At 40.6% G+C, this 72,089-nt stretch overlaps 2 protein-coding genes across 12 annotated transcripts; one reads left to right on the top strand and one right to left on the bottom strand.

The window, feature by feature from the left end:
- The first annotated feature begins 7,312 nt into the window (after positions 1-7,312).
- Positions 7,313-14,314, top strand: LOC105607887 (phytanoyl-CoA dioxygenase, peroxisomal-like). Its single transcript, XM_042230388.2, has 4 exons — positions 7,313-7,478; positions 10,197-10,278; positions 12,223-12,404; positions 14,249-14,314. Exons 1-4 carry the CDS (start codon positions 7,365-7,367, stop codon positions 14,312-14,314), a joined length of 444 nt encoding a protein of 147 aa, XP_042086322.1. The 5' UTR covers positions 7,313-7,364.
- Positions 14,315-36,387: 22,073 nt separating this feature from the next.
- On the bottom strand, positions 36,388-67,458 carry MCM10 (minichromosome maintenance 10 replication initiation factor). 11 transcript variants are annotated; one of them, XM_012188383.5, is made up of 20 exons: positions 67,390-67,458; positions 64,903-64,987; positions 61,656-61,997; positions 60,207-60,311; positions 59,931-60,071; positions 58,175-58,346; positions 55,992-56,157; positions 54,113-54,280; positions 52,760-52,876; positions 50,332-50,531; positions 48,734-48,834; positions 48,032-48,142; positions 47,828-47,945; positions 45,813-46,041; positions 44,773-44,914; positions 43,696-43,814; positions 42,056-42,169; positions 39,893-40,038; positions 37,945-37,987; positions 36,388-37,858 (listed from the first exon to the last, which is right to left on the bottom strand). In XM_012188383.5, the coding sequence occupies exons 2-20, from the start codon at positions 64,907-64,909 to the stop codon at positions 37,775-37,777; spliced, it is 2,625 nt and encodes an 874-aa protein (XP_012043773.2). In that variant the 5' UTR covers positions 64,910-64,987; positions 67,390-67,458; the 3' UTR covers positions 36,388-37,774. The 11 variants fall into 11 exon arrangements, with proteins under 11 accessions (XP_012043773.2, XP_027832438.1, XP_060253349.1 ...); XM_027976637.3 differs by having other exon boundaries at positions 59,931-60,068; XM_060397366.1 differs by having other exon boundaries at positions 59,931-60,068; positions 67,088-67,436.
- Between the last annotated feature and the right edge of the window lie 4,631 nt (positions 67,459-72,089).

The raw sequence follows: 72,089 nt of genomic DNA, 5'->3' as shown, positions 1-72,089 counted from the left end.
CCCGAAGTCAGGCAGGTTGATTCCTCCAATTCCATTCTTCTTTCTCAAGATTGCTTTGGCTATTCGAGGTTTTTTTGTATTTCCATACGAATTGTGAAATTATTTGTTCTAGCTCTGTGAAAAATACCGTTGGTAGCTTGATAGGGATTGCATTGAATCTATAGATTGCTTTGGGTAGTATACTCATTTTCACTATATTGATTCTTCCGATTCATGAACACTTTATATTTCTCCATCTATTAGTGTCCTCTTTGATTTCTTTCACCAGTGTTTTATACTTTTCTATATAGGTCTTTCGTTCCTTTAGGTAGATATATTCCTAAGTATTTTATTCTTTTCATTGTAATGGTGAATGGAATTATTTCCTTAATGTCTGTTTCTATTTTCTCATTATTAGTGTATAGGAATGCAAGGGATTCTGTGTGTTGATTTTATATCCTGCCACTTTACTGTATTCACTGATTAGCTCTAGTAATTTTCTGGTGGAGTTTTTAGGGTTTTTTATGTAGAGGATCACGTCATCTGTAAACAGTGAGAGTTTTACTTCTTCTTTCCAATTTGGATTCCTTTTATTTCTTTTTCTTCTCTGATTGCTGTGGCCAAAACTTCCAAAATTTTGTTGAATATTAGTGGTGAGAGTTGGCACCCTGTCTGGTCCTGACTTTAGGGGAAATGTTTTCAATTTTTCACCATTGAGGATGTTTGCTGTGGGTTTGTCATATACAGCTTTTATTATGTTGAGGTATGTTCCTCTATTCCTGCTTTCTGGAGGGTTTTTTATCATAAATGGATGTTGAAATTTGTCAAATGCTTTCTTTGCATCTATTGAGATAATCGTATCATTTTTATTTTTCAATTTGTTAATGTGGTGTATTACATTGATTGACTTGCGGATATTGAAGAATCCTTGCATCCGTGAGATAAAGCCCACTTGGTCATGATGTATGATCTTTTTAATGTGTTGTTGGATTCTGTTTGCTAGCATTTTGTTAAGGATTTTTGCATCTATGTTCATCAGTGATATTGGCCTGTAGTTTTCTTTTTTTTGTGGCATCTTTGTCAGGTTTTGGTATTATGGTGACGGTGGCCTCATAGAATGAGTTTGGAAGTTTGCCTTCCTCTGCAATTTTCTGGAAGAGTTTGAGTAGGATAGGTGTTAGCTCTTTTCTAAATTTTTGGTAGAATTCAGCTGTGAAGCCGTCTGGTCCTGGGCTTTTGTTTGCTGGAAGATTTCTGATCACAGTTTCAATTTCTGTGCTTGTGGTGGGTCTGTTTCTTCTTCTAAGTCACTTTAGTCATGTCTGACTTTGTGCGACCCCATAGACGGCAGTCCACCAGGCTCCCCCATCCCTGGGATTCTCCAGGCAAGAGTGTGCTAAGATTTTCTATTTCTTTCTGGTTCGGTTTTGGAAAGTTGTACTTTTCTAAGAATTTGTCCATTTCTTCCAAGTTGTCCATTTTATTGGCATATAGTTGCTGACAGTAGTCTCTTATGATCCTTTGTATTTCTGTGTTGTCTGCTGTGATCTCTCCATTTTCATTTCTAATTTTATTGATTTGATTTTTCTCCTTTGTTTCTTGATGAGTCTGGCCAATGGTTTGTCAGTTTTATTTATCTTCTCAAAGAACCAGCTTTTGGCTTTGTTGATTTTTGCTATGGTCTCTTTTGTTTCTTTTGCATTTACTTCTGCCCTAATTTTTAAGATTTCTTTCCTTCTACTAACCCTGGGGTTCTTCATTTCTTCCTTTTCTAGTTGCTTTAGGTGTAGAGTTAGGTTATTTATTTGACTTTTTTCTTGTTTCTTGAGGTAAGCCTGTATTGCTATGAACCTTCCCCTTAGCACTGCTTTTACAGTGTCCCACAGGTTTTGGGCTGTTGTGTTTTCATTTTCATTCATTTCTATGCATATTTTGATTTCTTTTTGATTTCTTCTGTGATTTGTTGGTTATTCAGCAGTGTGTTGTTCGGCCTCCATATGTTGGAATTTTTAATAGTTTTTCTCCTGTAATTGAGATCTAATCTTACTGCATAGTGGTCAGAAAAGATGCTTGGAATGATTTCAATTTTTTTGAATTTACCAAGGCTAGCTTTATGGCCCAGGATGTGATCTATCCTGGAGAAGGTTCCATGTGCACTTGAGAAAAAGGTGAAATTCATTGTTTTGGGGTGAAATGTCCTATAGATATCAATTAGGTCTAACGGGTCTATTGTATCATTTAGAGTTTGTGTTTCCTTGTTAATTTTCTGTTTAGTTGATCTATTCGTAGGTGTGAGTGGGGTATTAAAGTCCCCACTATTATTGTGTTATTGTTAATTTCCCCTTTCATACTTGTTAGCATTTGTCTTACATATTGTGATGCTCCTATGTTGGGTGCATATATATTTATAATTCTTATATCTTGTTCTTGGATTGATCCTTTGATCATTATGTAGTGTCCTTCTTTGTCTCTTTTCACAGCCTTTGTTTTAAAGTCTACTTTATCTGATATGAGTATTGCTACTCCTGCTTTCTTTTGGTCTCTATTTGTGTGGAATATCTTTTCCAGCCCTTCACTTTCAGTCTGTATGGGTCCTTGTTTCGAGGTGGGTCTCTTGTAGACAACTCTTGTTTTTGTATCCATTCAGCCAGCCTTTGTCTTTTGGTTGGGGCATTCAACTCATTTACATTTATGGTAATTATTGATAAGTATGATCCCGTTGCCATTTACTTTGTTTGGGGTTCGAGTTTATACACACTTTCTGTGTTTTCTGTCTAGAGAAGATCCTTTAGCATTTGTTGGAGACCTAGTTTGGTAGTGCTGAATTCTCTCAGCTTTTGCTTGTCTGTAAAGCTTTTGATTTCTCCTTCATATTTGAATAAGATCCCTGCTGGGTACAGTAATCGGGGCTGTGGGTTATTTTCTTTCATCACTTTAAGTATGTCCTGCCATTCCCTCCTGGCCTGAAGAGTTCCTATTGAAAGATCAGCTGTTATCCTTATGGGAATCCCCTTGTGTGTTATTTGTTGTTTTTCCCTTCCTGCTTTTAATATTTGTTCTTTGTGTGTTGATCTTTGTTAATTTGATTAATATGTGTCTTGTAGTATTTCACTTTGGGTTTATCCTGTTTGGGACTCTCTGGGTTTCTTGGACTTGGGTGATCATTTCCTTCCCCATTTTAGGGAAGTTTTCAACTATTATCTCCTCAAGTATTTTCTCATGCTCTTTCTTTTTGTCTTCTTCTTCTGGGACTCCTATGATTCGAATGCTAGAGCGTTCAACATTGTCCCAGAGGTCTCTGAGATTGTCCTCATTTCTTCTTTCCTCTCTGTTTCTTTTATTTCTACCACTCTATCTTCTACCTCACCTATCCTATCTTCTGCCTCCATTATTCTACTGTTGGTTCCCTCCAGAGTGTTTTTGATCTCATTTATTGCATTATTCATTATATATGGACTCTTTTTTATTTCTTCTAGGTCCTTGTTAAACCTTTCTTGCATCTTCTCAATCCTTGTCTCTGGGCTATTTATCTGTCACTCCGTATTGTTTTGACGATTTTGGATCATTTTCACTATCATTATTCAGAATTCTTTATCAGGTAGATTCCCTATCTCTTCCTCTTTTGTTTGGCTTGGTGGGCATTTATCCTGTTCCTTTACCTGCTGGGTATTTCTCTGCCTTTTCATCTTGTTTATATTGCTGTGTTTTGGGTGGCCTTTCCATATTCTGGCAATTCATGGATTTCTCTTTATTGTGGAGTTTCCTCACTGTGGGTGGGGTTGGATGGGTGGCTTGTCAAGGTTTCCTGGTTAGGGAAGCTTGTGTTGGTGTTCTGGTGAGTGGAGCTGGATTTCTTCTCTCTGGAGTGCAATGCAGTGTCCAGTAATGAGTTATGAGATGTCAATGGGTTTGGTGTGACTTTAGGTAGCCTGTATTTTGAAGCTCAGGGCTATGTTCCTGTGTTGCTGGAGAATTTGTGTAGTATGCCTTGCTCTGGAACTTGTTGGTCCTTGGGTGGTGCTTGGTTTCAGTGTAGGTATGGAGGCATTTGATGAGCTCCTATCAATTAATGTTCCCTGGAGTTAGGAGTTCTCTGGTGTTCTCAGGATTTGACTTGAGCCACCTGCCTCTGGTTTTCAGTCTTATTCTTACAGTAGCCTCAAGACTTCTCCATCTATACAGCACCGATGATAAAACATCTAGGTTAATGATAAAAAATTTCTCCACAGTGAGGGACACCCAGAGAGGTACACAGAGTTACATGGGGAAGAGAAGAGGGAGGAGGGAGATAGAGGTGACCAGGAGGAGAAGAGGGGGAATCAAAAGGGGAGAGAGCAAGCTAGCCAGTAATCACTTCCTTATGTGCACTCCACAGTCTGGACCACTCAGAGATGTTCACGGAGTTATACAGAGAAGAGGAGAAGGAGGAAGGAGACAGAGGTGGCCAGGAGGATAAAGGGGGGAATCAAAAGGAGAGAGACAGATCCAGCTAGTAATCAGTTCCCTAAGTGTTCTCCACAGTCTGGAACACCCAAAGAGATTCACAGAGTTGGGTAGAGAAGAGAAGGGTGAGGGAGGAGATAGAGGCGACCTGGTGGAGAAAAAGGAGAGTCCAAAGGGGGAGAGAGCAGTCAAGCCAGTAATCTCACTCCCAAGTAAAAATGGGTACTGAATATTGGGTTCTTAAAGGTACAAAATTTATAACAAATACCAAAAAGCAAAGATTAAAAATCTAGAGTAGAGGTTGGATTCTCAAAAATACAATATTAAAGAAAAAAACAAAGTCAGAAAAATTATTTAAAAAAATATATATAAAGTTTGGTTTAAAAAATAGGGTCTTTTTTTGCAAAGTAATAGTAGGTTATAAAAATGAAAATTAAAGGAGCAGTAGAGGACTTAAAAAGATAAAAAAATTTTTAATTTAAAAAATGATAATAGTAAAAATATGTCTAGGACTTTCTCTGGTGTTGTTGTGGACAGTGTGGAGTCAGTTCATTTTCAGATAGTTCCTTGATTCGGCTTAAACTCCTCAAGATCTATAGGCCCCTTCCTATGTAGTTGGTGCTAACCACAGGGTTTTAATCTATTGCACCTGTCACTTCAAAGGCCATTCCCTCTGTTTATTTTAGCTTCTTCTGTTTGCTGGTCTCTTCAGTGTCTAATTTCCACCCTGACACAAGGGGGTTGTGGTGGACAGTTTTTCAGGCTCACTTGTTCAGTCGTGCTGTGGGGAGGAAGGAACACTGCAAACAAATAACACTGGCATGTGCTCGCAATGTCTCAGCCACACTGGGTTTGCCCCTGCTCACGGCGTATGTGCTTTCCCTGTCTACACTGCTTGAGCTCTAGGTTGCTATGCCGTGAACTGTCTGAGGCCAACCCTGGGTTGTATGCACTTCCCGGGTCTAAGCCACTCAGGTTCAGGTACTCAGGTACTCCACATAGGCGCAGACTCTGTTGGGCCTGCGTTTTGTGCCCTTCCCAGGTCTGAGCAGCTCAGATGACCAGGTGCTTGGTGAGTGCGGTCGCTGCGACTTATCACCTCCCCTGTCCCTGCTGCTTGGTTTCTGGGTGTATAACTGGCACACCTTCTCAGATGTGCCATGTGTCTTTTCTGGGGAGCTGATCTCTGGCTGTGACCCTCCTGGCGGATGTCAACCATCCAGAATCCCAAGAAGTCTTCGTTAGCAACGAAGCTTGCTTACAGTTTGGTAGATGATGCCTCTCTGGGGCCGCGATTGCCTCCTTCCAGCTCTGGCTGCCCTTGCCTGCCTGTCTCCGGTGGGGGATGGGCCGGCTCACAGCTGGCTAGCTCTGCTCAGTCCTTTGTTCTGTGAGTGGCCCTGGTGGTGTCTTAGGTTAGGGCTTTTCATGGGATAGCTATCCCACAGTCTGGTTTGCTATCTCAAGTTGGTTTCCTCAGATTGCCCTCGGGGCACTCAGGCCTGGTCCTTACTCTAAGCGATGTAGCCGGCGCCCCCCTGCCCAGCCCCTGCTTACTAGTAGCAGATGTGGGCATCTGTGCTGCTTCTCCGCTGGGAGTTACCCTTGGGCATGTAATCTGTGGGGTTTAATTATTTATTCATTTTTCCTCCCAGTTATATTGTTCTCTGAGGTTCCAAGGCTTGCCACAGACTCGGCAGTGAGAATGTTTCCTGGTGTTTGGAATCTTCTTTTTTAAGACTCCTTTCCCGGGATGGATCTCCGTCCCTACATCTTTTGTCTCTCTTTTTATCTTTTATATTTTTTCCCACCTCCTTTCGAAGACAATGGGCTGCTTTTATGGGTGCCTGATGTCCTCTGCCAGCATTCAGAAGTTGTTTTTTTGGAATTTACTCAGCGTTCAAATGTTCTTTTGATGAATTTGTGGGGGAGAAAGTGGTCTTCCCATCCTATTCTTCCACCATATTAGGACTGCCCCCTGTTTTAGATTTTAAACTTAAAAAAAATTCAGATTATTTCCTTAAAGTCTTAGAAATGCTTAGTGGAAGAGTACAAACATTTCTCAGGTTCTTGATACATAATGTTGGGTTATGATTTTTAAACTGGACTTATTTGAGATTTCTTTCCTCCTTTAGGTATACTCGGGAGAATAATGTTCTAAGCCCAGAACAGAGAAAATTCTATGAAGAAAATGGATTTCTTGTCATTAAAAATTTGATGTCTGATGCTGATATTCAATGCTTTAGGTGCCAAGTAACACTTTATTATATAACAGGAATGTGTATTCTGTGTGTGCAATGGGACTATGGGTAGGATTACCTTGTGTGTGTTCAGATATTTTTCAGGGATAAGGTTTGTTAGGAGGCGGCTTGTTAGAACCTGGGTTTGACCCAGAGTGTCTGGCTTTAATCTCAGTTTCTTTAGTTAATGTTGTAGGTATAGGGGAATTTCCCTAACCTTTCCATGCCTGTTTCTATATCTGCAGAATGGGGAAAATAACAGTACTTATGTCCTAGAATGTTTTTTAGGACTAAACAGGTAAAGTAGAGACAGAGTTCTTTGAACAGGGCCTGGTACATATGATACTAGGGAAGTGTTCACTATTTTGTTCTGATGAAACCAGATCAAAAATATTTCCCCACCGGTCCACTAAACTAAGGAATATTCGAATTCTGGTAGCAAATCTCAACTCCAGTTTGGAGGCAGGCACTTCTGAGTTGGCCATTTTCTCCTTCCTGTCATCAGAACTATTCGACCTGGGGCTTGAGGACCACTTAGTGCAAAGAAACCACTCCCAAGTCTTCGAGTCTTTCCACAGAACAAGTGGAAGGCCAGGCAGGTGCTTAGTGCCAATGGTACTGACATCATTTACCAGTGAATTTTCTAGGAATGAGCTTGAAAGAATCTTCAGAAAGAAGGTGAAACCACTGGGATTGTCGGTGATGAGAGATGCCACCATTGCAAAATCAGAATATGTGCCAAGTGAGAAAGTGGTTTCCAAGGTCCAGGATTTCCAAGAAGATTTGGAACTCTTCAGATACTGCACCCTCCCTGAGGTTCAAGACCTTCCTGTGTTTTCTTTCTCCTTAAGCTAATAGCCCATATGCATTCCTGCCTCTGAAATCTTCTATTTTTTATTTTTTGTTATCTTTCCCCTTCATACTGGAGCCCTAGAGCAGTGATTCCCAATCTGAGGCAGACATTCAGCACTGTCTGGAGACATGTTTGGTTGGCAGGCAGGAGGGATGATGACTTCTAATGGGTAGAGGTCTGGATGCTGCTGCTGGTTCCAGGGATGCTACCCTGTACAGAATAGCTCCTTCCCCACTCAAAGCATTATGCAGCCAAAAATGCCAGTAGTGCCAAGACTGAGAAATCCTGCTCATAATTTTACTGTTTTTGAAGAAAAGCAGGAATTCTGTGGTAGAGTAGAAAACCTTTCTCATACTGCATACAGCCATGTCCACAGGGATCAAATTATTGAGATTTACTTACTGTACATCGTATATTTTTCAATTTGTTTTATGAATCTGGTCAGTAGAAGTGTCAGTCTGTTTTTAAACTAGTTTTTTTTTTTTAAATTATTCTTTAATAGTTCATATTTGAAAAAAGTATCCAAATACTATGCAAGGATAGGAAATGAAAAGCAGATTCTCTGACCCCCAGCACCACTCACTGTTCAGTTTCATGTATTCATCTAGAATTGTTTCACATATAATCAAGCATATTTATATAACCCCACCTTTTTTTGTAACAGGGAACATCCTGCTTGTCACCTTGTTTTTTCCACTAGTAGTACATACACATGAGATATCTTTCCCTATTGGTATCTATGGATCTACTTTATATTTCATAATCTATAGCATAGTGTTCCATTGCATATATGTACTATGGTTCATGACTGTAAATAATAAATAACCATTTATTTATATGGTTTTAAAGGACATTTTGCACAAAGTACTTACTAGAACTTATAACCCCAAGTGCTGTTAGGAAGCCTGATTCATGAAGACAGACTGCACAGCTGAACCACCTGGGAGGTCTGGCCCCTTGTGTTGGGAATGGAAGGGGAAGTGACCCCTCCAAGCCATATATTTTTCCCAACCTCAAGTCCTGTTACGGAAATAGAGGCTATGTGAGTGGACCAGGATAAAAAACATGAAATCACAGGCAATGTGTGGTAGATGAAGCTCTATTGGGATGTTCCTACCTCTGTAACTTGTGAACCATGTGTCTGGTGGGTCATCCAATGATTTTTAGGAGGTAGACATTCTTCTAACACCTAGGTATTTATTTTAGTCTGTATTGGAAAGATGAACCAGCACAAGATTTCAAGAACATTATTAATCAGGATAAGACTCAGATAAGACTTAGGGAGAATAAAGACAATGTATTTGGGCAATTCTGCATAGCAGGACAGAAAAGCTGAGGATGGCTTCTGAATGATGATGGTTTAGCAAATAACAGTCTAGGAAGGTTGGATTAGAAGATTGGGATTGACACATATACAAACTGCTTATAAAATAGACAACTAATAATGACTACTGTATAGCACAGGGACCTCTACTCAATACTTTGAAATGACTTATATGGGAAAAGAACCTTAAAAAATGTGGGTATAACAGATTCACTTTTCTGTGCACCTGAAACTAACACAACATTATAAATCAACTATACCCCAGTCAAAATTTAAAAAAAAGAAAATAGCAATTTTTGGGGTCATATTTTGATAGATCCACAAAATGACAAAACAAATGCCTTATTAAAAAAACAGGCATCTAGACCTGACTCTTGGGAATTTTGTAACATTTCAAGTGTCTCATACTCTAATTCCCTATATTCTTTATATACAGGAGATTAAACAGTGAGAAAGCTATAAAATGTGCTTTTCCCACCCCCCTTTGGAGTCAGGAGGAATTAGAGTTTGAATATCATCTTTTTCATTTAACTGGCTCTGCCAACTTGGGCATCTTATTCTTGGGGGTTTTCATTTCAAAGGATTTATTAGTGGATAAAGTGGATATTAATTTTCAGGGATTCTTGTGAGGCTTCACCAAGATAATGTAGACAGAAAGCCCCTAGCTGGTGGAGGCATGCAATGTAGAGTCCTTTCTAGGGGGTCTGATGCACCCACTGCAGCTTATTTCTCATAGCTGGGCTTCAACCTCAGCAGCCCATGTTATTACATGTTTAACATCTTTCTTCCCACCAGTGTATAAACTCAATGAAGGCAGCAACCTGGTTATTTTGTTCACTGTTGTGTCCCCAACTGCTGTCACTCTGCCTGGTTCAGAGACTCAGGAAGAGTTGTTGAATTAATGACCACGTTGATTGTGAGGCACCCTCTGAGTGCCTGTTCTCCTTCCCTCATAGTGATTCATGACAGCTGCAAACCTGTTGGGACCTTTTCAGGTCCCTCTTACAAGAGTCTCCATGAAGGAAAAGGAAGCTGCCTTCTCACGGGGCAACTGCCAACAGTTTAGTGCAAAGAAGGGTATTACTGCCTTTTGCATGTGGTGTTTCACAGAAATGCAAGTCTCTTGTAGAAGAAGCACTTATGTTTCTAGCTAGTTCCAAAAAACCTGTTTAATTTAGTGTGTTGTAAATTTCCAATGATTTCCAGCTGCTGACCTTTCCATGGTTTATTTGCAAGGTTGTGAACTACTGATTGATTTAAATGACTGCCAAATGGATTCTAGTATAGATAGATGTACTTTGTGCTGCATGCTTGTGCATCTGACTTCCCATGAACTTTTTTCCTCCTTTTCCCTTAGATTCTGAAATATATGGAGTGCTTCACTGGACCCAATATTATGGCCATGCATACAATGCTGATAAATAAACCTCCAGATTCTGGTTAGAGTTCTTAATTGTAAAAGGAAAGCAAAAACAAAACAATATAAGCAAACAAAAAAAAAAGAAAATGTTTAATTAAAGTATCTAAGGTTGATGTCCTAACAAAGAGCAAAGGCACAACTGCTAAACTTTGCATCAGTTCAGTTCAGTTCAGTCGCTCAGTCGTGTCTGACTCTTTGCGACCCCATGAATCACAGCACGCCAGGCCTCCCTGTTCATCACCATCTCCCGGAGTTCACTCAGACTCATGTCCATCGAGTCTGTGATGCCATCCAGCCATCTCATCCTCTGTCGTCCCCTTCTCCTCCTGCCCCCAACCCTTCCCAGCATCAGAGTCTTTTCCAATGAGTCAACTCTTCGCATGAGGTGGCCAAAGTATTGGAGTTTCAGCTTTAGCATCATTCCTTCCAAAGAAATCCCAGGACTGATCTCCTTCAGAATGGACTGGTTGGATCTCCTTGCAGTCCAAGGGACTCGCAAGAGTCTTCTCCAACACCACAGTTCAAAAGCATCAGTTCTTCGGTGCTCAGCCTTCTTCACAGTCCAACTCTCACATCCATACATGACCACTGGAAAAACCATAGCCTTGACTAGACGGACCTTAGTCGGCAAAGTAATGTCTCTGCTTTTGAATATGCCATCTAGGTTGGTCAAAACTTTTCTTCCAAGGAGTAAGCGTCTTTTAATTTTATGGCTGCAGTCACCATCTGCAGTGATTCTGGAGCCCCAAAAAATAAAGTCTGACACTGTTTCCACTGTTTCCCCATCTATTTCCCATGAAGTGATGGGACTGAAATGAATGTATATACTTTAAGTCATAATAATGTTTACATCATAACAACACTGAAGTATAATAGCGATGTCGATGTTAACTGTAAGGTTATTGCTGGGACTATAGACGAATGGCTTCTAGAAAATACAGTTTAATAAAACACAACTGTCACTCTACCCCTTAGGCTCTTGATATTCAACATCACTAAGCTTTGTTACCCACTCTTACCCATGCATGAGAGTGTGGACTTTGCCTTCTTGATCTGAAGAAAGTATTATTACTAACAAATTTAAAACTGAACTTATATATCACATACCATAGCTATTCTTAAAATTCCCTGTGCTTGATAAAATTTAGCTTCTAAGCCCTCCCTCCTAGAGAGACTGATTCAGAAAATATAACCTAGGAATCTGCTTTTTATTAACCATACTCAGAGATGCTAATGCAGATGGCTCTTGGGCCACACTGAGAAATTCAGCTGTATCAGTGGTAGGAAATCAGCCATTAGAGATCTTTGATACAGTTCTAATATGTCTCTGTCCTCTCCGAGAGAGGCTTATGTGCTAAGCCTGTAGCCTAACAACACCAGGCCTTTCCCTCCCTGGGTGTCCTGCGTGAAGAGATCGCCTGGCCGGGGGAACCACGTTCAGAAGGCAATTCTAGGGGAGAATGTGAATGTGGATGTAGTATCTCTGGTTCTCCACGGTGATTGTACAGCAAATGGTTCTAGTTTGGTGGGGAAAACCTCTTGAGAGTCTTTCTACTTATTTAGTTAATTAATGAATCATCTTTTTATATCAGTCACTTAGAAGGCTGTCATAGGATCTCAGATTTGACCACTCTCTTTAATTAGTTAACCTGTTTTGGGTATACTAAGCTCTATGCCCAAACCAGAGTTAGGAAGGTATAAGGCACAACAGAGATGATGACATATGTACAGATTACTAGAAAACAGTATAAGTAGTCCTCAGCTACCAGAAATTCAGAAAGAATTAGAGGATCAAGTAATTGTGCTGATTCAGTCTTCTAATTTGGTGCTTATCTCTAGACACTGGTTTTTTTCAGCATTGTCTCATCTATTTAGTTTTTGCAAAGATAGGTCATTGTTCAGGTTTTTTAGGCAGAGAAGAATTCTGAGACTTGAGTTTATTTAACAACAAATTCTGTTTCAGGCAAGAAGACATCCCGTCATCCCTTGCACCAGGATCTGCACTATTTCCCCTTCAGGCCCAGCAATAGCACCGTTTGTGCCTGCACAGCCATGGAGCACATTGACTGGAACAATGGCTGTCTGGCTGTGCTGCCAGGGACACACAGAGGCCCCTTGAAACTCCATGATTATCTCCAGTGGGAGGTAAGTCTGCTAGATGGCTGAGTTTTGATCAGATTTGATTGTTTTGATTTCAAAGCAGTACTCATATTCTTGCCTGGAGAATCCCATGCACAGAGGAGCTTAGCAGGCTACAGTCTATAGGGTTGCAAAGAGTCAGATGACTGAACTGACTCAGCACACACACACACATAAGGAGCTTTACCAGTAAGATGACATTTCCTTTCTTAGAGAAACATTGTTCTGGGATGCAAAACAAGGATTAGGGAAAATTCCATGATGTCAGATAAAATGATCACCTCCATTCTTTCAACAAGTGCTTGAAGGCCAACTAAAGTGGTGGACTTTGGTGATGCTATAAAAGATCTGAGATTATAAAGCCTAACTGCAGAGGTAAGACACAAACACAGTAACACCAGATGTGTGTGCCAAGTGAGTCTTACACACTGACCGGTTGCTCTCTCAGTGAAGAAGAGGGATCATCTGCTTCCACCTGGAGAGACCAGCAGAGAGAGGCTCTGGGGAGGACTGAGCAGCGTTCCACTATGTGGCTGTTCCACGGTTTATCAATTTAGCTGGTCAATCCTCTGGGGCCCATGATTGAGGTGATCAAGTCATTTTTTCAAGGACAATAACCTTGTGGTCTGGCACAGTATATGTATTTCAGGTGTAGAAGTCCAGAGGCAGAGAAACAAGGGAGTAGACTCTTAATTAGTGTTTTAGATGTAAGGCAATAAGGTCTCAAAATCCCATAATGATGGTCAGGATGGAAGAGCACCTTTTGTTAAGGCAGACAGAATACACATGGTTCTGCAGGATGTTAAGAATATTGGAACTTCCCTGGTAGTCTAATGCTTAGGAATCCAAGCTTTCACTGTGAAATGTGTGGGTTCAGTCCCTGGTTAGGGACTAAGATCTGACAAGCCACTCAGCAAAAAAAAAAAAAAAAAAATATATATATATATATATATATATATTCCAGGACTTCTGTGCTAATTAGTTAGAATTTCTGCACTGAGGCTTAGTGCTAAGTGCTGCAATGGGAGATTGGATGGAGTTATCTTGCTCAAATATCTACTCTGGGAAAGAGGCAAAGACTCACCACAGTACAGTCGGGAAGTAGTCATTCCCCCAAAGGAATTTGGGTTTGGGATAGTCTTAGGAAAGGAAATGGGAGACTGCCCAAGACCCATAAGGGCTTGCAAGCTTCTCATTTTAGGTTTTTTCATAAAAGATATAACCATTAGCTAATACAATAATTAACTTTGAAAATAGTTTGAAAACAAAGTTGTGGGGTTTTTTTCTTTGTGTGCAGTGACTTTCAGCAACAGGGGTTGAAATAATTTTTAAATGTAACATTTTAATGTACTTTCTTTCTTTACTCTAAATACATTTAGAGCTCAGAAAGACTGAGTATTTTCCCTCTCCTATTTGGGAAGACAAGCCTCTCTCTGAGTTAGCTTCTCAAGAGATACTTCTGAGTAAGAGGAGTGAATGATGCAAGTTCCAGGTGAGGAGAAGAGCATGCTGGGAAAGAATGAGCATGGGTTTACCAGGAAAGATGATCTCCTGCATTCCCACAAAATGCAAAGCTGATCTGGATCTTCAGTTATCATTCAGTAATGAACAGTAGGTGGCAATTCCAAATTTTTCATCCAGTCTAAAATATCTCTGATTTTAACAACTCATGGCTTTCTAAAACCAGTCAACTGAGAAGTTTGGTATAAATAATTTTTTAAAAATCTAATTTATTTGTCTGTTTCTCTTGGAAGAACTTAGAGAAGCTTTGTTTTCCCTGATGAATCATTGATAAGAGTTTTAATTCTTGGCTTCTTCACTTTTGGACTTGGCTTCTCTTGTGATTTTAGGGAGGAGTGAACATCATGTTCCACAGGATCCAGGACTATGACAAAAACAATGCCCAGGTGCACTAGGTGATGGAGATGGGAGACACCGTCTTCTTTCATCCTTTGCTCATCCATGGATCTGGTCAGAAGAAAAGTCAAGGATTCCGGAAGGTACACATTCACATCACAGCACTGTTTGAAGATGAATGCATGAGGAAGAAAAGTATCCTGATACATGAAAAGTTAAAGGATTTGTAACTTTTCACTCAGTTGCCCTTTAGTCTGGTGTATTTACCAGGAAATATATTTGTCTCCCTCGTGCTTTGTTGCTCACAGCAGTAAGAAGCCAGATGACCTTAGGATGCCATCACTATTGAACATTCATGGAATTGCTCCAGACAGAGAGCTTAGTTACTTGGCAACTGACAGCATGTTTTCAGAGGAAAAGACAAAGGCAGACATACATACCAAATAATAACATTTGGAAGGTATACAGCTCATATAAGAGGAACGTCTGTAATATTATTGCTATTGGTAAAATATTGATTGGAAAGGAAGGTATGAACTGGCCACCCAGAAAATCAGATATGGCCATATTTTTCACTCCTTAGCCTCAGAGTGTTTTCAGGTTTATGAGATCAGTGCTTACATTAAAAACTGAGAGAATTTCTCATAAGTTCCCAGATTTCTTGCTTCTCTAAAATTCAGCAGATCTGATGATATGCTGGGCTCACATTTCCCTAGGATGACACGGCTGTTGATACTAAATATTGGTGTCTTCTTTGGAGCTGAGTCAAGGCTTCCAGTTTATCACAACAGCCCTCTTGTCTCCCTGTGGCTGAGGGTTAGTCAGCCCTGACTAATCCTTAGTCAGATTTCATCCCCCATTCATTCAGACATCCACCAGGCTCAACAGGACTGAGACGAGCATGAGGCAAGAAGGCAGTTCTCTTGGAGGCTAAAAGAAACTCAGTGATCCAATTAAATAATATTTTAATGTCTTATTTAAATAAAGAAACATTAATGCCAAAAAGGCCATGGTGAGGCACTTACCTGGTGATCCAGTGGTTACAAATTCACTTTGCAATTTGGGGGAAGTTGGTTGGTTCAGTCCCTAGTTGGGGAACTAAGATCCGACATGCCTAAGAACAACTAAGCTCTTGTGCTACAACTAGAGAGGCTGTGCACTGCAATGAAGATTCCACATGCTGCAACCAAGACTCAACGCAGAAAACAAAAAATTCCACACTGAGCACAATCTCAAATGAAACAAGATCAGACCCTCCACTACCATGACACTCAGAACAGTGCAAATGGGGGGGAGGGGTACAGGCACTATGCTGGAAATTGTGTGTTTTAATATATTAACTTTGTAATTTTTCAATATTTTTAACTGCTTGTTTTGGAAAATGCTAACTATTAAAAAATACATAAAAGCATACAGGTAGGAGTGTACATTTCTTCTCTTTTGCCTCAGGCTACAAAATGGCTTAGTATAGCACTAGGGTTTCCACAGGAAATAAAGTTCATGACTCAACTGCCTAGAAATTTGTAGGAAGTAGGAAGATCTTCTGATGGGTGCAGTCACCCTAAGACAACTAACTTGTGACAAGGAAGGTGAGTTTTAACTATCACCTTGCAAGTTAGATCTGTTGATAAGTCCTTCGAGACTGGGGAGAACCAAATAACTTCCATCTTACCTTCAAAAGGAAACAAGATGAGTATTTTATGTGAATGGTATCAGACTGGAACTGTGCTTTGGACTGGAGAGGGGTGTCTGCGTATTATTTTCCCTTGCAAGGTCTTTTCAGTTTTTCTTGCTCCATCATCTGTGGCCACTGAAATACCAACTCATTACAAACTCCACTAACTTCTGTAACTGAGTTGATGAGAAACCCTGCAATACATTCCTTAGCAGCACTTGGCAATATTCACTTATTAGAAAAATCAAATGCTAAAAAGTTAGACTTCTTCCTTACATAATTCTGTTCCCTGCCCCGTATATATCTCTGGATAATAAATTACACAGTTAAAAATGTCTTACAAGTTCTCAATTAGCCTTTAGCTGGAAGAAAAAAGCAGCTGAGTTGTAGAGAGACTGATTTAAGACACATGGGAATAGCATTCAATCTAGAAATCGAATGCTCACTGACAGAACTTTCTGAAAGATGCCTCATTGCTTGACTGATGGTGTTAATGAGGTGTTTTTTTTTTTTTTCTTTCTAACATGAGTCATTCACTTTCCAGACAATTTCATGCCATTTTGCTGATGCCAACTGTCACTACACTGATCTGAAGGGCACTAATCAGGAAAATGTTGGAAAGGAAATGGAAGAGGTATTCTGTGGGCTGAAAAATCTATGGGCTGAAAAACGCCAGCCTGAAGGTATGTCTGTATGAAATGACAAGGTAAAGATCTCATTTTTTTCTTTTCTTCAGATGTTTAATACTTCTCCTACCTGATTCAGTCTGAAAATATAAAGTGCTTGGGTTTACAGCTTGTTTCAGAAACATCGCTGAGATGTCCTGGAATGACAGTGGGGCTTGTTTGTACTATTTGTTTCCCTAGTGTGGGGTCATGGATTCTGTAAGTCTAAGGGCTATCCTGTTGTATGCAGGCCATCATTTTCCAAAACAGACAGGTATGAGAGGAAATAGCACAATCTCAGGTGAGGAAATGGAGGACAAAGTGACCTTCTGAATGCATAGGTGTTAAAGGTTTGGGCTGACAATCATTAAGTCTCCTTTATTTGTGAAGAAGAGAGTATGTATGTATGTGGAATTCCAGTAAGACTCTCAGAAAGCAATTCTCAAGCAAGTGTTTGTTTGGGTCAGTTTGCATTGGGAGTTTAATGAAAGCCTGCATGTAGCAGAGACGGGAGATCACTGATGGTTCTCATAGCGGTGTAAGAAAGTATTTCATATGCCTGCCTAATTAATACACCTCACTGTAGATTATTTATTTTTAACTAGTGAACATTCCATGCTGTTGCTGATCAATAACAAGTTAGCAGTCAAGGCAAATAAACAAACTTATTTGCATTGTAGATGATTATATTTTAGGTCCTGAACCAAGAAGCTGACCCTATTTGGTAAATGTGCCTGCAGTTCGGTTCAGTTCAGTTCAGTCACTCAGTTGTATCCGACTCTTTGGGACCCCATGAACCGCAGCATTCCAGGCCTTCCTGTCCATCACCAACTCCTGGAGTTCACCCAAACTCATGTCCATCGAGTCGGTGATGCCATCCAGCCATCTCATCCTCTGTCGTCCCCTTCTCCTCCTGCCCCCACTCCCTCCCAGCATCAGGGTCTTTTGCAATGAGTTAACTCTTCGTATGAGGTGGCCAAAGTATTGGAGTTTCAGCTTCAGCATCAGTCCTTCCAATGAACACCCAGGACTGATCTCCTTTAGGATGGACTGGTTGGATCTCCTTGCAGTCCAAGGGACTCTCAAGACTCTTCTCCAACACCACAGTTCAAATGCATTAATTCTTCGGCACTCAGCTTCCTTCACAGTCCAACTCTCATATCCATATATGACCACTGGAAAAACCATAGTCTTGACTAGATGGACCTTTGTTGGCAAAGTAATGTCTCTGCTTTTGAATATGCTATCTAGGTTGGTCATAATTTTTCTTCCAAGGAGTAAGCATCTCTGCAGTGATTTTGGAGCCCCCCCCCAAATAAAGTCTGACACTGTCTCCCCATCTACTTCCCATGAAGTGATGGGACCAGTGATGCCATGATCTTAGTTTTCTGAATGTTGAGTTTAAGCCAACTTTTTCACTCTCCTCTTTCACTTTCATCAAGAGGCTTTTTAGTTCCTCTTCACTTTCTGCCATAAGGGTGGTGTCATCTGCATATCTGAGGTTATCAATAGTTCTCCCGGCAATCTTGATTCCAGCTGTGCTTCTTCCAGCCCAGCGTTTCTCATGATGTACCCTGCATATAAGTTAAATAAGCAGGGTGACAATATACAGCCTTGACATACTCCTTTTCCTGTTTGGAACCAGTCTGTTGTTCTATGTCCAGTTCTAACTGTTGCTTCCTGACCTGCATATAGGTTTCTCAAGAGGCAGGTCAGGTGGTCTGTATTCCCATCTCTTTCAGAATTTTCCACATAATCATAAATGCATCATCTATTTTAGGGTGACATGACCCCCAAGTAGAATGAGTATAACAACAACTCAGGGCCTCTCAGTACTTTGAAGAGCCTCGCACACCAATGGCAAGGTGTTATCTTCTGAAACAACTTTCCAGCTCAAGAGTCTCCATCTTAACCCCTTTACTTTCTAGAATCTTTGAATGTATCCCTGTATCTGAAGATGCTCTGGCCTGACATTTGCACCTTCTGGAAGGTCTTGCCTTCTTCCATTATCCAGCACTTAAATGTTCTACAAAGGCAATGTATTTTGCTAGTTGGGGCTTTCATCCAGCATACAGAATTTTTAGGCAGGAAAAAAAATGTATATATTTTGTTTGAGGTCTGTCAGAGTTGTACTAAATCAGTAAGTTCCTGTATTTCTTTTCATGACTCTCTCAGCTATAGTTTATATTGACTTTATTTAGAAGAACAATACTACCTTCTGCTATAGAGTTCTTTGCAAGCACAAAGCACATTCCTATCCCTTTTCTTCACCAAAACTCAATGGAGCAGTCGAGATAGTTCCATGCTCTTAATGAGAAAAGGGAAAGTTCAAGAGATAGGCTTCAGTTATGTATGTGACAGGGATTTCAGAGGTCCAATTCTAAAAGTGTCCTTCCCATCCTACCTAGCTGTTTGCTAAAAAATAAGCATAAAAGTCTGAATTGTCTTATTAGGAACAAAGAAGAAAAAAACAATCCAATAGCCTAGGACATCATTTTCAGGAGCAGATCACCCAGAATGGGGCAGGCAAATATCATCAACAACAGCAGGAGCTTGGGTACTAAACTGTATTGTGACCAAACATAACAGCCATTTCCAACACCTGTAATCAACACAAGCACCAAGGAAAGAAAAACTGACAGAGTGGGCACTCATTGTCCCACTGTCCTGCTTATGAAACATAATTTTAGATGCTGGCAAGTAAATTAATTGGAGTCTCAGAATTTGATTTTTATTTACTAATTTATGACTACTGTGGAGGGCTGTTTTTTCCCCCCATTTAACCATTTGTAGATGCCAGAAATCTTTGTCTTACAGTGAACAGGGAAAATCCAAGTTCCCAGAAACTCATTGTGTTTGGTATTATTTGCAGGATATTTGGACATTTAGAGGGCGCGTTGTGAAAGGAGAAAGAATCAACCTTTGAAATAGTCCTCCACTCAAACTCTTGTCAAGAAAACCAAGGTGGAACAAGATGTCAGAGGAAAATCTTTTCTCAGTGAGGTGATCTAATCGTTTCTATCCATGTTAACAAAATCCAAGTGCAAGATGCAGTATTTAACTGCATATGGGTAATTCTGCAGTATGGTGGGATGCCTTCAATGGATATAAAGTAGAAGAAGTGAAATATTACTGTTTTAAGGAAAACTTGGGGTTGCAACTAATAAAGGTGATGCATAAAGAAGTGGGTTAGTTCAGTTTCTTTCAATCAGTTAGCTTTTTACCTAAGCAGGGATTAATGCTCTCAAACACAAAACCCATCACCTCCCTGCCAGCATGGGGAATCCCACCCGTGGCAAATGTCATGAGGAAGGGGGCCTGAACAAAACGCAAAGGTGGGATCAGGCCTCAGGAGTCCCCCCTGGATTTTCTCAAGCATCTACCACCAGAACCAAAATCTGTCTGCTTTACTATATTATGCTTTCCACCTTCTCTTCTGACATTAACAGGGGGCTGTCCCCCCACCCCACCTTTTTCTGGAAAAAGTTAATTTAGAGCTTTTAGATAAGTCTCCTGGGCATAATAAGAGTGTTTCAATCCCAAAACCCCTCTGATGGCTTTCTAGCCTGCCTGCCGGACTCTTACAGCTGCGCACGTGATTGTTTGTGGCCTCCCAAGCACGAGAGGTACAGGAAGCTTAAAACATCCTAGGAATGTAGGGGCTTCCGAGGAGTCAAAATCATTAGAATAGGACTGATAAAGGGTTTCATTTGTTGAGCCAATACTTGCTGCCAAATTTTCATATCTTTTATTTGTTGATATAGTTGGCATGTAGGAAAAACAGGTAGTAGCCCTGGTATTAGCAACATTAGATCTTTGAGTTAAGTACTTTCTTTGTTATAACCCACTGCACCTTTGTTCTACAGGAATGTAACTTTCTTTAGTACTTTGAGGGTGATGCAGATAAAACACTTCAAGGGAAAAAGAGTTTTCTGGTTGATAGACATTTATCTAGGAAAAGAGCCATAAAAATGTTAACAGGCCCCCTGGTCAAAAGATGATGTAAAACCACCTAAGACCTTTTGTATACGGGAAGGTATGCAAAAAGAAAGCCTGGTCTCAATAAGGGTGAGGACTGCTGCCCCTGCATAACTCTGCATATTCCATTATTTCTTTATGTACAACTTGGGGTACATAAGCTACTTTTGAAAATAAAGTTGTGGGTCTGGCACTGATGCTTGGCTCCCCCATGTCATTCTTTTCTTCATTTTCTGGCTGAATTCCCATCTGGAGTGCGGAGGCTCACCGTGTCTACTTATTTGCCCTGGCTTCTAAGACCCATGCGAGAGGGAGCCCAAGGCGGGCACCCTCCACTATTCAAGCGGGTGCCAGTGGCCTACGTAGATGGTGCAAACCGCTTGTCTTGGAGTTTTATTGGTTCTCCGTGTAAACCAAGTTATTCAGCATCTTTTCTCCACTAATTTTCCTACTATACTATTCTTTCCTAATCTCTCTTTATATTTCTAAATAAATAAATCTCTCCTCTCTGACGCCATCTCCCCTTCAAATTTCCTGGATCCACCGGGGCTGGACCCCGGCACCTCCCAATTTTGTGTTGTGTGAGATTTCTTTTCAAATCTGGAACAATGCATATTAGAGGTGCAGTTAGTGAAGGGCCTGAGAATGGCATTAAAGTGTGAAATAAGGATGGAAACTCACATTCTGACATAGGATTCCTTCCATGGCCTCTCTAGGCCAACCACACTCCTTAAAAAAAATAGACTGGATCTTTCCAAGTCTTTTTCTCTAAAAGAAGACCAGGGTAACTTTCTCTGCCAATTCATATTTGGCATGGCAGCTGAAAACATTCAGCATTTATGAATGAAACCTAACCTCTTTCAAGGTCCAGGAAAATTTTTAGATAACTTTTGATTTGGATTTCAAGTGGTGTAAATGGGAAATTTAATTAGGATTGTATTTCTCCACCAGCGGAGGGCAGCAAGGAGACATAGTCCTTATTTTTAAAAATTCTAGTTGAAGCTTTAATAAGAAAAAAAAAAGTGAAGTCTTTATTTTTTTTTGGTCGTTCTGCTAAGCATATGTTTATCTAAATCTAGCGACACCGTTTTTGTTTGTTTCTCTTTAAGGACACCCAATTTAAGCTCAGGTCTACCTTGAGACTGGGGACTTCAACAGGAAAACCAGACAGCAGAATTTGTCATTTCTCTGGTGTATTTTTGAGTGAACTGCAATTAGTCAATCAGGAAACATTTCCCACCTTATCTCTATTCCTTTTGTGTACTAGTTCATCTAACAAATATCCAAGCATCTGTTACTGATCCAGGTTCATTCCTGCACACAGCTCAGCACTGATTCCAGGGACTTTGTGACTGGGCCCTGTGGTCTGGCCACTGGCTCACCTCTGAGGAAACACAGCTTTCTCCTCCAGGTATGTGGAGCATCTCCTCCTGGTCTTAAACCTACATTTCCTGGTCTGTGGGCATTTCCCAGACTAATGTGAGAGCTGAAGAAACAAAGCTAAAAGCAAAATGGTCCCCAGCTCTCCTCAGAGATTCCTTTTGTGGTCCTCCCTCTGACAGGCTGGAGGTGAAATCCCAGCTCTTATTCCCCACCGTGACAGTCACTTAACATCTCTAGACCCCAGTTTCTTTATTTGTAAGATGGGACTTCATGGGGTGGTCTTGAAGAATAAATAGGAATGCAGGGTATGCTTCTTTTCTGCTCTTATTCAGACTTCACTTGGTAAAGAAGTTCTGAAAAATGAGGTCCATGTTACCCATAAAAACAAAGAAAACTACCCCTTGATTGGAAGAGGGATTCCCCAGACCAGCTTCAGTGAGGGTGATCCCTTGGGTCCCTAATCTGTGTTTGTCCCTTGTTGCTCTGATGGGACCAAGCATCTTCCTCCAAGACAAAACCAACAAAAGCAAAAGCACCCACAATCTTAAATCATCATCTTAAATCACCTGATCTTAAATCATCCAGTGGTTGGAGGTCCTCAGGATGGGTCCCATTCACTCCTCATATCCTCATACATTTTTTTTAAGCACTGTGGTTACACCTATAATGAGTGATAATCTGCTTGCTATTAGAATATTTTTCCCTATTACATTCAGGTTCCTTGAAAGGGATGTGGAAAACTTGGTCAGGGTGAGTGGAAATGAAAAAATTAAAGGGTTGGAAACTTAACAGATGGCAAAGACAGCTAGAAGAAAAGATCTGAGCCTGACCAAGATTTTGAGTGATCTGGAAAATTTACATATGTTCCTTCCACACTTCTGACTCAACTCTCAGAATTTCACTCCAAAGAGTCTCACAGACTGCTCAGTCACACAAACTCCCTTTCATAGCCCCTTACACATAAGACTTCATTCACACAAGCCCACTTGTTAACACTTGCACTGTTCACACAGATACCTTTTCATGGGTTCCCTCAACAGAGAAATCCAGACAGCAGCCAGTATGTGTGCGTGCACACACATTCACACCGCACACCACCATTCCAGTCTCTATTCTCTCAGATATGCCTGGACACCGTTCCTGCTTCTTTCAGCTTTCATCCAAGTTCCCTCACATAAATCACTTTCAACAGGTATTTATTAAGTGACTATGATGTGACAGGGACTGTCATGAACTCCTGTGAGCAAGAGAACTGAATAAGATGTGGTCTTTGCTCTCAAGGAGCTCAGAGCTAACTAGAGAAGGTGACTGAGGAGGGAGGGAAACCATGTAAAAATCTAAATGCATGGGGTGAGACTGGTCCTGAAACTGAGGTGAGGCATAAGGAAAAGCAGGCAAAGGTGAGAGAAAGAGAGGAGGGGACATGAGGAATAGAAGATCTCTCCTACCTGGAAACGGAGGCACTGAAATGAAGGGGAGCTTGAGAATTATCTTGAAGAATTAGAAAGTCTTTGCCAGGTAGACAAGGAGAAGCTTGTTCACCAGAGAGAGAATGTGAAGAAATGGAGAATCTGCGAAGCATGGCACAGGTGTGACATGCCAGACAACGGGAGAAGGGGTTGGAGAGGTAAACAGGGACAGATGATGAAAATCCCCTTACACTATGCAAAGTAATTTGAAATTTATTCACTGTTCAGTGTGAGTCACTCAAATTCTTCTGGTGGAAAGTGACAGAAAAAGTCACCCCTGGAGGTTTAACCAATAAACAAAATGCATTAACTCACACAAATGGAAGCCCAAAGAAAGGGCACAATACAGTGTCATCAAAGGCTCAGTTATTTTCACCTGTTTCCTGTTCTGTCCTCATCATGTTGCTCACTCTCCTCATGATTAAGACATGGCTGCAGTGGCCTTGGGCATTGCATCCTCACTTAGCAACATCCAGAGGCAGAAAAGAACTGTATCTCTTTTATGTGTCTCCTTTTCAGGATCCCTTCTTTGCGTTTCTTTTTAAAAACTAAGAATCCTTTCCTAAAATCTCCCCCATTCCAATAGGCTTGCTCTCATCCCTCAAGTTCTTATGTCCTTTCTTAAGTCAAGGATTAGCAAGATGATTACTTGATTGGCTTGACTGGAGCTGGGGCTGGAGTCCAGGGATTCGGGAAGCCAATGGCTGATGAAGAACTGGACAAAAATCTTGACTCTTGACAAAGAAGGGGGTGGCGGTCACCAACACAGTGCTGTGCATCCCTGGAGGATTCTGGGTAGTGGTACAATATGATCAGATCTGCATTGTGAAAAGATGAATCTGACAATAGTTAGCAGGATAGATAAGAGAGAGAAGAATGAGACGAGAGGCAGGAAAACCAGTGTCAGAGGGTTTGAAATGACAGCCTCTATCTGAGCATATTCATTCAGAGAAAAATGGACAAAAGCAGATGGTAAAAAGCAGACATGGAAGTGATGGATGAAGAAGGAGGAGACCAGGTGATCCCTGGCCCCTTAGGGGGACTCCCATTGCCCTCTGCCAAATTTACCTGAGAGGTTTCAGCAAAGTATGCTGGAACTCTCCAAAAGAAGGGCTTTCCAAACCTTTATAGATTCTACTGAGAGCCAGATGTCCACGGTTCCTTCTGCCAGATATATGTGGTTGACCAAATGTATGTAGTTCCTTCTACCATCAACCCATCTTCCTCTTTCGAATCTTTTAACTGATCAGCGACTCTTTACCAACCTCTTTTGCTGGTTTCTCTTTACATCACTGGTTTCTATATCTGTGCCTGTCCCAGGTGTCTCAAACTCTCTAATCTTCTCTCTCTCTTTCCTCATTCCTGAGCTAAGAGAACTTCAGATGGAGGTTCCTGAGGTCTTCCTAGAGAGAGTTTTAAAGGATCAAGATCTAGCTCCTCTGTTTGCACATGTCTTCTTTCCTAAAACTGCTTGGTCTATGAACATTGCCAGATAGAGATGTGAGTTCCCTTTTCCGGTGCTCAATTTTTCACAAGAGATCAGCACCTGCTCCCACAGCCTTTCTGAATCTTACTGAGGTTCATTGTTCCAAGGGGTAAAAAAAATTTTGTGGGATATCTGCTCCCGAGTAAAGTCTGGTGAGAATAAAGCAAACAGACTGTCAGAGAGACAAGGTGTAGGAACAGGTATGATTTCCTTGCAGAGACAAACCCATGGTGAGTCTCTGTGTCTCACCTAGGAGCAGAACTCCGAAGTAAGATGTTTGTTCTAGAAAAGAAGTATATTAGCAGATTTATTTAATCTGGAAAATAAAGTCACACTTTTGATGTCAGAAAGTCTGTGTGGGCTGGGCAGACTTTGTGATGAGGGGATACAATGCATTTTGCAATTTAGTGAGGTGTCAGGCTTTTCCCTAAAGTAATGAGCAGAATATGCAGCTCCAGTATTTGATAAAAACACATACGTAAGGCAAAAATTATTATACATGTGATATACATATGTAGGAGGAGAAGGGGACACCAGAGGATGAGATGGCTGGATGGCATCACCGATTTGATGGATGTGAGTTTGAACAGGCTCTGGGAGTTGGTGACGGACAGGGAAGCCTGGCATGCTGCAGTCCAGGGGGGTTGCCAAGAGTCAGACACATCTGAGCAACTGAACTGAACTGAACATATGCACATTTATATATGTATACACATATACATGTAAAGCATGCTTGTGATGAAATTTTTGTTAAAATATTTTACCAGCAAATGCTTAGTAATAAATAATTTTAGAAGTTTTGATAAAAATCCTTCTTATTTTATTTTCCAGAAGCTGGGGAAGCAAATGACTTTAATGATATAACAAATCCTTTTCTGATTCTGGTGGTTTCCAACTCTTTGGTTTCATGAAAATTGAAAGAAGATGTAATAGATCTGTCACCTGATAGGTCCTTACCAACAATATTCAGTGATAAATCACCTATGTGATTTTTGGCATATAACTCAGAAAACATTCAAATAATTTCAAAGAGTGACATTATTTAAATAAAAAACTCTTTGCCTCATCTATTTATTAATGGGGGAAAAGCTTCATTGGCTTTTCTGTCCATAAAAATGAAAAAGTAAGAAGAATATTGCTGAATCCTGTCTCAATCTAGCAAAAAGAATCAAACACACACACATAATATATATTATATATATATATATAAAATCTGCAAAGAACTATGCTGAATTCATGAGGAAATATTTAATGATTAACATCAATAAATGACCATTTGTTTACCATGTAAGAGATAACAATTATGTTATTTGATCGGTTAAGCACTAATATTAACTGTAATAACAACTCAATCCAGAAAAAGAAATTAACACTATGGACTATGGTTTCAGAAAAAAATATACCAGCAGAAAGGTATAAGAGAGTGATAAATGAAAGACTTACAAGCTTAGAGATATACTTCCCGCATTAGGAAAATATTTTGCGAGGAAGCGAATGAAAAGGCCCCTAGGGCCTTAGCACAAGCTATTTCATCCCAGTGGACTGGAAATAAGAATTCAAAAGGCAAAAGGAAACTGTCAAATTTCTAGTTGTTAGAGAAGAATATACAACCCTGAATATTGATTGGAAATAAACCCTGGATATTCATTGGAAGGACTGATGCTAAAGCTGAAGCTCCAATACTTTGGCCACCTGATGTGAAGAACTGACTCACTGGAAAAGACTCTGATGCTGGGAAAGACTCAAGGCAGAAGGGGAAGACGGAGGATAAGATGGCTAGATGACATCATCAACTCAATGGATATGAGTTTAAGTAAACTCCAGGAGATGGTGAAGGACAGAGAAGCTTGGTGTGCTGTAGTCCATGGGGTTGCAAAGAGGTGGACACAACTTAGTGACTGAACAACAAGAAGAGAAGAGTATTCATGTATTTTTTTAAATGAATGACAGTGGCTATAAAATCACTATTGTATTTAGAGTCTTGAATATGTTTAAAAGAGAGCAATGTAGCAACTTTACTTAAACATGTTAATAACTAAAAAACATTTATAACTATACATCTCTAAAATTATTTGTAATTATTTAAATTTATAACAAAACTGTAGAAAACTTCTTAAAATGTGTGAGGAGAATCACAGCTTTTTCAAGTTCTTTCAGAGGCTAACTGACATTTATAGAACATTACACTCAACAACTGCTGAAATCACTTTTTCTTTGCACGTGAACCCAACAAGATACAGCATATGGTGTATCAAGATACACCATATGCTGGTCATAAAACAAGTGTCAATCAATTTCAAAGGAGTGAAATCACATGAAATATATTCTCTGACCATAAAATGTTTCAGGAGATAACCTGGAAAATCCCCAATGACTTGGAAATTAAATAATACACTGTTAAGCAATGCACAGGTTAAAGAAATCACAGGGGAAATTAGAAAACATTTAGAAATGAATGACAAAAAACACAACATATCAAAATCTGCAGTATGCAATTAAAGCAGTGCTGAGAGGGAAATCTATGATTTTATGTGCTTATATTAGAAAAGAAGAAAGAAGAAAAAAAATAAGAAATAAGCTTAGATCAGTGATTTAAGCTTCCTTCTTAAAAGAAGCTAGGAAAAAGAAGAAAAGTTAAACAAAAACATTAAAAAAAAAGTAGTAGTAGTGAGTCAGTTAAATAAAAAATGGACAAACTATAGAGGAAAAAATCAATGAAAACAAAAGTTAGTTCTTTGAAAGAATTATCAAAGTCAAGAAACACTTAGCAAGACCAATAAAGATAAAAGAAAATTCAAATTTCCAATATTAGGAATGAAAGAAGAGACATCAAAACTTGTCACAGAAACACAGAAAAGTTAATAATAGGAAATTATGTACAGTTTTTCGTCAATAACTTTGACAGCTTAGATGAAACAGAAAAATTCTTTGAAAGATACAACTTTCCAAAGCTGACATAAGCATAAATAGGAAATCTGAATAGCCCTGTATCTGTTAACAACATGGAAACTGTCATTTTAATCTTCCCACAGAACTCCAGGCTCAGAGAAAATACCAAGCTCAAATGATTTCACTGGTGAATTTATCACCCATTTAAGGAAGAAACAATATGAATCTTATGCACACTCTTTGAGAAAATAGAGGAGTAGAGAGAATATTTCCTAACTCATTTTAGGAGACCAGCATTACCTTGATACTAAAACCAGTAAAAGATATTACAAGCAAAGTACAGACAAATACCTTGAAGACAAAAATCCTAAACAAAATATGATTTTGTATTTTATATCCAGCAATAAATAATAAGGATAATTCAGTATAACTAACTAGGATTTACCCCCATGAATACAAGATTGGTTTAACATTTGGAAGTCAATATAATTCATCACAATAACAGAATAAAAGAAAAATCACACGATTATCTCAATAGATGCAGTAAAAGCACTTCACAAAATTTAACAAGCTTCTTCCACAAAAGAAAACAAGCTTCTCAAGAAGCTTCAAACAAGCTTCTCAAAAGAGAAGCCCATGCACTGCAATGAGAGAAACCCCACATGCAGTAACAAAGACCCAGTGGGGCAGAACATAATCTTTTTAAAAGTTAAAAAAAAACACATAAAATGTTTGGGGATAAATCTACAACAGATGTGTATGGCCTCTACACTGAGAATGTATAAAACATTGCTGAGACAAATTAAAGAAGTTCAAAATAAATGGAGAGAGAGGTCATGCCCATTGATTGGAAGACCTAATATTGTTAAAATTGCAGTTCTCCCCAAATTAATCTCCCTCAAGTGTTTCTATAATGTATACAGAAATTCAGAAGAACCTAGAATAGCAGATGGAAGACCCAAGTTGGAGAACTTAAACTATGTAAATTTAAGACACTGTAAAAGCTACAGAAATCAAGGCACTGTGTTGCCATAACTGACATAAGGGGAAACAAATAGATCAATGGAATAGAATAATCCCACGGGTATATGGTTAACTGAGTTTTGACAAAAGCATCAAAGCAATCCTATGGGGAAAGAAAATATTTTCATCAAATGGTGCTGGAACAACTGGATGTTCGTAAGGAAAAGAAATGAATGTTGTCTTCTATCTCATACTACATATTAAAATAAGTCAGACAAAGATAAAAATCATGATATCACTTGCATGTGAAATCTAAAAAAATTACACAAATAAGCTTATTTACAAAACAGAAATAAACTCACAAACTTCAAAAACAAACTTCTGGTTACCAAAGAGGAAAGGTTGTTGTTGTTTAGTCACTCAGTCGCGTCTGACTCTTGTGAGCCCATGCACTGTAACCAGCCAGAAAGGAGGAGGGGATAAATTGGGAATTTGGGATTATCAGATACACACTGCTATATATAAAACAGATAAAACAACAAGGACCTACTATATAGCACAGGCAACTATTTCAATATCTTGTAATAGCTTATAATGGAAAAGAATCTGAAAAAAAAAAAATATATATATAACTGGATCACTATGTTATACATCTGAAAGACTGTAAATCAACTACACTTCAATAAAATAAATAAAAATAAAGCAACTACAACTTAAAAATTCAAGATGGATCATAGATATTAACATAATCCTTGTATAAGAAAACAGAGATCTTTGAAACCATGAAGTAGGTAAAGAGCTCTTGGAACACAGAAAGCAGAAACCATGGAAAAAACCACTAGTCATACTTTATTAAAATTAAAAACTGCTGTCATTGAAACACACAATTACGAAAATGAGCAGAGAAGCCACAGATCTGGAGAAAATATTTAATGACAAAGTATTTTTAAAATTTAATTAAAATTTATATCTGACATAATAGTATGTTGAGAATATAGAAACTCTGTAATAAGAAGAGAAATCAATAAAAAATGGGCAAAAGACTTAAACAGAAACTTTACAAAGGATAGCCAATAAGAACATGAATAAGTGCTCAATATCATTAGTTATCAGGGAAATGCAAACTAAAACTACAGTGAAGTAGGATTTCATTAAAGCCCATTTGACTGGCTAAATTAAAAACACTACCACCATCAGATGTTGAGAAGGTGTAGAACAACTGGAACTCTAAACACTGCTGCTTCCTCACACTCTAGGTTTCGAGTCATAAAGGTGACATTTAAACTTCACCTCCCACTCTGTTCTAGTCTTTAATTTTTCCAGGACCCCAGTAAGAAGAAGAGGCCCCCAACAACTCTCTCATCCCTCAACTGGTGATAATTCTCACACCCCTGCCTTGGGTGATATTGAGAATTTTAAGTGTGGCAATACATAACAGACAACCAATCATACACAAGCTCCCTTCTCACTTTCCCACTGTCTATGCTTAGAAAGTTCTATCCCCACTTCTTTTATGCCACACAACAGCCCATCTCTGCATGTCTCAGTCCCCAGCGATTTCCAGAAGTATGACAGCTTTGAAGATCAGCATCCTTCTGGCCTAGCTCTCTGGGGGCTGCTTTTCTCCTTGTTTTGATAAGACCAATAACCCCAGTTTGGAGTTCCTTCCCTGCTCTCTGTTGAAGGCATCTCTGTGTTCATCCTTCAAAATACCACATCTTCCTTTATACCAGGGCTTTCTTAGAAGCTTCTCTGGCTATACTGACTGCCCTCTTTTCTAGACAGTTTGATCTGTACCAATGCCTTTGGTGCTCACAGTTGATTGTCATTAAAACAAAAACAAAAACAAAACCAAAACTTGCTTCTGGGGAATTCCCTGGTGGTATAGGAGTTAGGACTCTGTGCTTCAACTGCAGGAGGCATGGGTTTGATCCCTGGTTGGGAAACTAGATCCCGAAAGCTGATTTACAATATTGTGTCAGTTTCAGGTGTGCAGCAAAGTGGCTCAGCTATACACATATCCACTGTTTTTCAGATTCTTTTCCCATTTAGGTTATCATAGAATATTGAGTAGAGTTACCTATGTTATACACTAGGTCCTTGTTATTTTATATACAGCAGTGTATATATGTTAGTCCCAAATTATTCCTAATTTATTCTTAATCCTAAATTATCCCTCCCCCGACCTTTCCCCTTTGGTAACCATAAGTTTGTTTTAGAAGTCTGTTAGTCAATTTTGTAAATTATTTGTATTCATTTGTATCACCTTTTTTGGACTGTATATTATTTGAGTGCAGTACCTTATAATTATTATGTAATACTTATTACATTACTTTGGAATTAGATTCTTGACAAATGACAGTCTACCTATAGACTCTCTTGTTAAATAACCATGTCAGATCTTCCCCAAATAGGCCACGGAACGTTAAAGGGTGCTCCGTGAATAAAGATGCCATGGTCAATTAAATCTGGAGAATGCTAAACTAAAACAGACTTCCAGCTGCAGGACTCGTCAGAATCTGTAGTATACTCCTGTGTTTTGTGAATATGGTGTGAAAGGTGAGGATAGAGTCTACGTGCATGTGTGCATGCTAGGTCGCTTCAGTTGTGTCTTGACTCTTTGTGACCCTATGAACTATAGCCCATCAGGCTCCTCTGTCCATGAGATTCCCTAGGCAAGAATACTGGCACGGGTAGCCATTCCCTTTTCCAGGGGATCTTCTGGACCCAGGGATTGGACCTCTATCTCTTATGTCTCCTGCATTGGCAGGTGGGTTCTTTACCACAGAGTCTACATAGGACTTCCCAAATTTATTTGACCCTGGAAGACTTTCATCTTAGAGCATCCTGTAGTACTGGTGTCCAAACTTTGGGGCTTCTCTGGTGGCTCAGAGAATCTGCCTGCAATGTGGGAGACCCAGTTTCGATCCCTGAGTGGGAGAGATCCTCTGGAGAAGGGAGTGGTTAGAATGGTCACCCACTCTAGTATTCGTGCCTGGAGAATTCTATGAACAGAGGAACCTGGCGAGCTACAGTCCATGGGGTTGCAAAGTGTCGGACATGACTGAGGGACTAAAGCTCTGACTTTGGGAAACCTACACCCTGCTTTATCCTCAGTGCTGGGCTGTCACTGGAAGTGAACAGGATGATGCTCTCTCCTTCCAACGAGGCGCATTTTGGCATCTTGTAAGAGGAAGAAGGTCAGGGATCATGCCTGCCATTTTCCAGTCCTTTTGGTCCCCCAGGCCTGCTGTGTAGGACTTTGTCTAGCAGAGTCCTCACTCCCACACCCACAGGCTTGCCTGCAAAGCCATCCCCACAAGCTGGGCAAGATGGGGCCCTGTATGCCTGTTTTCCTTTAACACGGCTCAGCCCCGGCCCAGGTTTCCTGAGGTGACTTAGTTTCTCTGCCTTGCTGTGCTGTCCACACTGTGGAGAACTCAGAATATAAGTCATATATTCAGAGGATTCCTGGATGGCCAGCGACCCCGGCCAGCGACCCCAGCCAGCTTTGCCCACACTTCTTTATCCCACAGACCTCATTTATCTACTCTTCCGTGGGCCTTGCCAATGCATCCTTTCCTTTCCATTGCCCTAGAGAGCCAATCCTGAAACCAGAAAGCAGCTCTGTATTTCATCTCCAAAGAGAGCACCTTTGTTCAGAGAAATGGACAAGTTTCCAGGCACCAGCACAGGCCCAGGTTATCAATAATACCTCTGTCCCTGCAAAGGTGTGTTAGACCCCGCCTTCCAGGCACTCCTTGGCTACCAAAGAGGCGTGATACAGCATGGCACAAAGAGCAAGCACCTGCTAATCTCCACAAAGTGCTCAGTCAGTTCAGTTGCTCAGTCATGTCTGACTCTTTGCAACCCTATGGACAGCAGCACGCCAGGCTTCCCTGTCCATCACCATCTCCCGGAGCTTGCTCAAACTCAGGTCTATCGAGTTGGTGATGCCTTCCAACCAGAGATCCTCTGTCATCCCCTTCTCCTCCTGCCTTCAATTTTTCCCAGCATCAGGGTCTTTTCCAGTGAGTCAGTTCTTCAGGTGGCCAAAGTATTGGAGCTTTGGCTTCAGCATCAGTCCTTCCAATGAATATTCAGGACTGATCTCCTTTAAATGGACTGGCTGGATCTCCTTGCTGTCCAAGGGACTCTCAAGAGTCTTCTCCAGCACCACAGTTCAAAAGCATCAATTCTTCAGTGCTTGACACACTGGAATAATCACAGGCTGGGAAGATTTTGGAGAACAGCCAGCCAGGGATTGGGGTGGCTGAAGAGCGGCTCATAGACAGAGCGGAGCTGGCTGCAGAAGCACTGCTACAGTTTTTTACTTTTTTGCCTGCAAAGGAGTCCAGAAGTTCAGAGGGGAGTCCAGAAGTTCAGTCTCTTTCCCTCTGTACATCACAGGTCATGTGGTCAGTAGTACAACCTGCCCTGGTTCCATGTTGGAGGTTAGTCTCAGGACTATGACCTGGTGAGATCAGGGTCTATGCTGGAACCTGGCCTTGGGTAGCTGGGTGCAAGTCAGGAGGTGGAGGTAAGTCTTCAGTCCCTAAAGTGGTAGTAATCGCTAAGCTGTTGTCATCATGTAGAGCCAAAAACCCTTGGAGGTGAGTTTCTCACCTTCAGGGGTCATCTTCAGGACAGGGGCTTCAAGTCACCCTAACTGGGAAGATTTTAAAATCCCTGACGGGTCAACTTCTGAGCAGTGAAGCTTAGGGGTGTGGTGCGCCACTAACCCAGGCAGGAAGATGCCACTCCCAAAGCCTGAAAGTGGGCAGTGGTTCAGTCTCATGGGTCATAAGACAAGTGGCTGCAGAGGAAGGTGGGAGCCGGTGAGTCCGGATCCGAAGGTTCAGGCTTACGTTAGGGCAGAGATGATCAGTGACACAGCGCCCTCTGGAGGTGAAGCTCCATGCTCCGCTCTAGTTGCTGCCATGGGTGGTAGAGCAAAGGTCCTTCACTGTTTCTCCGTGAAGATGAGCCCTGGGTGACTTTGTCTGGGGTCTGTCTAAGCTATGACAAGTTTCAGCAATCTTAGAGATTAGATCTTGCTGGTTCCGTGGACAAGAAGCCCAACGGATGCTGGGTCAGGATCTGCCCAAGACCCCTCCTCACTGACCTGAAATACCCCTCCACCACCTCCTCTTCCCCCTCTCCCCCGCCCCCTCCCACAAGACCTGCCAAAGTGACTCATTTTCATAACAGTGAAGATCTACTCATTCAACATGATTGATCTTCTTCTAGAAAAATGGGGCCGAGTCACCCTTCCCTTATATCACTAACTTATTTTAAGTTAATGATGAAGTGAAGTTGCTCAGTCGTGTCCAACTGTTTGCGACCCCATGGATTGTAGCCCACCAGGCTCCTCGGTCCATGGCATTTTCCAGGCATGAATACTGGAGTGGGTTGCCATTTCCTTCTCCAGGGGATCTTCCTGACCCAGGGATCAAACCCGGGTCTCCCGCATTGCAGGCAGACGCTTTACTGTCTGAGCTACCAGGAAAGCCCTGGTTAAGTTAGTGATAGCAGCCAACTAGGACAATCTGTTATGGTGAAACAAATTACTGGTAGTGCATCTGGCTTCCTACAATGTGTGGCTTCTTCTCAACAACTATGCTATCACTATGTTCTCCCATTTCATAACATTTTCAATAGGTATATACTCTTCTCTCATACATACACCGCAATGTATGCCCTGTTGTTTTACTTAGACCATTTCCAGATTTGCACCTCTGTAAACAGAGATACTTTAAATCTCCGTGCACATGAGTCTTCGTAGTGAGTATGAGATTTTTGGTGGGAAGCAGTGACACAGTTTATTTTCTTGGGCTCCAAAATCATTGCAGATGGTGACTACAGCCATGAAATTAAAAGATGCTTGCTCCTTGGAAAGAAAGCTATGACAAACCTACAGAGCATATTGAAAAACAAAGACATCACTTTATTGACTAAGGTCCATATAGTCAAAGCTATGGTTTTTCCAGGAGTCATGTATAGATATGAGAACTGGATCAAAAAGAAGGCTGAGAGCCAAAGGATTGATGTCTTTGAATTGTGGTTCTTGAGAAGACTCTTGAGAGTCCCTTGGACTGCAAGGAGATCAAACCAGTCAATCCTAAAGGCAATCAGTCCTGAAAATTCATTGGAAGGACTGATGCTTAAGTTGAAGCTCCCATACTTTGGCCACCTGATGTGAAGAGTTGACTCACTGGAAAAGACCCTGATGCTAGGAAAGACTGAAGACAAAAAGAGAAGAGGGCAGCAGAGGATGAGATGGTTAGAAAGCATCACTGATTCAATGGACATGAATCTGAGCAAACTCTGGGAGATAGTAAAGGACAGGGAAGCCTGGTGTGCTACAGTCCACGCGGTCGCAAAGAGTTGGATATGACTTAGCAACTGAAAAACAACAACAACGATAGATAGTACTCTGGTATGCGAAACACAAGAGAGGTGGCAGGAGGACAGGTGGAAAAAAGTATAAGGTAATTTTGGAGGATTCCTGAGTAACGAGAAATTTCTGAATTTGGAGGGATATTAAATATGTTTAGCTGGCACAGGAGAGACACTGGCCAATCAGAATCAAGGCCAGCAGTGGGAACAGAGCAGGGTTCCCTCTGGGGCCAAGCATCAGCCATTTGGATAATGGATTATAGAAAGCAGGGGTCCTGGAGAAAGCCTGGGGTACCTGAGGCAACAGAAAGTGGTAGATGGCTGAGGAAGGTGGCTACTGAAGAATTGATAAGGAAGTATTTGGATATTTTAGTAACTTGGCTTAGCCATAACAATGTTTGCTGCTGAATATCAACTCAAATATTCATGGCAGCACTGCATGCAGCTGTAGAATACCTCATGCCCTTTCAAAGCTTTTCTCAGCGCATGTATCATGTATGCCGGTGGTGACGGCAGAAGATAAATGATTCCCAGCTTCCTTGTATGGTGTGTGGGGAAAGTAAGACACAGAGATGGATTTATAACATCCTCTATAGCCTCAGGGAAGTTATTCCTTACACTGAGAATACACCATGAGCCTAGTGACGCTGACTGCTCTGAATAGAGACACATTCTGAAGACTTAATTTCACCAAGAGACTTCTGGACACTGTTTTCAGAGTGACTGATAATATTTCTATGGCACATGAGGGAAAGCACTATAAGGAAACTCTATGACACTCTGGCTGGGGGCTTAGAGAACTGACTGTCTTTCACAGGAAAATAAGAAGGCTGAAATGTTATAGAAATGTCCTGACTCACAAAGTCCTCATTTTCCAAACTCACATGTGTCAACACAGTCAGATCCAGAGGGACTTCAAATGAGCTGAAACATCTTTTTTTCCTCCCAAATGGTCACTCTCATACCCAACAAAAAGCCTTCACTTTCACATCTATGGTGTTTCCTTCTCACTGAGGGAGTAGCAGGAAAGGTGTCCATTTAAATACTCTGCGGGGCTCCTAAAGGGGCTGAGCTCTGAGATCTCTTGGTCCCAAGGATCATGAGTCCCCTTTATGGTACAATCCTTAATCCACTTTTGCCACATGGAGGTGGGGGTGCTCAGGGGCATAATCAGTCCATTGAAAACGACGTGCAATGAAAGAACATAATTTGAGAAAGAATATTCTTAGTATTTGGTATAGACTTTTATATGTTCAGTTAAGGGTAACACTTACAGTTGGACCATGGCATCTAGTGACCTTATCCCCATGGACCCACTCCCTGAGGATCATTTCCACGGGTGGAGAGCCTGGTGCATCTGAATGTCTGGGCTATCGACCTCCCATCCCTTCAGAGTTTTCTCTCAACATCCATGCAGTTAGTTACCTAACCCAGAGCATGACCCTGGACTCCCTCTCCAGCACAATATGTCTGTTCCTTTGAGGTCATCCACCACTGTCCACCTCCACCATCATCCTTCTGTCCAGGCGCCCACAACATCTCAGGCCTCTGTGCTCTTACCTGGGAAGCTCCATTTCTCTCACTGATGACAAAAGTCACACCTACTGTGCTCCTGCACACATACACCATCTCCTAAGAGTCCATGCCACCAAGACATCATTACCTTCATTTTGCTGATGGGGAAACTGAGGACAGGCACCTCAGCCAGTCCCAGAACCAGTGAGCAGAAGGGCCCAACTTGAGTGTAACCACACGTCCCAGTGATCCCGGATCTAAAATTATTAGTGTGTCTAATAAACAACATCTGTAAATTGGAAACTCCACAGGATTCTCCTTGTGAGATGTTTCTGTTTTATAATTGGGTATCATGGTTTCTCTAGTTTTACAGTTGTTTTGGTTAGAGGTTTCAGTTTCTTTAAGCCATATGTAAACAGAACCATATTTTAAAATGATGAAATTTTAGGTATTTCTATTACAGAGCTCCACAATAATGTAAGGGCACAAAGAACCATATAGATATGAACTGAAATGCCACATGGGTCAGTGACTTGATTTCCAAGAACAAAAAATGGAGGTAACAGCAGAATCAACAGAAGGAAGTTGGGTTTTAATTAATATAGTGGGGTTTAATTAATAAGTTGGGTTTTATTAATATAGTGAGACCATATCAAGGGTGAGGGTCATAATTTTCTAAATGGCAAGATGTTATATTAACTTTAGAGTTTTGAGTGCACATTTCAAGATCATTTAGTCCAACCTTCCTCATTTTACTGATGAGGAAACTGAACCACAGAAGTTAGGCAGGTTACCTGAGCTAAATTCATTCTTTTGTCTCTGGCTGTCCACATAACAGAACCTTACTGTGATTAAGAAGCGATATCATATACTCTATAACCCAAGAGACAGAGAAACACAACTCTTTATCTACCTTTTGGTATCTCGATTTTCCACTTAAAGGTCATGTTAAATTTGATGTTAAACCAATGCAAAGTTGTAGGCTTAACAGTATTCGACTGTGTCAATCAGGAACATGGGCAATTCAGAGCCAAAACTTTGCTTTTCCAGAACCACAAGGGGAAATGTACGCTGTGGGTACCTGTTTGAAGTCAGGGCTATTTAAGGCTATTCAGAAATTTGGCATGTTCTTCTCCTCTTGGTAACAAGGTTTCTCCTCCTATCTTTGGACCTGTCTTTTCCTAGAAAAACAGAAACAGTTTAATAAGAAATGGGTTAACAGTATTTGCATGGGTCACTAAAATCTATCACCTTACAGATGACATACCTTTAACATTCCGTCCCGTTCCCATTTGAAGAGGCCACAATTACTGAAATAGAAAAGATGGGATTGACTCAGTGATGAGGTTACAGGTCCACATACATGAAGATAATAGTGCTCCCTGCACTTTGGGGGAGATCCGCCTCATTTAAGCAGAAGCTCACTAAGGTGAGATTCATATTCCAGTTTACATTCTACTGCTACTGAAAATACACACGTCAGTGATCTGAGCAACTGTTTTGAAGTGTGTCAAAAGCCAGGTACTTCAGAAAAGGAATTTCAAATGGTAGGGCTGCATAGGGCTATGCACTCTACAGGCGAGGAGAGTGAGCTTGGTTTCCAGCGAAGGTCACTGGGATGACCCTCAGATTGAAAAAGCCAGCCTACAGTGACAAGAAGCCCATGGCTTGTTCCGTTCTCCTTTTTTGGAACTCAACGGTTGTGGTAAGAGAGGATTACTTTTCCTTCAGGTTTAAACAATGCTTCCCCGTTTTCAGTAGTGAGAACAGGGAAGACAGTAACTTTTCCACTGAAAGGTCACTGTTAAGTTTGAGACCAAAGCAACACAACAGGAAGAAAATCTTTTTCTGGTCCAGAGATTTTTTACTCTCTTTAGTCAAAGGGCCTAGAGACTCATTCTCATTGTTTAACATGGTAGTTGCGTCCAACCCTGAAAAGGCAGGGGGATACTATGGGGAAAGCTTATTTTCTAGCAATGTTACACTGGGGAGAGAGAAACAAATGAAATACAGTAAAGTCATGGGACTGTGGCTCCCAGGAGCCTTGGATCTGAGAGGGTCTTGGGCATAGGGCCAACCCATCAGGCTCATCCTTTCTCCCCATCTTCCTCAGACCCTACTCTGAGCATAAGCTGCAAAGGACTTAGCCCGGAGCCTCTCCATCACCTTCCCCAGCTACAGACCTGTTTAATATCTACTGAGAGAACTTTCACAGCCTACTACCAGATCAATGATGATATTACACACAACTCACTGTCAGACAATTATAACACATGGGCCAACTCCAGCCTGCCATAAAACAGCCATGTCTATTTGAAGACTGGCTATGACTGCCTATGACTGGCACAGCATGTTTGAGTAGTGGTGAAACAGGGCTGGCAAAGCCTAATATATTTACCACTTGGCCTTTTACAGAAAAAGTTTGCCCATTTCTGCTCTAGATCAAGAATTGACAAGAAAGAGACCAGAGAAAGCACAAGTTCTTAACAAAGTAACAGTGCCACCTGGGGGCCGAAAAGCATCATATTCTTTCATTTGAGTTGCACTTACTGCTTATCCTTAATGATCACATTTCTCTGATACTCTGTTGTTTTACACAAGCTCTTGCTGTTACAATATTTTGGAGAGAAGTCAAGTATCAATATATGAATAGGTACTTTAAACAATTCTAATCTCAATTGTTAAAAAAAATGCACAAACCAGCTCTGACAAGGGGATGAACCAGCACGGGGTTTGGGTTCCTCCACCCCCACCCTCATTCCAAATCAGCCGTGGAGAAACTTGACATGAGAGAGAAGTCTGGGCTCCAGGAAATAAACAACAACCCAAATGAAATAAGTGAACAACAACAAAAAGTAGTGAGGAAATGCTGGTGAAACATTCTCGGGAAGACTAAAAGCGATAGCAAAATTGCTTCAAGTTCCAAAGACTCAACATCATACAACCTACCACCCAAGCTCCATTTAGTCAACAAACATTTCTGATGACCTGGTGTCAGGCACTATATTTAGTACTGGGGGTACAGTCGTGAAAGGGGGAGGATCCCTTCCCTCCAGGAGCAGTTGGGGATACCCAGGAGCTGTAAGGAGGCACAGAACAAGGCTGACCCTCTCGGGGTCAAGGACCGTCTGAAGTTTCTAGGAAACAGCATCACCCAGGAATTGCAAAAAGGTTCAGGAGGCCTATGGGACCAAGAATCCCAGGAATTCTCATACCTGCAGTGCTTCTGGGGGAGTCTGTCAAGGGAGATAGTTCTGTTTCCACAGGGACACTTGAAAAACCTCTTCACACCATCATGCCAGTGGTAGTCATGCTGCTCGCTGATGCAGGTCTCCAGAGGCTTGAAGTGGGTGTAGGCACACTGCACAGAACCAGAGCAAAGATCTGGTCAAGAGCTCTGAAGGAGAGAGGAGCCAGCTGCCATGCGGCCTGTTCCTCAGAACTTCTGTTCTCTTGTCACTACCAGGCAGTGACTAGTGGAGCTACCGTCTTTCAGGTGCAGTGTTCCCTGTGATTTCTTGACTTTCCCCCTATTAATACCATTTTTTCTCATGTTTGCCCCAACTTCAGGTGTAAAGTTCACAGTAATCTTCTGTGACATCAAGACAATAGCTAAGGAGAAGGAAGGACTGGAAATTTTTAAGTAGCTTCAGTTGCTCTACCTTATATTCACTCTAGTCCCTGATTACAAGACTACAGGTTATAGGCATGGGGCCTATTTAGGAAGGATGATGAGCTGCTTTTTCACTTTCTCTTACAAGGCCTCTGAAGAGGATTATAAGCTTATTACTACTCCTATTTCATAAGCAGTAAAACCAAGAAAGATCTTAAGTAATTTTGATCCTAAAAAGGACTGGACAAAACAAGAAATGGTAGGAGCGGGTTGAAACAGAGTCAGGACAGTGCTATGTAATTTCTGGTAATCACACTGAGTCTAGATGAACAACTTTTGGCCTTGGCAGCCTCAAAGAGGGCAGAGTACAGTGGTATGCCAATTGTGTTAGGCAAAATAATCCTCTCATGATATGTACACCCTATTCCCTGGAACTCACAAGTATGTTATGTTATTGGCAAAGGGGAACTCAGGTTGCAGATGGAATGAAGGTTGCTAATCAATTGATTTTAAGATTGGGAAATTATTCTGGATTGTCCAGGTGGGCCCAAAGGATTCACAAAAATCCTCAAGAGTGGGAGAGAGGAAAGGAGGTTGGAGCCATGCGCTGAGAGGACCCCACCTCCCACTGTTGATTTTGATGATGGAGGAAGGGGCTAGGAGTCAAGGTATGAAGGCAAGCTCTAGAAGCTGGAAAAGGCTAGGACACGGATTCTCCCCTAGAGTTCTAGAAAGGAATGTACCCTACTGACACCTGGATTTCACCCCAGCAAAACCCACATAAAATTCTGACCTATAGAACTGTGAGATAATATATCTGTGCTATTCTGAGCCCCCAGTTGGTGGTCACTTGTTAAGCAGCAACAGGAAAGGAATACACCAGCTCTGTCCTAATATGGCCATCTTGTCAGAGGAAAAGCTGTCCTCTAAGGTAAAGGCTTTACTGACTGCACTTTTTCAAAGGAGTAATTGGTTCAGTGCTGCCCCCGCCCCAAATATAAAGGAGAATCTAAGGTTTTAAAAATAAAGTCAGAGAAAGTTGTACTTGTAAGCTAAGCCTCTTCTTCCTCTTACACACGCTCACAATGCTGATTAGTCATGCAGGTGTATTCAAAAGGAATGGTAATGCCAGGAAACATGTACAGAAAGAACTTTTCCGGGGGACATATACGTTAGGCCCTGAGCAGAAGGGAATAAAAGTAGTTGATCACATCTGATGCCAAGTCAAATTTTTCAATTAAGGCCCCAGGGACTGGAAACTAAGGATTGAGGACATGTTAAAAATTGAGAAGGGTAGCTTCCCTGGTGGCTCAGTGTAAAGAATCTACCTCCAAGAGCTGGGTACAATCCCTGGGCCAGGAAGGTCCCACATGCCACAGAGACACTGAGTCCATGTGCCACAACGCCTGAGCCCGTGCTCTGGAGCCCACAAGCCGCAATGACTGGGTCCCATGCTCCCTAGAGCCTGTGTTCCGCAACAAAAGAAGCCACTGTAATGAGAAGCCAAACTGTAACTAGACAGCAGTGCTCCCAATGGCTGCAACTACAGAAGAGCCCACGCAGCAACGAAGACCCAGCACAGCCAAAAACAAACCAAAAAAACTTGAGGAGCAGAGAACACTGGGGTCCTGCCTAATTAAATGACCCTAAACCCAGGCAGGACTCCGGTCACAAAACATGGCCCCACACCCCGCCGAGTCTCCACACCCTGCAAGGTCACCGAGCCCACAGATAGGCCACAGGGAGAGCCATCTCCTGCACTCACCGTCTTGCATGTCACGACTCGACATTTTACTTCTCGGGTGTTTCTCATCTTTTCTTCCATTTGTTCTTTTTTCACCAGAGGCTCAAAATAGCGTTCCTGCAGCTCAGCCTCAGCCTGGAGTGACATGACACCCAGGAGACCTTGAACCAAATCTGATACAGACTCAGGCAGTTGTTTAATAATAATCAAAGCAGACCTGAAGAAACAAGCTAACTATATGAATGCATGGTTCAGTGAACTGCAACCCAAAAGATGGTAAGTAGAAATAAGCCCTTAATGGACAAATAGAAGGCATGAAAGCATCTGGTGATGTGTAAGACACTAAACACAAACTTAAACTACTGACGTGATTAGCAGTGTCATGAGCTCAAGTGTGACCCAGAAGGGTAATGTTTCCGTTACCAATGTTCCAACACAGACTAGTTTATGGGAGGTACTGGATGCCTCCTCAGTGATGGTACCCCATCTGTTTGATTCTATTCCCCAGACCAAGCACTTGGAAGGAGCAATTCCTGCTTGTCTGGAACAATGTGTAGGTATGAGGGCAGAGAGCTATTCATGACAGAATGTGGTCACAGTTCAAGTCAGCACAGCTGAACAAGGCATAAAGTGCCAGGGAACTTGGCTCTATAGTCTTTCAGGGTCTGCTTGAGCTTCTCTCCTAAATCTTGAGTCCAGTAGAAAAATATTTAATTGTCTCCTTAGTCCTTTATTAACCAAAAGAAAGGTAGATCATTTGGCATGCTGGCACTAAATAAGGGACATTTAAAAAATCTGCTGTAACACTTTTTCTGTTATCTCAGTGACCACTACCCCTACTACTGACAGGGACCACAAACACTACACCTTTTGCAGTGCATGGAACAGTATACATGAAAGGATTGTTCTGAATGTTCTACAGGGCATCCATGTTGATGGAAAACCTATTATAACTTTTGAACCTAATAGCTTTATTTATATACAACCCTATGACACTTGGAGAAGGCAATGGCATCCCACTCCAGTACTCTTGCCTGGAAAATCCCATGGATGGAGGAGCCTGGTAGGCTGCAGTCCATGGGGTCGCTAAGAGTCAGATGCAACTGAGCGACTTCACTTTCACTTTTCACTTTCATGCATTGGAGAAGGAAATGGCAACCCACTCCATTGTTCTTGCCTGGAGAATCCCAGGGACGGGGGGGCCTGGTGGGCTGCCGTCTATGGGGTCGCACAGAGTCAGACACGACTGAAGTGACTTAGCAGTAGCAGCTACGACACTCGTGCATGGTTTTAATATACACTGACTGTTCCTAAAGTGCAACCGGACAAGTCCTATGGTTATGGAGGGACAACTGTGCTTTGATATCTTGTACAACACAGTAACTTGATATTTTTATACAATATTACGTTATTATAAAATATGGACTGAAACACTTTAATACCAAAGTCAATTTAAATAATGTTGAATGATACTCTTCAAAGTAGCAAAGGCAAAGCTAAAATCTATTAGCAATATTCCTGTTCTTCAAAATAAATTCAAACAAACCAACATACAACTAATGTTTCAGCTGAGGTTACAGGAACAAATACTGAGTCCCATAACAGAGCACCCGAGTCAGAGGATAGCTCTGTTACCTGTGACCTTCTGGGCTCTTTCTTACCTCTTTTAAGATTCCCGTGTGCCTCGATTTTGCTTTTAGAATTGTCTGAAATTCCTCAGATTCCAGGTAGGCAAGTTGCTCTCTTCTTTTTTTCTTGGCAGGCTCCAATTCATCCTCAGCTAGAGCAGAATGAAAAAGTGTGAGCTGTCACAGAGGAACTGCAGAGAGTCAGTGTGTCTCACCAACTCAGCTTCCCCCAGCTCTGTGTTTCCCGCCATAAGGCCCTTCAAATTGAATTTACCTCCCCTGGTACCAACAAAGGGAGGCTCTTAGAAGAAGTGAACTGAGAAGTACAAACTAGAATGGAGGGAGGGGATGGCAGGTTTGATCACTAAATTAAAATCTCTTTTTCACCTTAAAATAAGGGCCAATTATGAAAAGAGGTAACAACAACAAAATTCCTATCTACAAATTAAGGTTAAAGTGACAATTGTCAGCTTCAGTTTTAAAAATTAAAATAGGGCCATTTAAAACAAGGTCTGCTCCTTTAAAGCAAAGTAAATCTTTATACTAATATATAGGTGCAAAGATACAATGAGTAATCTCAAGATTTTAAACTGTACATAATTTCATTTTAATTCAACGTGATTATAAAAAACAATCAGTTCCAGCTGCAGAAATTCTACTTAGGTCCTCTCCATAGAGGAAAAGTGGAAAAAAAATAATGACTTTTGATGTCGAGGGCTTCCCTGATAGCTCAGTTGGTAAAGAATCTGCCTGCAAGGCGGGAGACCCCGATTCAATTCCTGGGTTGGAAGATCTGCTGAAGGAATAGGCTACCCACTCCAGTATTGGGCTTCCCTTGTGGCTCAGCTGGTAAAGAATCTGCCTGCAATGCGGGAGACCTGGGTTCAATCCCTGGATTGGGAAGATATCCTAAAGAAGGGAAAGGTTACCCACTCCAGTATTTTGGCCTTGAGAATTCCATGGCCTGTATAGTCCATGGGGGCGCAAAGAGTCAGACATGACTGAGCAACTTTCACTTTCAGTCTTTCAGCCTTCAGGCTGATTATGTTTTGGAACGTTTCCTCTGTAAGCAGTGTCTTTTCCCACTGGACAGCTTCCCATTTGGAGTACCTTGAGGAGAAAATGTGCTGTTCTTTTCTACACGTTCCTTCACTTCCAGGACATCCTGGGGTTCCTTTAGCTTCTTAATGCTATTTGGGTCTGTTTTTGTAAGAATCTGGCCTTTTGACTTTAATTTGGTTATAGCAGCTAACTAGGAAAACAGAAAAGAGAGGGAGATAAAAATCTAAATGATAAGATAGGCATCTGTAGCTCTGTATCCCTTTCCAATGAATTAACCAGCGAATTCTTGCAGTTCTCAAACATACATTAGCAAAATATATCTTCATTTTACTTGGCATTATTAATACAATCATTAAAACTTCAAAGAAGGGAAAACAGGTCTGTAAGTTAGCAAACCAAATCTCAGTTTGTTTCGAACAGAAAAAAGAATTCCAAGTCTGCCACTTACTAGTTTATAACCTGACTTAATTGTTCAGCTTCAGTTTCTACATTTGTAAAATGAAGATGACAACCATATCTTTTAGGGTTGTAGTTGTAAGAATAAAATAAGATAATGCAAGCCAAGCATGTACTTATACACAGTAAATAGCACGTATGCACAAATATCAGACACAGAATAATAGTAACACAGGTGTGTGATTGCTATTATTATTACTGAAGGTGTGGCTTTGCCTTGCAGCTAGCCTTTGCTCTTCATGTGATTCTAGCTGCTAACTAGGACAGAGAAGACAGGTTCAAGTTGGGGGCTCCGTGACTCAGGAAGAGGAGAGGTTCTGACCACCCCCAACTGCCACTTCAATCAGAGCAATTTAGCTTCTAGCTGTCTACAGACGGGGCTTCTACATAAGATTTCTTCCATGTTATCTCCTGCAGCCTGACAAGAAATAATGTAGAGACAGTGGCTAGTTTTCTTGGATTAAATTAATTGATACCAATTATCATTTAAAATTCCTTTGACTCTAATTATCATGATCAATAAATAGGTATGAGGTAACTGTCTTTCTGGTTACGGGTATATTAAGTTTGAAGCACCAGCTATGTCTCACAGAATACAAGTCCAAGTGGTGAAGAAAACAGATGCCAGTTACCTTTTTGGCTTCTGCTAAGGCACTCAGTTTTGGTCTTGGTGGTGGTGACTCATCAAAAAAGAGGACATCATCTCCTTCTGAGATGCCTCTTCCAAGTTTGGGCATCTGCGTGGCTGGGGTTCCTTTCATCTTGGGGAATTCAGCCCCCATTGGTGGAGACTGACAAGGGGGCTGCTGAGAAGAGGATGGCACAGCTGGGCTCTTGATTTCACTGGAGCTTTGCAGAAAGCTTTATAAAGAAAAAGGCAGTCACAAACTACGCACACAAGCACAAAACACACAGACTGGGAGACCACAGACAGGCCACCAGCTGATAAGTAGTCGTCAGTAAAATAATTTTCCATCCTTGGTTATTCAGATTAGCGCATAGTAAAAACAAAACTAACCTCACTAATTCTTCAGTTAACTGACTTTTCACTGAATAAATGCTAATTGTTTCACCAATTTAGAACTGATTATCAACTGGCTTTCTAGTGGGGTCGGTATATGGAGCATCTTCAGCCCTGAAGGTGAGCTGTGCCCTCTGGTTAGCTGAGATGCTTCAGGAACTCACTGAATCTGTGTATTTTGTTTATTCTACTAGGATGAGGTAACACGCACAATACATTTGGAAATCATAAAAGAAGGGTGCTATTAATATAATTCACACTGATTATATATGGGCTTTTAAAAAAATTTTATGGTATTTTATTTTTCTAGTATAGTAGTTTTACAACGTTGTGTTAATTTTTGTTGTATAAGCTATCTCCTCTTCCTTGAATCTCCCCATCCCTTCATATGTGGCTTCAAGGGCCATGTAAAAATAACAAAGGTCAGAAATCATTTGTCCAAACCTCTCATTGTAGAGATGAAGAAACTGAGGCCCAAGACCCCACTGCCCATTAAGTGACAGGCTGAGGACTAGTACCAGGTAATCCTGAGCCAGTCTTCTTTTCACGACCATATTATCCTCACTCCTGTAAGTTCCAGGATGAGTCTGCAAACTGCCTACCAGATGCTGTCCAAAGATAAGTTATGTTTGGCCAGGAAAACTTTGAAAAACTTTAAACTGTAATGCCATTAAACTGACAGGTACTTTCCACTCCCCACAAGGTCCACATATGTCCATGTATATACATATACACTCATGTCATCTGTAGGCCCCTGATGAATACTTCTATAGATAGCCTACCAGGACCTCAAACTAATCCACCTGAGGCCAAATCTGTTCCCCTATTTTTCCAAAGCATCTGTTCTTGACTTGTAATAGCCTTTTACCCCCTATGGAACCACATACCCTGCAAGAGCCCAGGTCTCGGACAGCAATGGTTCAACACTGGAGTAGAACAGGTAGGTGTGAGTTTAAACTTGGCTCCAACATCTACTAGCTCTCTGCTCTTCAGTTACATTAGTCACAAAACAAGGATAACACTTCACAGATTATGATAAGGACCAATGTGACACGTGTACAGTGTAAAGCATGGTGGTCAGTTGTACACTGGGTACCTGCAGACCGTAGCTTTTACTACCATTCGAATAACTTGAGTTCAAGAATCTTTGATTCATTTACTTTCCATACCCATTTCCACTTGATTTTGTTTCTCAAATGACTATTCTCAGTGTCTCAATTTTATCACTGACCTGAACAAATGCAGAAGCCATGCACTGGCTCAGACTATAATTAAAAAACCTAACTGACAAAACTGAGAAACAGGTGGCAAACTGGCCACAGTCTACTTTCCTTTTTCACAAAACTGTCTTTGCATGTCATTACTTTCTCTTTTCTACAGTGACATTCATTACTACAGCCTGTAGTACCTGGTCTCAGGATTCACTAGCATCAGTCAGAAATACTTACCTTTAAATGCTTTATAACTTTAAAAGTTATGCTAAAATTATTTTTTAAAAACTTTCAAAGCTGAAAAGGTGGCCAATCACCTCAAATCCAAAGTTACATTTCTGAAATCTATTAGGACAGCCCCAGAATTCATGAGATGAGCAATCTAAACGGGGAATATTAAACCTGTGACTCCTACCGTTTCTGTATTTCTTCTGACTTCTTTTTCCGCATCTCTAACATATGCTGCTTCTGTTGCTTCAAGAGCGCTGATGCTGAGATAGACTTGAAAGCAGGTTTCGGGCTCCCCACGATCCCTAAAACATAAGCCACAGGCTGAGGAAGTTCTGAGAGGGGCAGGGTCTCAGGTGTGGACGCTAGAGCAGGTGCAGGCTGACTCTACCTGATGACTTGGCTTTGGCTAAATGATGTTTCAAGTTTCTGGCTCCAGATGTAGGCAAGTCCATCAATTCCCTGAATTCCTCAGAACAAGACAAGCTCTTCTGGGGTATTCCTGAAATATATATCAGGTTCAGAGGATTCAAAATTCAGTCTATTTTCTGTCATGTATCTTATTCCTTTTTAAACTCTGCTTTCATAATTTTTTCATTTGTAAAATGAAGTAGATGGAATATCAAGAGAAAAGAGAATCCTTAACCTCTAATATCAGACCAGTAGGACTACAAAGGTAAGACAAATATCTTACTTTGAAAAATGATTAAAATACCATTATCTGAGGGGTCATTTTACACACTATTTCTGGATTGTACACTACGGGAAAGGGTCCATGCTAGACTTTGACCGCTGTTATAAACAGAGCCCCAAGGACAGAGCAGAGGTGGCATTCTCTGACCTGTACCTGTTTTAGTGAAAGACAGAAGTTGACAATACTGATTCTAGTGCCAGACACTAAGAGTTAGACCCAGATACATCAAGACGTTTTAAAAACCTAAGACACCGCTAATATGTTATTGCGTAAGATGCTGCCAACGAAGCTTGGTTCTTTTACTTTAGGTGATGTCACTCAGTATAATTTAGAGTTAGGAACTAACTGTTTTCAATCCTGAAGCCTACAAATTTAAGATGAAGAAAGAAACAAAATTACCTAGTTTTTGTTGAGTTTCCTGAAGAATCAAGTCTGTGCCCTTAACCACCAGGTTAGTTAGAGTGGTTTGAATCTTCTTTTTAGGAGCAACAGCAGCTGCACTGAAAAGGAAAATGAAAACCACTGAAAGTCAATGCTCTGAGGTAAAGAAGGCAGAAAAGTAGTCGTTACAAAATGTCAATGTTTCTCAAAGCTCCTTTTAAGTAGACTATAGTTAATACCATGGTCCTACCCCTAACTGGTGTGTGCATTATGTCACAGACCTAAGACAGGCAACCTACAAACTTGCTTGAAGGCCATTCTGGAAAAGTAAATTGGCAAAAGAAATTAAAATATGCCAACACTTTGATCAAGAGTAGGACTTATCAAGAAGTCTAGGATTTACATTAAGACCTATGTAAAAATTTAGGATATTAATGGAAGCTTTGTATTGTTCAAAGTTAGAAATACTATAAATGTTTATCCATAGGGAATTATTTAAATTATCAGAGCCATGTGAAAGAATACTGAGCCACTGAAAATAATGCCGTTAAGTGAATATTCCACAAAGAAAAATTCATTATTTTTATGGGAAAGAAGAACATTGTAAATTATAGGCATACTGTGACCTCATTTTATACTCTTAAAAATTTATACTTATGGGAAATGTCCCCCCCAAACCATATATACCAAAACTAACAGTTATCTAGATGGTGGGATTATAGATGGTTTTTATTGTCTTCTTTTGGCTAAACTGTACATGTTTAAAAAAATAATGTTATGTGCATTGCCTTTTGCAATTTGCTAAAATACAGACATTATTTTAAACCTTAAAAATGTTCTTGATATTACAAAATAGAGGTGAGAGTCCTCTAGCCCAATGTCTCTTGGATTGAGGACAAAATCTGTTTTATTCTTGGACCAACTATAGCTCGCTTGAGCCAAATCCCTGCCTCAAATGTATTTTATAGAGTCAGGTGACAGGCCATCAGTCACCTACTCAGGGACTCTAGGGAGAGGCTGAGATCCCCAGGAGCGCCAGCTTCAGCAGTATCCCCCTTCCCTGTGAGGTTTCTCTGCATATTCATTCACTAAATTCATTGTGGGTTCCCTAAGATCTACAACCTCACGCTCACAATGGAAATGATTTCAAGGATGTCAACACTATGATGAACACTTTCAGTGGCCAATCAGTCCTGACAAGTTGGACTATTCACATTAGAAGCCAAAGAGGAAGTGTGGGCTCCCTGTTAAAGATCAGGAGAGCCCGACTCAGTTTCTCCTCCTTCTAAGTGTGTTTTCTTCTCTCCCCAGGAATGAAGCAACCTTGTTTTGGGTCTCTTCTCCTCTGCTCCATTGTTTTAGGCAGCTTGTTATAAAAGATAAAACCTGCACAAACCTTCTAGGACTGGGACAAAAATGTACAACCACTGGGCTTACTTTTTGTTTTTTCCTTTTTGGCCACACAGCACAGCATGCAGAACTTCCCCCATCAGGGATGCAACGCACACCCTCTGCAATGGAAGCATGGGGTCCTAACCACTGAACCACCAGAGAAGTCCTGGGTTTACTCTTAAATGAAGACCCCAGCCCTCAAAGAAGCTCTGAGAATGTCTTACATTGAGGCTGCATATGAGGCTGAAGAAACGCCTCCGTAGTAAAAACCATCCTGACACAGCCGTTCTTTCAGGCTGATGCCTTTGCGAGCAAATTTCTTTGGAATGCGGCCTCCAGAGAAGGTGGACTGCAAGTCAGCTCGCCTGGCGCTAAGCCTCTTGTACTGGGCCTGGATGTGATACTGACAGTACTCACAGTCATTCTGTGAAGAGAAAGAGCAGCTGTATCAACATTAGGACAATAGGCCGGGGACAATGTTAATGGACGCAACTCCTTTACAACTCCTTTCTCCCAGCCTCACAGAGAGCTATTCTGTAGGCAAAACCCTCCCGCCTAACTTCTGAGATCATTCTCTATCCACAGCTAAGAAGCAACTTAGAAGTTCATCCTCTAGGTAAGGGGGTGGAGTTGGGGGTGATAAATTGGAAGATTGGGATTCATACACACACACTATTATATATAAAATACATAACTAATAAAGACCTACTCTATAGTACAGGGGACTCTATTCAGTACTCTGTAATGGCCTATATGGGAAAGGAATCTAAGAAAGAGCAGGTGTAAGTATATACATAACTAATTCACTTTGTTGTATACCAGAAACTAACACAACACTATAAATCAACTATACTCAACAGAAATTAAGAGAAAAAATTTAAGGGGACTAAATTCTGAACACACTATTTGGGTACAAGAAAAAGTGGCACTTTTCAAACTGCCGTTGTCCTCTTTCTACAACGGAAATAAAGTCAGTTTCTAGGATGAAGCTTCAAAATGTTATGCCAAATGAAAGAAGTTAGACACAAAGGTCCCATGTTGTATGATTCCTTTTATGGCATATATCCACAGAGACAGAAAACAGATTATAGGTCATCAGGGAAATGGTTACTTAATTGCTAGGGGGTGTCTTTTAATGGGGGTGATGAAAAGATTTTGAAACCTGGAGCTGGTGGTTGGACAATAAAGTGAATACACTAAATATTACTGACGTAAATGGTTAACTATACACAATGTGAATTTTACCTCAACAGAAGTTAAAAAACAAAACAAAATCAATTTCCTTTCTGTTTCTCTGGTTGACTCTCAGACAAATGCTACCCTTATAGTGAAAGGCACAAAGAGAAACTATTAAGTATTGTTGAACTAGGTGAAACTTAAAGAGATGCTGACAATGGAGGTTTAATGGTCCAGCTCTTGTGATCTGACAGGTATACTTCCCCTGAGACCTCTTTCTAACTGTCTCCTTCTTCCCTGTTTCCTGCTCACTAGTTCATCTGTTAGATAGCAATGAGTGAAATAAAAAGAGATGAAACCAGAACCTATTATCCAATTTTTTCAAAGAGCTCTAAGAAGTACCACTTCACATCTACTTGGATGGTTGTAATCAAAGACAGACAGTAACAAAGTGTCAGAGAAACTAGAACCCTCACATACTGCTAGGGAGATTGTAAAAGCCATCTGGGGGAACCAGTTTGGTGGTTCCTCAAAAACCTAAATATAAATCCAGCAATTCCACTCCAGGTATATAGTTGAGGCAACTGAAATGGACATCTACATAAAAACCTGTATATGCTTGTTGACAGCAGCATTATCCATAACAGTCAGATATGAAAACCACCTAAGTATCTATCAACCAATGGATAAACTGAGTGTAGTCTATCCACACAATGGAGTATCATTCAAATACCAAAAGGAATCAAGTGCTGATAAAAGGCTTTGTAGCATGAGCATAGCACAGATGAATTTTAAAAACATTATTCTAAGTCCAAAGAAGCTAGATACAAAAGGCTGTTCATTATACAATTCCACTGTATGAAATGTCTAGAATAGGCAAATCTATAGACAGAAAGTAGATGAGTAGTTGCCAGGACTAGAGGAGAAGGGGGATAGAGAATTACTGTTAGTGGGTATGGGTTTTTAGAAGGGGACTGAAAATGTTCTGAAATTACCTGGTGGAGATGATTGCACAACCCTGTGAATACATTAAAATCACCAGATTGTGCACTTCACAACTGAATGGTCTGGTAACATGCATTCTATCTCAGTACAATGTTACTTTTCAAAAAAGAGAGTTCTACTAAAAGGGAGAATACAGTTATATACTGGCTAAAATAAGGTTGCAGTGTATTTCATCATTAGTGTTTGATCTTCAACATTAGAAAGAATTGAGGGCAAATTAAAATTCCATCTTTCTTAAAGTTCCCGATCAGCTGGTAATAAAAGATCAGTTTCCTAAGAAGTTAAATCCTTCCCCTGCCCTCAGCTTTTTAAACTGGCATTATTAACCACATATTTTACTTTCTCTCTTTGATTCTTCCTATTATGTAGGAAACTCAGTTCCAAATAGGTCATTACAGGTCAAGTGCCTAAAATTTATTCTTATTAATTTCTTTCTTTAGCAAAAACCACCCCAACAAAGCTTAAACCTACCAAATTCACAATCTGTGTACATGGTTCTCCATTCTTTTTCTTTGCTTTACAGGTTCCCAGGTCAAGAGCTTCCCCCATAATTAAGATCTTTTGAGGATGATCAATAGATAAGCATATCTGTAGAAAAAGAGGTAGTGGGAATTAAAAGCAAACAAAGGTATGGCCCCCCCACCAGCAAGAATGGATATAATAACGGTTGGCATGAGTTAGGCTTTTTGTCCTTCTCATCAGTGCCCTGGGATTTGAAGCCAGTGCTCTGTAAAACAGCTGTAGAAATGGGAAAGAAGACATTTAGTTCTCTGTTCTCTCCTGCGTCTTTACTATCAGAATCCTAACGCTCAGCCTTAAGTGATGGAGCAGGTTCCCAGTTTTCCCAGCACTCTTTGCAGCTAGTGATTGTCATGTGACTCCACTCTGGCCAATGAGACCGAAGTAGTAGTTTGCAGGGAAGGTAGCCAAGAAAGCTGCTTTTCTATAAAAGCAGGGAAGAGGCTGGCTGACTTCCTGGCTTCAGTGGAGATATGATGGCTAGAGTTTCAAGCCATCTTGTGACCAAGAGGGAAATCTGAGAGACTCATGGACACCAGCCCTGGTGTTAGGGCATTATTACACTGCCTATGCCTGGATTTTTTATTATCCAAGAAAAACAAAACCCTCAGTGTCTACCATTACAAAAAACTGTCGTGAAGCTTTTGTTACTTGTGGCCAAACACCTTCCAAACCAATAAATGAAGATTTGTTGGTATTCTCTCCTGAAAGCAATGAATGCAACAACTTTGTCTCTTACTCCTCCTGATACAATGTGTCTATAACAGAAGCAGTAGCCTCTTGTTGACATCTGTGGAGAAACTGTAAGTGTTCACACTGTACCTAGGTTTGCAGTTTACTAGAGAATCAGTAGGTAGTAACCCAAATTCTAATGCTGCTTAAGACTGTGAAAAGTCACTTTAAAAACGAAAATTCGTAAAGTTGCAGGTATGATTGTAATAACAAATGGAACAAACCCTCCTCAACTATAAACCCTTCCTTCCTGATGCTATGAAGGATATTCATAGGAGATGGAAGGGAACCTGAGCCCAAGAACTGAAAAATAAATTCCAGGAAGCTTGGAACGAATTTGAAAAAATATCATGAAATAAGCTGTCATAAAATACTCTAGCGTAGTCTGAAATTCAGAACACTGACCGGTAAGAAATGAATGACAAACAAAAAGCCAGTAAAATGGAGTCAAAATAATACAAAAGCTTGACTTACTACCTGGAGGTAGACCAGCATAAAGGTTTTTGATAGAACTCAGCTAAGCTATAAAGACCACACACACACACAAAAAAACCAATGGAAACAGAGTCTTACCTCCTCTGAACCATCCTTGGGCTTCATGGGGTTTGCATTGAGCAGCCCTATGACAGAACCCTGCTCAGTCTTCCAGAGTTCTTTGTGAACCTCTCCAAACAAGAACAGTGATACACATCGCGTCAAGTCACGAAGATCATTTAGTCGCCAGATGCTAAATGTTTTCCCCTGGAGCAAATCATTTATGCTTATCTTTAATAAATCTTGAACAATGGGTTACAATGTCTTCATTTACAGTCCAAGTGTTCTACTGTGGAAGATATCTAAGCATGACCTAGTCTGAATAGGTTATCATCAGAATGTCTGTTAATTGTAAGTTAATCCTTTCTCAAGGCTTTGGTATGCCTCTTCTCATTTTAGAAATGAAGGTAAAGAAAGGCAAGCCTCAGAAAGAAATGGCTTTCTTGTTAACTTTGTTTCTTCAAACTTGTTATTAGCAGACACAAACTAGTATATAAAATATTTAGACAATAAAGACTAGTACTGTAAAGCACAGGGAACTATATTCAATATCCTGTAATAAACCATAGTGGAAAAGAACATGAAACAAATCTACATATGTATAACCATCACTTTGCTGTACACCTAAAACACAACATCATAAATCAACTATATTCCAATAAAAAATTTACTGATATATATTTAAAAATATTATTTATCAGTTATTTTAATATTAATAAGGAAGTTTCAGTTCAATGCTTCTAAATCTTTCCTTAGTTTAGAAGAAAAACAGCATCATTTAAAGAAAACTGGTTGTATTTAACTCTGAAACTTTGGAAATACTATGACATATCAAGAAACTCAAAATGCTAGCCACACATAATATGAACAACTTCCATGTTTATAGATTTTTTAAAAAAGCAATTCACACAATACTGAATCAAGTTATTTCACTGAGGCAGCCCAGAGTGGGTATGGCTACAGGTTATAGTGAATTATTGCCTAAACTCCAGTATTATAATTATTCTTCCAAGGATTTATACAATGCCATTCTTAGAGAAGTTCAAATAAATTTCACACCTATTATTTCAATGTCATTATAGCCAGTGGTGATGCAATTATGAACTTCATCAAATGAAAACCAGACTTGTTCACATTTACTGAGACAGACCAGATATAGAGCAGGACTCAGAATCTGAAACTCAACCCCTGGTGTCAGATTCATAAAAAAATTTAAGGTTGGCCAAGATCAAAACTGGAGAATGAAATTAGTTTTGAACAAGATAATATGCAGTATTTTAGAGACAGCCTTTCAGGTAATCAAAAGACAATTCCTTCATTTTACAGATAAGGAAATGGAGGTCCTTAAAGAAAGAGTTAAGGGCCACCTAATGCCACAAGGCTCCTGATAAATGGAGAATGAGGCTTAGAATCCAGCTTTTCTGACTTGGCCACAGAATAATTTTTGTTATTCCTCAGTCAACTGTGATTTTAAAACTTATCAGACCTCTTGTAATATTTGTCAAATGAAATGTACCATCCTGTACTGGCCCAGGTCAGCAATATCAGGACTTCGGTGACTGACATCTTACATCTAATACGGCTCTTCAAATGGTCTTTGAGGACGTGCTCCCCTTCCACAAGGGGGATTATTCAGAGCCGTAGGGCATCCACAGGCATCACCAAACAACAAGTAAAATGAATAAGAATGATGTGGACAATAAAAAGCATAAGAAACTTGTCTAATCAGACCTTCTTTAAGTAGGGCCTTCCTTACAGATCTCCCCCTCTGGTACCAACCAGGTGATGGTGTGGCAATTTGAGAACTTACTAGCAATGACTACAAAATGAAACACTGATGGGCTCTGGGTAACAAATCAAGAACATGAGTCTCCACTGTCAATCTGTGATGAAACAGCTGATTAATAAAATAGCTTACACTGTTAGAACTCTGTGGAGTGATTTTCTTCAATATAACTCCAAACGTCACCCAGTCTATTTCTTCCAGCTTCTCATTTGCCATCTTTTCCTTGAGCTGAGACAGTCTGATAAGTTTTCGGCCGATCATTTTCTTGTTCATTTCTGTGGAGGATACTCGAGGCTTTCTGGGTCAAGACACCAGCAATTGGTAGATTATTACTCTAAGAGATAACCTGGCACTGTAGCAAATTAGTTAGAAGAGATATTATGGACAGAAATCTCTAAAGCACCTATTCTCAGGGAGGCTTAGTACAAGGCACATATTTTTTCAGCAGGTAAAACTTCCCTGGTTGTTCAGTGGTTAAGACTTTGTTCTTCCACTGCAGCAGGCACAAGTTCTACCCTTTTGGGGAACTAACATCCCCATGCTATACAGCATGGCCTCCTCCCCAAAAGGAGACAATTTTAAAGACCAGGTTCGCTTTTCCATGGATATAGAACTGGGACTTATGTACAAAGTAAAGACCACAAATTACTTAAGTTCTTATGAATTCTAATATAATATTCTTTTAAAAATAATCTCTTGCTTTTAATACAAAATCATGAATTGCTTAGGTAAATTAACATATTTCAATTCCATCAATTCTGTGAGAATGTCATAAGCTCTACTATTTCTAATTAGATTTTTTAAAAGCCAACCTTTTCACATAATAAAACTGACTCGAGCTTCAATTAATATATTCTTGTTTCTAATGACTGGTTAAAACTCATAAAATTTGCAAATTGTTTTTCTCTAGTTGAATATTAAAATTTGTTCCATGTTGGATCATAGGACGGGAGAAAGCAGTCAGGAGAAAACAAGCTTTTTGACTCTTTCACAAGTTTTCTAGACTAGAAACTCCAAGGGCTAACTCAACAATAAAGAATATTCGGGAGGGAAACACTGACATAAATGGAGAAATCCTTTCCTTATTTGATTTCTGAGTTAACAGGTTACTACGAAGCTACGATCCTACAGAGCATCTTCAGGTTCTGAGGTTCAGTAGAACAATCTTGAAAAAGATTCAAACAACTCTGCAACCCCCTAAATTTGTAGGCCCTACAGAAGCTTTGGCTGACTAGTTTCAACTTCGTCTACTTCCATTCAGTTCAAATGTATAGCAAGACTCACATAAGCAGCATCTTTATTATCTCTAGGGTGTTTCCACTGGGAAAGGCAGTATTATCTCAGGAGGGCCACATTTACCTTGAAAAAGAAGCCTGAAGTTCCCTCAGTGAGTTTTTACTATATTCCATTCCTCGGACTCTGTCTCAAATGTAATTAAAATATTGATCCCCCACCCCCAATTTTGAAAAGTATGGAGTTATTACAATAAAGTTCTATTGCATGTCAACAGTCACTTGTTCTCCCCAATAACATATAATTTAAAAGCTTAGCAGTTTTAGTTTAGGTTGACAAGGTTCAGGTGTTCTACAGGGGTTGCACTTGGCTGCTCAGTACTAAAGGCAATCTGGTTTCAGAGTAAGGATGTCATCTCTGCCCAGGGCTTCAAGAGCAGTAATAACAGAGGTGCAAAGCAGTAGACACAGAAGACTTAGAAGTCCAGGTTTTTCCCTGAACTGATCCTGGGATGCATTTCTATTTTTTTCAAATTGGAGGACAATTGTTTTTTCACAATGTTGTGTTAGTTTCTGCTGTACAATGTGAATCAGCTGTACGTGTATATACATCTTCTCTCCCTTGAGCCTCTCTCCCACTCCCCATTTGTACTTTGCCTGAATATCTTAATTTCTCCACATAACAAAAGAGCACAGTTATTTCTATTAACATTAATTATAAGAAGATACTACTATCCTAGTTAAACTGTATATTCCTTTAGGTATTTAAGAATAGTCTCCACCACTGTTCCTACTAGTTTCTGGTTAAATACAGTACTTATTATTTATTGATTTCATTTTTAAGAACACATATCTTTTACTCTCTACACAAACAAGAAAAAGCTTTCCTTATCCATATGTAAATACACTGAGTCAAACTCAGTGCCAAAGGCTTAGTATGGTAAAGTACAAGAGCTATACGTCTCATGTGACTCAGCGGTACAAACACACTAATTCTGGAAGGCTCAGTCCCTAGGAACGAGGAAGAGGCATCTTGTGGGGCCTACGAGCAGAGTGAAAGAGAGGGCTGTCACAATTACTGACCTGAGCCTCAGCCCGGAGAAGGCTTCCACGGAGACTGCCTGAGCCATCTCCCCAGAGCTCCTGGGTGTCCCTGTACTCTGATCCCTAGTCATCCCACCAGGCTTGTTCCCAGGAGTTGTTCGCAGTGGTTGGGAGGGTACACTTGTCATCTTCAAAGGTGAGCATTGGGGCTCTAGAAAATATAAAAACCACACTGATAATTAAACATTTTTTTATTAGAATTGTTTCTTTTTTAATCAACACCTGTCAAATCTTGAGAGAATAATAGTAACCCACAGGATCATTTCTGTACTACTCCCAAACCTCTGCAGTGTAGTCCAGAACTTCCTGTGTATGGAAATGTTTTATACCACTGCTGTCCATGTGGTGGCCATCAGCCACAAGTGGACACTGACCACCTGAAACTGACCAGTGTGTCTAAGGAAATTAATGCCTAAATTTGTAATCTAATTAGTCACAAGTGGCTAGTGGCTGCATCAGTTCTACCCTAAAACACTGTTTCTCTGTGCAATGCCATTTCTTGAACAGTCACCATATACAGAGCACTGTGGTAGAAGGCGTAAAAGCCCTCCTTCTGAAATCAGTAATTAGTGGAGATTTGTGCACAGGTCAAATTCTACCTGAAAGACATTCAAATTTAGCTTCCCTTTCTTGTTTCATTTCAATTCATTTAATTTTACTTGTGTGTATGTGCGGGAGTGGGGATGGGGGTGGTCGTGGGAGTGTTAGGGGACCCAGGATATTCTGATATGGTTCTTTTCATATATTACAAGCATTTGATAATGTTCCTGAGGGTTGGAAAGCTTGGGTATTCTCCTGAATAAGTATAACTCTCTCTCAAATAAGATTGGTATTTACTTTCAAAGTGACTTTGGATCACTGCTCCCAAGGCAGGGGCTAGGGTAACCCTAGAACTTTTTAGAATCGCCAGAAACCATGCCCTTATCTCAACATCTCAAAACCCAACTTTGGACACTGTCTAATAAAATACTTTAGTAATACCAGAGCTCCTAAGGGAATAAACACCATTAATAAGTGGATGCATGGAATATATCATCTGTTCTCAAATAAATATGAACACACAGGGGCTACAGCCATTCTGTATTGTTGTGTCATATGCCAATGGCAGTCAAAAGGGCCTTTTTGAACATGTGTGATCAATAAAATGCTGCTTACTCTAAGCCAAGTTATCTCCAGGTCATTTTCTCTCAGATCTTCCAAAGAGTAATTGCTTTGGGCAAAAAGACAGTACAACAAAACCAATACACAGAGCTTACAAATCCTTTACATTTTATTTTGTGTGAATATACATATGTGCTGAAATAGGATTTGAGTACCACTATATCCTCCTGGCAAAGATGACTTTTTATAAGAATGAACCCTCTGGCTTCAAATTAAACGACCATTTTATTAAAGAGATCACTATGCCTCAGTCTCACAGCCTGAAGATTAAATCTCTAGCTTTCTAGCGTAAGAACTCAACCCAGTGATTATACTTCATTATAATTCAACTACAGGACTATAGAACCAAAAAAAAATTGAATCCATTATGCACTTAAATATTTATTCTCTACCCAAGTATTTTTTAAGCACTTTGTGATGTACACAAAGATTATGAAATATAGAACGTGGTTCCCATTTCCAGGAAACTTACTTTTCTCAATGGGCAGGTAAGATAGACCAAGACACACACCCATACATAACAGATTGTAACCCGAGCCCAGGCAGTGAGAAACTAGGGGTCATGAGTACTCACCTGCAGGTGAGACCTTTGGTGTCCGAGCCACTCGCTTGGGTTTTGGTAGAGTAGGGACGTCAAGCTCCGCAGAAAAGCACAATGACTCCTGAATTTTCTGAACTTTCTTCTCCTTAAGAGGGGGACGTGGAGACTTATCTACTTGGTTAAAAGAAATTAGTAAAGAAAATTTAGAAAGGGGTTAAAAAACTGTTTCATCAGGAGTTGGATGCAGAAGTAACGTTATGATTTCTTTATAACAGAAATGCATACTATCCCTAGAACTAGTTTGATTACCTGGGGTTTTACATGAAAGGGGTGGACTTGCAGGCTGTTTAATTGTCGCTAGTTTCAGCTGTTCTTGTAAGGACTTCATTTGCTCTTGCAACTTCCTTAATTCATCTAGGGGAAAAAATATATTGATTTAAAAACCAGACCAGATGAAATACCATACATGATGAGAGCGCTGAAATAATTTTTGATATCTACCCATCACCTCCAAAACTTGAGACCCACAACAGAATCACATACTGAGAACTCATAATTAACTTTTGCACTTTAAATAGTTCCCCTTAGAGAAGTAAACATGATATTTCCAGCACACAAATCTCTAATACCAAAGCTGATTATGAATTTGTACTACTGACAGATACATGTCCACGGCTGACAAGTTCTTAAGAGTCAAGAAATGATTATGGCCCCTAAGCAAGGATGACATGCAAATTTGTGAAGCTTTCCATATTTAAAACACAGAACAGATAAGATACAGGGATATAATGTATAGCACAGAGAATAAACCAATATTCAGTAATAACTTTAAATGGAGTATAATCTATAAAAATGTCAAATCATTATGCAATACACCTCAAACTAATAACACTATAAATGAACTATATTTCAATTAAAAATATATATGTAAATTAAAAAAATACATATCAGAGATGTCAGGAATAAGAAAATGGCACTCCTCCGTGGAGAAGAAAATGGCAACCTACTCCAGTATTCCTGCCTGGGAGATCCCATGGACATAGGAGCCTGGGTGGGCTATAGCCCACGGGGTCTCAAAAGAGTTGGACACTATAGTGACTAAACAACAACTTCATAAAACTAACTAATATAAATAAACCTTTTCTAGTTGATGTTTATAAGTATTTGAATCTCCTGTTGGGATTAAAATAGAAATTCTGTAGCCAAAATCCACCTAGAATCCTAATCATACAGATTAGGATAAGTGACCTGGGACAAGTCACTTACATGCTCCAATGTTCCTGAAACAATGAACTAAGAACCTTGTCATACTGCTTTTTTGTGAGATGATAAAAACAGGAAAAAAAATCTGTAACACTAAAAAAAAGAAAGAAAAAGAAAGAAAGAAAAGAAAAAGCCACTCCTAGATGGATCTGTTCAGAAAAGGTCTTCTCCTCAAACAGAATATGTGGTGGCTGTGTAGTCTTGTCTCTGGCTCCCTTTGCTAATTCCCAAAGTATTACTTTTCTGTAATAATTGTGAGAAATGTTAGAGCCATTTTGCAAAGGCTCAATTATAGCTGGCTGACCCTGGTATCAGGGACTGCTGTGCCCTCAAATGCTAGCTTTAAATGCTTGCTCCACTAACTTCTACAATTTTTTTTGCAAAGTCATGTATCTGTACCCCTGACTCAGCAGCTATTTTGAAGAAAGCTGTCAGTTGAGTAGTCTTCATCTGGTCTATCATAAAGAAATTAGAGAAAGCAAGTGGTTAGGGCACCTTGTAACTCCTGATTAGTTTTCCCTTGACTGGGAGCAGGAGCAGGGATGACCCTCTCTTTAGTTGATTGCGATGTAGGAGCTTCTTCCTCATCTGTTAAGTCTCCCATGTCTCCAAAGAGAGTGGCCAAATTCTCCTTTTGGTTTTCAGCCTTTTCCATTTCTCCCTCATCAGTCTCCTCTGTGTAAGATTCACCATCACCATCAGCGTCAAAGAGCTCATCAAATGAGTCAGGTTCACCATCTTCCTGGGTCAAGGGCTCACTCTCTTCTGAATTACAATCCAAGGCCGACTCATTCTCCTCCAGCAATGCAGTCAGCAGAGACAAATCATCTTCCTCCCCTATGGGAAAAGAAGGAAAAAAAGGAAGCCTATCTGTGAAAAACAGCCATTGACAGCAGAGTCAAAACATTCAACATTCATAACGCAGTTAAAATGACTGCAGATTCACCTTTTTGCCTGGTACATGTAACTATCGTTCTTGTTTCTACGTTTCTTCTCCCCAAGTGCTTCTCGGCGGGCACTAGGCTAAGAAAGTAGGGGCCAGTATCTGCTTAGTTATCTCAGTGGGCCAGCCACTGGACTAGATCTCTTTATCTACATTACTTAAGCTAATCAGATGACTTCCTGCATATGAAATTCAATCTACAATGGAATAACTGAAAATCATACTAAGTATACATTTAGTTCCTAGATGTATACATTCCCCTACTTTTTAATTGTTTGAGTAATTTTTAAAAACTACAGAAAGTTACAAAGCATTACATTAAACGTATTCATATCCCATCAACCAGAATTAGCCATAATTAACTTTTTATTAGAGAAGGAAAGGGCAACCATGCCAGTATTCTTGCCTGGAGAATCCCATGGACAGAGAAGCCTGGTGGACTATAGTCCATAGGGTCACAGAGTCAGACATGGCTGAAGCAACTTAACACACACACAACCTTTTATCATGTTTGCTTTTGGCTTTTACGTTAGAAGTTTGTTATGTCAAATCTTATCCCAACTCCTTACCATAGCCACCAGGTTCCAGTATAATCACTGCCATAATTTTGCTGTATCACTCAAGGCCATTCTCCATACTTTTAACATAAATACATATTCATTAACGTATCTGGCAACTATTTACATAGCATTTACATTGCACTGGGTATTATAAGTCATCTAGAGATTATTTAAAGTGTACAGGATATGTGCAGCTTGTATGCAAAAAAATATGCCATTTTATTAACATATCATGGACCTGAGCATCTGGATTTTGGTATCCATGCAGGGTCCTGGAATACATGCCCTGTGGATACCAGGGATGACTGTATTAACTGATTTTTTCCTCAGAGCAAAACAGACAAGAAGACAAATGTTTGGTGACTTGCCAGAGGTGAAACTGTCAAGAGCAGGAATTTGAACCCAGGCAGCCTCACTTCAGAGTTCACCTTTGATACTGAAATCTGTTGAAGTGGTTTTAGTCTAGCTCTGACAAATTCTTATACTACTTCTAAATTTTGTTCATTTTGCAGGGATACGTGCAAAATATTTATTAGTACATAGTGAGAGAGAGATCAGCCCTGGTTTTCTCATGAAAAGATGGATTCAAGGCCAAGAGTGTGGAGCCACTAGGCAGCCTTTCTCACCCAAGGTTCCCAGTGGTGTTGGGCACAGGCCTCTTCCAGGGTGTGCTCTCTGTAACAGCTTGGAATGGGAGAGAGAGGAGGGCCTCTTGGCTCCGTTTTGGGGATGCGGTTATCTCACTTGGAACCTGGGTAGCCAAGTAGCCTCTTCTCTCTTGCTACACCCTGCAGTCTTGGAATCACTGCTGACTAAGCAACTCAGATTAATCATTATGCAATCTCTGACTTTAAGCTTTAGGTTCTTTCATCAGATTCTAGACCCTGAGTTGACCACTGGCTCATTTCCTTCTGAGGTCAAGGAGCGTAGAGTGGTAGAAAGCATATTGGTTTGCTGATCTAGAGGTCTCTATCCTAACCCAGGCTCCTGTGCTGACCTGTTTCATCATTTGATCCTGAACAGGCCCTTAACTTCTCTAGATTTCAGCCCCCATCTTTTCAGTGAGGGAGTGTATCATGTATCCTTAATGCCTATGCTTTAAATGCCTGATTTTATAAAGGAATCATGCCCAAATTGTGGGGAGGTAGGAATGAGCAAATAAAAGAAACAGGTAAATCAAGAATGAAGAAATCCAACTGGCCAATAAATAAATAAACAGTTCTCTACTTCACTAGTAATCCTGGAAATGCAATTAAAATAGTGAGCTACCTTTTAAAATCATCCATCAGATTAGTTAAAAAATCTTGGATGATGTCTCAGATGCTGGTGAGGTGGTAGGGAGAAATGCTCACACATGTGCCAAACAAAAGAAAACAACATAATTGCAGCATAGTTTAGAGTGGTAGAAGATTGGAACCCATATGCCTTTTACTGGAAAATGATTACTAAAATGTGATTCAATCTTACCATGGACTGTAATTAAAAGAAATACAGCAATTGAAAGAAATAAAATGAAACCATATTTTGATTTGCATCAATGTTACATGCAATGCTGAATGAAACCAGGAGAGGAGTAATACGTAGTGTGAAATAATTTATATAAATATTTTAAAGTAACATGGATACCAAAATCCACAGATGCTCAAATCCCTAATATATTACTTATAACACCCAGTGCAATGTAAATGCTATGTAAATAGTTGCCAGAGCTTAGCAGACTCAAGTTTAGCTTTTTGGAACTTTCTGGAATTTTTTCCCCCTCAAATATTCTCTATATGCAAGCAGTTGGTTGAATCTGCAGATGGGCAACCGTCAGATATGGAAGGCCAACTGTATGCATAGGATCTTAGAGCAGTGCCTGGCCAACCATCATTATTATGAAAGACAATGTTAGGAACAGAAAGTGTACCTGGTTAAAACAAATAACATTCACTGACTGAAGTGAGATTTCTATTGAACTACTCAGACATTGCTTGAGGGTAAGGTAGCTATTTTCACTATTTTATAAGTGATTTAAGTAACAACTAAAGAAGGAAATGGCAACCCACTCCAGTATTCTTTCCTCAGAAATCCCATGGAAAGAGGAGCTTGGCAGGCTACAGTCCATGGGGCAGCAAAAACAGCTGAACACGACTTAGTGACTAAGAGACAAAGAGAGAGATAAGTAACAACAAGCCCACGGACAAAAGATTGATTTTTCACGAAACAAAAGGAAACTGAGAAAACTGCCAGGACTCACCATCCATGCTGTCAAGTGAACGGTGGCAATGGAAAACTGAAGGAGTATCAGGTGCCCAGGAGATGGCAGCAATGCAGAACCTTGGCTGTGTGGAATCAACGTAGGAAAAAATCACTCTCAACTGTTCTCTCACATTACATATCCAACAAATCCAGCATCCTACAAACTGTAGGAGCTTAAGCTCAAAATTAATCCAGGCTCTGGCCATTTCTCACCCCACCACCAACGTTCTCTCCCTCCTTGTATGGATGCAGTCCCTTGTATGATGTGTCTTGTCTGCAAGCTACTGTTATGCAAACTTCATTGAGGTACAGAGTTGTTTTGTGTGATACTAGATTACACGGATGAGACAAACTGTGAACAGGTATGACGACACTCAGAGGAATAGCTGGCATAGCTAAGTAAGGTAACTTTATATTATCCTGTGCACTTTCCTCTTTCATTTAAAATGATTTTTAAAACTACAAGAAAAATGTGTCAATTTTCTAGGCTATTGTTTAACTTATAAGTGCTCTATAATATATATGATCTTGATAAGTTCGATGTCAAGGATTAAGACATTCCTACAATCCATGTGTCTGGCACTGTGCTGTCAATTGGGGAATCTGCAAGACTGTAAGGTTCCTAAGGGTTGGAAAGGGGCAAACTGTCTTGGTCATTTCTATAACCAACCCCCCTCCCACCCTACCCCCACCCCCATCATCTAGGACCATCTGACAAATGCTAAGGGTTCTTTCTTCAATATATTGCTAAAATCTCCTGTGCTGTGCTCAGTTGCTCAGTCGTGGCTGACTTCTTGGGACCCCATGGACTGTAGCCCACCAGGCCTCTATCCATGGGATTCTCCAGGCAAGAATACTGGAATGGGTTGCCATGACCTTCTCCAGGGGATCTTCCCCACCCAGGGATCAAACCCACTCCAGCACGGGCAGGCGGATTCTGTTACCAATGAGCCATCTGGAAAGTCTCTGACCTAAGGAGTCAGGTGGGAAAATCATGAGAGTACTGATGTCTTAAGGAGAGCATCTGGGTGCTGGTCCTGGGGGAAGAAAGAATGGAGGGAGCGAAGGTTGAAAGGAGTGTGAGAACTTGGGAGAAATCTCAGAGGCATAGGATCACATCTCCTGGGAGCCTTGTTCAGTATCTGGAACTCAGTGTATACCTCAGAGCCCCCTACTGGGGAAAGATTAATTACAACACTGTTCCCTGATTGCCAGCACAGACCTCCTGCTCAGTCACTCGGTCGTTTTCAACTCTTTCAGTTGAAAATCTTCTTCTCCCCAATTTCATCCAAAAACCTAGTCCAAGTCACCATCAATCTTTTGCCTGGAAAACTCTATTAGACTTTCTGTCCCTCTGAAATTTATCCTCTGTGTAAACACTACAATAATCTTTTCTTTCCTCAGCAATATGCGCAATCTTTTAAGAACATAAGTCAGATCGCAGTATTCCCTTAATAAAATTCTAATTAGTTTTCCATTGCTCTTAGAACAAAATTTACAAAGCCTACTCGCTCTCCTACCTACTTTCACTTCCTCATTTTTTCTATAACCACTCTATCCAACCCCAATCCCGCAATAATGCTTCATCCAGACTAGCCTGCTTTGAACTTCTTGAACAGGCAAGTGCTTTCAGGCCTCTTTTGATAGCTCTCCTCTATCTCCTTCTCATTCCTCAGTCTCTGCTTAACTACCAGTTTTTCTAAGCCTTTCCAGACCACTCTATCTGACCAGGCCCCTGGAACCCTCTCACCTCACTGCTTTCACGACTTTATCGCACATTCCACTACGGTGTACCTGTTATCTGTTCCCTGTTGGCTCAGACGGTAAAGCGCCCGCCTACAATGCGGAAGACCAGGGTTCAATCCCTGGGTCGGGATGATCTCCTTAAGAAGGAAATGGCAACCCACTCCAGTATTCTTGCCTGTAAAATTCCATGGACGAAAGAGCCTGGTAGGCTACAGTCCATGGGGTAGCAAAGAATCGGACACGACGGAGCGACTTTACTTTCATTTTTTCACCCACTTTAAACTGGATAACACGAAAGTAGATGTGATGGGAGCCTTGCACCCCTATCAGCAAATCATAAACTTAAGCATAAATTTATAAAAGAGAAAGTCCAAACGGCATGTATTTAGAAAAGGTTTTAAACGGTTATCTTTAAAGAGAAAAAAATGGACCCTTACACAGCTTGGACGGCCGAACGCCTGGCACCTCTCGGCGCCTTTCGGAACTATCCGCCATTCCTAGCTCCGGAACCGTCCATGGCTCCGCACACAAGGCCCTCCCGGCCGCCCAGCCCAGCGTCAGCTCAGCGCTCGGCCCAAGGCACCTCAGCGTTCGCCTAGTTCCAGTCTCACCCACCTGCGCGCCCCCGAGCTCCGCGCCTCTCGCCCTAGGAGCTCGTTAAACTCTCACACAGACGCCTTCGGCGGTCCCTCAACCACCGCTCAACACTCGCAGACCCGCTTCTTACTCGGCTCCTCACCTCTTTACTCTGCACAGCCGGACCCGCCAAAATTCCAACTCCTCTCTGCCCCTGCTTCTGACGTCAGACGCACGCCTTCTCAGGCCTGTACTGATTGGCTACTTCAGAGCTCTGGGCGGAAACGACCTCAAGGGGGCGGGGAGAACGTGAAAGTCGCGTTTAGCAATCAGATTGGCTCACGTGACCGGCGCCCTCTTTGTTGGGGGGCAGGGAACTTCCGGTCGGTGAAGTCCTAGGCTTCTCCGGTTGAGTGTTCTAGCGTCGGGAAGTAGTTATGTCTTTTTGTGGTCAGTTCCTGACATTTTCCGGGACTTACTGTGTCATCCGATTCTGAGCTTCGTTTTCTCTTCCTGTGAGGTGGAGGGTAACTCTTGATGCCGACAAGCCTAGACAGAAACTCAGGTCGCGGAACCCATTGCAAACTTTCCCCCTGCCCTCACCGATTACCGGCGGCTGCGTTGCCTGTATACAGATGTGGTTGATTATTTCCTTTAGGTGATTATTTTACAATCTTGTGTTCAGTTGAGATAACTGGACTAAAAGAAAAGTCTGGTCCACTTTTACCTCTGTCTTATCTTGGGGAAGTAATATCATCATCGCCTGTAAAAAATGAGAAGGAAAGACTAGGTGATATTCTTTAACACACTGCGTGGTCCTTAGACTGGGAATTGCGTCAGAGTTGGGAGTAACTGTTTTCTGCTTCTTCCCATCAAAATGTCAGCATCTGAAGACAAGAGACTGTTTCCAGGGACTGAAGCATCTGAAGACAAGGGACTGTCTTCTTCATGGTCCTATATCTTCCTCTCTCTCCTCTTGCTTGTACCTGGCACACACGAAATGTTACAGAGAGAAAATTTCGAGAGCATTGCCTCCTTAGCAAATGACTTAGCTTTGGAGGGCTCTTTTTTTTTTTTCTTTTTCGTCTCTAGAGTGCTGATGAGGCGGGAAGGATCAAATGAGAATTTCCAGTACATTTTTACACACTGGTCATCAGTCATAATCACTTAGTGCCTCTGTTGTGCAAGGGTGGGCAAAGACATCTAATTTGGGAGATGTGATCTATGCGTAAAAGAAATTACATGAGGTGACTAGGGGGCACCAATTTTGCTGGAGGAGGTGAAAGGTGAGGTGAAAACATTTTCTTTTAAGTTGATAAATCAAACTGTGTGGCAGATGATGAATACCAAGTCAAGAACTTCATTCTGTAAGTGTTAAAAGGACCATGTTTGAACAGGTGGGGGAGGAAGGTACAAGAGCTAGATAGGGGAAGGTGTGGCTAAGAGCTTAGGCTCTGGAGTTAAAACGGTGTGATTTTTAACTGCCACATACTAACTATGCAACCTTGGCTAAATTAGTTAACCTCTCTGAGCCCCAACTTACCCACCTGCAAAACAGGGACAGTCATAGTTATTTCATAGGGAATTCATGAGAAAAACTTAAAAATATGCAGTGTGTGCCCAACACATGTAAGTATTAAATGTGTATTAACTTTTACTCTTACTTCTTTATCAGGCAATGCTTAGGATGATTAAGCTAACAAAGATAGGTACTCAGGAACTGGGTATACCAGAAACTGGAAGCAAAGAAATTCCACAGGAGATGGTGAGTCTCAGACTGTGAGAGCTGAAGGGAAGAGAAGAATGGGAAACATGTTATGAAGGAAACTTACCTGCTTTGGTAACTCACCAAAGGAAAGTTGTCCTTGGCAGGAAGAAGAGAGGATGATTGCCACATTGGCAATAGCTGGGAGACCAGCAGAATTATAGAGGCAGAACTTGCTTTGCACAGCATAGACATGGTGAGTTCAGCCTGAGGTGATGGCGTGGAGATTTCAGCACTACCTTTAGGTTTGTGACCCAAGCCAAGGGGACATATCAGGGCTTCAAGTATAGGTTTATTGAGTTCTCTAGAGATTTTAGAAGCAGAGTATCTTAGAGTATGTTTCCGGGGGTTAACATGCCAGATGATAGGCCCCAGCAGAAAACAATGCTATTCAAAATCAGATCTTCTGGGAGTAATGGCCAGTTTCCATAGCACCCCTATCACCTGCCTGTAGGCATCTGTTTACATATGCCTTTATGTCTCATGCTTAATGGTACAGAATTCTCTAGAGTCTTATCTCAAACTTGAATTTTTCCAGCTATTTGGACAAAACTCTTTACTGAAAAAAGTATCCTTCCTCAGAGGCAACACTCTACTGAGAGATGAATGACCCCTCCGAGAAAGAGGAAAACCCAACCTCTAGTTTTCCTAATAGAATATTGTCTCTGTTGCCCAAATAAATGTCTGTTGCTTTTCAAACTATCTAGAGGTTACTTTAAGCAACAGGGTATGTTCTCCATCTTTACTGATGTTTTACAAGGGAAGCTAATAAACTCTCTAGCCTTGCTGGTTTTAATTAATTCATAAGAACATTCAACACATTTCTTCCTTGGTCTTTGCTGAGTTAACTACAATATATACATTATGTATGTGGAATAAATGTTATCCATGATTTTGGTTCCATATATTTAAAGGACAAAATTGCTACATAAACAGTGAGAGTTCCTGAGCCAGTATTTTTTTTTTTTGTATTATACTTCATATCTTTGTAATTACTTAGCTAGAAAAGAAGAACACCTATGGTATTCAGTGATGACTAGTATCTTCACAATGAGAACATAATGTTCCTTCAATAATTTTTAAAATGACAAACTCTGGAAGTCAAAAGATACCAAAGAGGATATAAAATTATTTCTACTTTTTGCCCTTCATAGCAAAGCAGTTTTGGTACTTTTCCTTCTTTCATGGAAACATTTGAATATTGGTTCATATACTTGATTCCTGTTACACTTAAATGCTGTAACTGGCTGTTATGTCAGCTTTCTTCCACTGAACTAATGATAGCATAATGAATCTGATATCTCATTAAAACCAATTCCAACGGAGTCCTTTCATTATGGGTCAGATGAAATTGTTATGCAGTTTTTACCAGAATCTTGATTGTATGATGTACACAATATATTTTATGTGTATTCATATTAAATAATCACATATAGTTCAAAGGTTTTTTCATTTTTTAAGAAAATAATATACTTATTTTTTAGAATAACTTTAGGATTACAGAAAAATTGAGTGGAAAGAATAGAGTTCCCACATAGCCCCTTCCTCAATTTTATTATTAACATCCTGCCTTAGTATCAGACTTTTTGTTACAACTGGTGAGCCAATATTGGCACATTATTATTATTAACTAAAGTCTATAGTTACCCTGAATATTCATCGGAAGGACTGATGCTGAAGCTCCAACACTTTGGCCACCTGATGTGAAGAGCTGACTCACTGGAAAAGACCCTGATGCTGGGAAAGACTGAAGGCAGAAGGAGGAGGGGGCAGCAGAGGATAAGATGGTTAGATACCATCACCAACTCGATGGACATGAATTTGAGCAAATTCCGGGAGATAATGGAGGATAGAGAAGCCTGGTGTGCTACAGTCCGTGGGATTGCAAAGAGCCGGACATGACTGAGCAAATGAACAATGATGAGATAGTTTACATTAAGATTCCCTCTTTATGTTATACATTTGATAGGTTTTGACAGAGGTATCCACCATCAGTATTATCCAGAATAGTTTTATTGCCCTAAACATCATCTGTGCTCTTACTATTCATTCCTCCTTCCACCTAACCCCTGGTAACCACTGATTTTTTTTTTTTTTTTTTACTATCCTTACAGTTTTGCTTTTTCCAGAGTGCATGCTCAAAGCATACAGTATGTAGTCTTTTCAGATTAGTTTCTTTCACGTGACAATATGCGTTTAAGGTTCCTCCATGTCTTTTTGTGGTTAGATACTAGCTTATTTTTTATTAATACCACTGAATAATAGTCTATCATATGGATATGATATCCATAGTTTGACTACCCATTTACCTTTTGAAGGACATCTTGGTTGCTTCCAAGTTTTGGCAGTTATGAATAAAACTATTATGAACATTCAGGTGCAAGGTTTGTGTGGATATAAGTTTTCAGTTCATCCGGCTAAATAGCAAGGATTGTGTGCTTAGTTTTGCAACAAATTGCTGAAATGTCTTCCAAAGTGCCATTCGGCAGTTCCACCAGCAATGAATTTCTGTTGTTGCACATACTCCCCAGGTGAATTTGGTGGTGGTATTGTTTTGAATTAGTAGCCAGAATAAGTATGTGATGGTATCTTGCTGGAATTTCCAATCCCCTAATGACATATGGGCTTCTCAGTGGTAAAGAATCTGCTTGCAATGCAGGAGACCCGGGTTCAACCCCTGGGTCTGGAAGATCCCCTGGGGAAGGGCACAGCAACCCACTCTAGTATTCGTGCCTGGGAAATCCCATGGACAGAGACGCCTGGGGGGCTACAGTCTCTGGGGTTGCAAAGAGTAGAACACAACTGAGCTACTAACACTTTCACTTTTAATGACATAAGATGTTTAGCATCCTTTCAGTATTTGCCAACTGTACATCTTTGGTGAGGTATGTATTTTCTTTCTGCCCTTTAAAAAATTGGGCTGTTTCCTTATTGTTGCATTTTAAGAATTCTTTGGATATTTTCATACCAGTCCTTTTTTGGATATATGTTTTGTAAAGATTTATTCCTGGTCTGTGGCTTGAATTAGTTTTTGTGAAAGGTCTAAGGTCTGTGTCTAGAATCTTCTTCTCGCATTTGGATATTGTGCCAGCATTTCA

Source organism: Ovis aries, chromosome 13 (genome assembly GCF_016772045.2).
Source record: "Ovis aries strain OAR_USU_Benz2616 breed Rambouillet chromosome 13, ARS-UI_Ramb_v3.0, whole genome shotgun sequence".
In the NCBI taxonomy this organism is placed as follows: domain Eukaryota; kingdom Metazoa; phylum Chordata; class Mammalia; order Artiodactyla; family Bovidae; genus Ovis; species Ovis aries.
Note: the sequence above shows the minus strand (reverse complement) of the source record. Positions and strands in the feature narration are given on the sequence as shown.

Coding starts and splice junctions, on each gene's coding strand:
- LOC105607887 (XM_042230388.2), top strand. CDS start 7,365: ATGAGAGATGCCACCATTGCAAAATCAGAATATGTGCCAAGTGAGAAA. Junction 7,479..10,196: donor GATACTGCACCCTCCCTGAG/GTTCAAGACCTT, acceptor CTTTTCCCTTAG/ATTCTGAAATATATGGAGTG. Junction 12,405..14,248: donor ATGATTATCTCCAGTGGGAG/GTAAGTCTGCTA, acceptor TTGTGATTTTAG/GGAGGAGTGAACATCATGTT.
- MCM10 (XM_060397361.1), bottom strand. Junction 54,281..55,991: donor CTCCACAGAGTTCTAACAGT/GTAAGCTATTTT, acceptor GATTTGCTCCAG/GGGAAAACATTTAGCATCTG. Junction 43,815..44,772: donor CAGCACATTTTCTCCTCAAG/GTACTCCAAATG, acceptor ATTCTGCTCTAG/CTGAGGATGAATTGGAGCCT.